Genomic DNA, 72,089 nt, shown 5'->3' on the forward strand with positions numbered 1-72,089 from the left:
CCTTTCACTTCATGTTTCCTATGAAGGAAATGAAGGTGGTCAGAAAACATTACAACTGCCTGGATTGAATGGGGATTAAGAATGAACCAATTACCACTTTAAAAATGTAATTTTGTGGAAATTAATATCTTAATTTGGCAATTCTCATTTTGTACTCTTCTCTTAATTCCTTTAATTTAGTTCAAGATAAGTCCAAAAACATGTATTGAAGTTTTACTATAAGTGAATTATTTACTAGGCTTGAAGAATACTTAAAAGTGGACGTTACTCTAGTTTATAGTCTACTGGAGTGACAAAAATGCATATCTCTAATATAAATCACACAGTAGGACTCTAAGAGGAGTGTAAACTAGAAGCTGTATGATCCCAGAGGCAGGAAAAATACTTACACTTAGGAAGGTTGAACAAAATATAATGAAGAAGGTGATCATTTTCTCCTCTCTCCCCTTTTCTATGAGAAGAATAGAAAAGAATGTGGATAAACCTTTGTGATCGTTTTTATGATGTTTTTTGGTTGAATACTAGGAAGAATTCACAAATATACAAAATTATTTAAAGTAATACTGCATTCCAGATAGACTAAAATCTCCTTTGGCCACCACTCCCAGTTCTAGTCCTTTCATCCCTTATTACCCTTATTCTTTCATCTAATCAATTTGTAGTTGATGCTGTTTACATACATATACAAAATATATGAAACAGCTGAAATATATGGTATTTCATTTATAGTTTTACAATGTAATAAAATGATACATCTTGTGCATACCTTTTTGTAACTCACTTTACAAACTCAATAATAAATCTTTAGGTCTTATTGTATTAACACATATGGGGCCTTCTGCCATACTGCATCATATTGAGGATATGCTTCAGTTTATACAGCCTTTCTCCTATTGATCAACACTTAAAATGTTATTTTTTAATCATAAAATATAAAATGGCAGTAAAGCTTTTAAGTAATTCCTTTTTTTATTCATATGTGCTCATGTTTCTTCAGGAGCAGAGACTAGGAGCTAGTGAAAGAACCATCAATGTGGCTAGTAGTGTAAAGCACTCCAAGGGGAGGGAAGATTTGTCAAAGGCTCTGAGGAAGAAGGGAACGAATTCATGTTCCAACTATTGTGCTGAAGGGTTTTCTTTTTTATTACTTTCCTTAGTGTACATCAGAGCTCTAGTTTATTGGCTTATGTGATAAACTCTAAAATTACCATCTTGATATGTATAGTTTCTTCCAATCAGCTACAGAAGTATTTCTAGAGATAGTAAGTCAAAAAGAGAAAAAAACACACCCAAGGAGAAGGAGGGGGACATACAAGGAAAAAATGTTATAGAATAACTTTAGGGAAAAAATAATAATAACTTCGGGCATTTAAAAATTATATATGTATACATGTATATAATTTAAGGATAATTTTAGGAACAAAAATACAATTTACACTTTCTAAACCAGTAGAAAGAAAAAAAAATTATCAATGCAACAGAAGACAGACTGAAACAGGAAAGAACAAATCAAGAGCATGCTGAGCAAAGCCAAAATGTTAAAAATGAATCCACACGCCTGTAATCCCAGCACTTTGGGAGGCTGAGGCAGGCGGATCGCGAGGCTGGGAAATCGAGACCATCCTGGCTAACATGGTGAAACCCAGTTTCTACTAAAAATACAAAAAATTAGCCAGACGTGGGGGCGGGCACCTGTAGTCCCAGCTACTCGGGAGGCTGAGGCAGGAGAATGGCATAAACCTGGGAGACTAAGCTTGCAGTGAGCTGAGATCACACCACTGCACTCCAGCCTGGGTGACAGAGCGAGACTCCATCTAAAAAAGAAAAAAAAAGAAGAATCCAAACATATCAGTAATAGAAACATATTTTTTAAAAAGACTATGATTCAATCAAATTTAAAAATCTTGCTACATACTGCTTGAAAAACCAGACAACAACCCCCAAGAAAGCGGAGCATACAGGATGGGATTCTTCCTGCCACCCCTGTGTTCAAGGACTGTAGCCCCGTCCCTCGTCTACTCAACCCACTGCACGTGCCATAAACAACTTCCAAAACAATTTCAATTATTTTTGCTGTTTTAAAATGTCAGTTCTGCTGATTAGGTAGTAAAACAGTAGTGCAAGACAAGAATAGCAAGTTAGTCAGTTAAAATATCTCAATCAGAGACGAGAGAGGAAAAAAGAAGACAGGTTAAAAAATTCAACATTCAGACAGAAAACAGTAGAGAAAGAAAGGAAAACTATCTGAGACGAAAAACCAAAAAGAAGTTAAGATTTAGTTGCAGAAAAGGACAAACCTAACATGAGAACATTCCATATGCTAATGTAGCAGAGAGAAAGAAGGCAAGTCTAAATAACAGCTTTTACATTTTTATCATTAGTCTCTCTACTTCCTTTACAATTTGAAATATTTAAGGAAGTATCTGCATCTGTTATTGCACATTTCTAATTGCTCTAGAATCACAAAAGAAAGCAGGGAAAATTCGTCATCGAAATCATATATGATCATTGTGTGTACCAGCAATTAGCAAAGTGTTGTGTCAAGAGAGGCTTTAATCGTCTTCTTTATGAATGTAACATTTATTTCCCTGGAGGGTTGCTATGGAATAAACTGTGTCTCATCTGAAATTTACATGTTGAAGCCCTTACCCCGAGTACATCAGAATGAAACTGTATTTGAAAACAGGATCTTTAAAGAGGTCATTAATGTAAAATGAGACTATATAGCTGGGCTCTAACTCAATATAATTGGTGTTCTTATAAGAAAGGAAATCCAGACACAGACACGTGCACCCTAAGAGGAGAGACCACCTGAAGGCATGGTGAGAAGGCAACCATCTGCAAGCCTCAAAAACAACCTGCCCTGCCAACACCTTGATCTTGGATTTCTATCTCCAGAACTGACAGAAAACAGATTCTGTTGTTTATGCCACCCCGTCTGTGGTATTTGTCATGGCAGCTCTGGAAAATTAATATGAAGGTAAATTTTTAATATCCAATTATATGAAATATATCACACAGAGCAATTTGAAGTCATAAATATACATATAAAATATCTTCAACATCTTAACATTCTACCTTTTACACTCATGTTTTGGTGCACTTGTTTCCTGAATAAAAGTGCTCCCTTGTCTTAGATATCCCCATAAGAATTCTGTACAGAGGTCTAATTATCTTGACAACTTTATTATTGTGCTTAAATGATTGGAAATTTGTATTGGATGTACTGCATACTTGATATTAAATAACAGTGAAATTTTCTTTATAAGTTACCTAACAAGCTTTAAAATATTTTAATATGTGCTGTATATAGCAAAATGTCTCTAAATATTTAATGTCTCTGGAATGACTGTTGAGCAAGGATTATAATTACATGACTTATAGATCTTCAGGATTTGCAGGAACACTTATCTAAATATTGTTACACACACACACACACATATATATATATATTCAAGTAAGAATAAATATATCAAAGTGCTAGGACATATAATTTACATTAAATCTTTTCAACAGAAACCACAGAATATCAAGCATGAGCTAGTTAACTTAAGTCTCAGCTCTAAGGAGAGTCAATTGACTTAGTCAAGAAAGCAAACTCCAAGGCAGTCAGCTACTATTGTTATTAACACGTAAGGCCACAACAGAGGAAACTACAGTTCAGCTACCCACAGCTTGAATGTGTCTTGAAGCTTTTATAAGTAGCACAGGAAATATCAGATATTGGGTTTTTATTAGAAACATTCGTGGCATGTTAAATAGCATAATGAATTTTAGAAACTGGTTTTTAAATAAAAGTATTTAAGATATGGATTTCAACTATAGAACTTTAGAGACACACCCTACCATTGCCTGAATAGCATATAAAAATCTAGGACAGCCTGTAACTTGCACCCTTAAGAATGCTACCAAATTCCAACCAGTGGTGGACAGGGTGAAGAAAATGTGGTACATGTACACCATGAAATACTATGCAGCCATATAAAGAATGAGATCATGTCCTTTACAGCAACACGGATGAAGTTGGAGGCCATTATCCTAAGTGAATTAACACAGAAACAGAAAACCAAATACAGAATGTTCTCACGTACACGTGGGAGCTAAACATTGAGTACACAGGGACACAAAGATGAGAACAATAACCACTGGGGTTTCCAAATGGGAGGAGAGAAGGGGAGGGAGAAGTGCTGCAAAACTATCTGTAGGGTACTATGTTCACTACAAGATCACTAGAAGCCCAAACCTAGGGGGGGCACCCAAGATGGCCAAATAGGAACAGTTCTAGCCTCCAGCTCCCAGAATGAGCAACACAGAAGATGGGTGATTTCAGCATTTTCAACTGAGGTACCAGGTTCATCTCACTGGAGAGTGTCAGACAGTCATGCTGGTCAGTGGGTGCAGCCCAACCAGCGAGAGCTGAAGCAGGGCAAGGCATCACCTCACCTGGGAAGCACAAGGGGGAAGGGAATTCATTTTCCTAGCCAAGGGAAACAGAGACACACAACATCTGGAAAGCTGGGTAACTCCCACCCTAACACTGTGCTTTACCAAGGGTCTTAGCAAACGACGCATGAGGAGATTACATCCCACACCTGGCTTGGAGGGTCCCACGCCCCCAGAGCCTCCCTCATTGCTAGCACAGCAGTCTGAGATCTAACTGGAAGGTGACAGTGAGGTTGGGGGAGGGGCGCCCACCATTACAGAGGCTTAAGTAGGTAAACAAAGCCACTGGGAAGCTCGAACTGGGTGGAGCCCACGCCAGCTCAAGGAGCTTTGCCTGCCTCTGTACACTCCACCTCTAGGGACATGGCATAGCTAAACAAAAAGCAGCAGAAACCTCTGCAGATGTAAATGTCCCTGTCTGACAGCTTTGAAGAGAGCAGTGGTTCTCCCAGCAGGAGGTTGAGATCTGAGAACGGACAGACTGCCTGCTCAAGTGGGTCCCTGACCCCTGAGTAGCCTAACTGGGAGACATCCCCCACTAGGTGCAGACTGACACCTCACACCTCACACAGCTGAGTACACCTCTGAGACGAAGCTTCCAGAGAAAGAATCAGACAGCAACACTTGCTGTTCGGCAATATTCTATCTTCTGCAGCCTCTGCTGCTGATACCCAGGTAAACAGGCTCTGGAGTGGACCTCAAGCAAACTCCAACAGACCTGCAGCTGAGGATTATGACTGTTAGAAGGAAAACTAACAAACAGAAAGGACACCCACACCAAAACCCCATCAGTACGTCACCATCATCAAAGACCAAAGGCAGATAAAATCACAAAGATGGGGAGAAAGCAGTGCAGAAAAGCTGGAAATTCAAAAAATCAGAGCACATCTCCCCTCCAAAGGAACACAACTCATCACCAGCAATGCAACAAAGCTGGATGGAGAATGACTTTGATAAGCTGCGAGAAGAAGGCTTCAGTAGATCAAACTTCTCAGAGCTAAAGGAGGAACTATGTACCCAGCGCAAAGAAACTAAAAACCTTGAAAAAAGAATGGAAGAAAGGATAACTAGAATAACTAATGCAGAGAAGTCCATAAACGAACTGACAGAGATGAAAACCACGACACGAGAACTACGTGACAAATGCACAAGCTTCAGTAACCGACTTGATCAGCTGGAAGAAACAGTATCAGTGATTGAAGATCAAATGAATGAAATGAAGCCAGAAGAGAAGTTTGGAGAAAAAAGAGTAAAGAGAAATGAACAAAGCCTCTAAGAAATATGGGATTATGTAAAAAGACCAAATCTACGTCTGATTGGTGTGCCTGAAACTGACGAGGAGAAAGGACCCAAGTTGGAAAACACTCTGCAGGATATTATCCAGGAGAATTTCCCCAACCTAGCAAGGCGGGCCAACATTCAAATTCAGGAAATACAGAGAACGCCACAAAGATCTTCCTCAAGAAGAGCAACTCCAAGACACATAATTGTCAGATTCACCAAAGTTGAAATGAAGGAAAAAATGTTAAGGGCAGCCAGAGAGAAAGGTCGGGTTACCCACAAAGGGAAGCCCATCAGACTAACAGCAGATCTCTCAGCAGAAACTCTACAAGCCAGAAGAGAGTGGGGACCAATATACAACATTTTTTAAAAAAAAGAATTTTCAACCCAGAATTTCAAATCCAGCCAAACTAAGTTTCATAAGTGAAGGAGAAATAAAATTCTTTACAGACAAGCAAATGCTTAGAGATTTTGTCACCACCAGGCCTGCCCTACAAGAGATCCTGAAGGAAGCACTAAACATGGAAAGCAATAACCAGTACCAGCCATAGCAAAAATATGCCAAAATGTAAAGACCATCGATGCGATGAAGAAACTGCATCAACTAACGAGCAAAATAACCAACTAGTATCATAATGACAGGATCAAGTTCACACATAACAATATTAACCTTAAATGTAAATGAACTAAATGGTCCAATTAAAAGACACAGACTGGCAAATTGGATAGAGTCAAGACCCATCAGTTTGCTGTATTCAGGAGACCCATCTCACATGCAGAGACACACATAGGCTCAAAATAAAGGGATGGAGGAAGATCTACCAAGCAAATGGAAAACAAAAAAAAAGCAGGAGTTGCAATCCTAGTCTCTGATAAAACAGACTTTAGACAAACAGAGATCAAAAGAGACAAAGAAGGCCATTACACAGTGGCAAAGGAATCAATTCAACAGGAAGAGCTTACTATCCTAAATACATATGCACCCAAAACAGGAACACCCAGATTCATAAAGCAAGTCCTTAGAGACTTACAAAGAGACTTAGACTCCCATACAATAATAATGGGAGACTTTAACACCCCACTGTCAACATTAGACAGAACAATGAGACAGAAAGTTAACAAGGATATCCAGGAATTGAACTCAACTCTACACCAAGCAGACCTAATGGACATCTACAGAACTCTCCACCCCAAATCAACAGAATATACATTCTTCTCAGCACCACATCGCACTTATTCCAAAACTGAAAACATAGTTGGAAGTAAAGCACTCCTCAGCAAACGTAAAAGATCAGAAATTATAACAAACTGTCTCTCAGTCCACAGTGCAATCAAACTAGAACTCAGGACTAAGAAACTCAATCAAAACCGCTCAACTACATAGAAACTGAATAGCCTGCTCCTGAATGACTACTGGGTATATAACAAATGAAGGTAAAAATAAAGATGTTCTTTGAAACCAAAGAGAGCAAAGATACAACATACCAGAATCTCTGGGACACATTTAAAGCAGTGTGTAGAGGGAAATTTATAGGACTAAATGCCCACAAGACAAAGCAGGAAGACCTAAAATTGACACCCTAACATCACAACTAAAAGAACTAGAGAAGCAAGAGCAAACACATTCAAAAGCTAGCAGAAGGCAAGAAATAACTAAGATCAGAGCAGAACTGAAGGAGATAGAGACACAAAGAACCCTCCAAAAAATCAATGAATGCAGAGCTGGTTTTTTGAAAAAGATCAACAAAATTGATAGACCGCTAGCAAGACTAATAAAGAAGAAAAGAGAGAAGAATCAAATAGATGCAATAAAAAATGATAAAGGGGATACCACCACTGACCCCAGAGAAATACAAACTACCATCAGATAATACAATAAACACCTTTACACAAATAAACTAGAAAACCTAGAAGAAATGGATAAATTCCTGGACACTTACACTCTCCCAAGACTAAACCAGGAAGAAGTTGAATCCCTGAATAGACCAATAGCAGTCTCTGAAATTGAGGCAATAATTAATAGCCTACCAACCAAAAAAAGTCCAGGACCAGATGGATTCACAGCCGAATTCTACCAGAGGTACAAGGAGGAGCTGGTACCATTCCTTTTGAAACTATTCCAATCAATAGAAAAAGAGGGAATCCTCCCTAACTCATTTTATGAGGCCAACATCATCCTGATACTAAATCCTGGCAGAGACACAACAAAAAAAGAGAATTTTAGACCAATATCTCTGATGAACACCGATGCAAAAATCCTCAATAAAATACTGGCAAACCAAATCCAGCAGCATATCAACAAGCTTATCCACCATGATCAAGTGGGCTTCATCCCTGGGATCCAAGGCTGGTTCAACATATGCAAATCAATAAATGTAATCCAGCATATAAACAGAACCAAAGACAAAAACCACATGATTATCTCAATAGATGCAGAAAAGGCCTTTGACGAAATTCAACAGCCCTTCATGCTAAAAACTCTCAATAAATTCGGTATTGATGGAACTTATCTCAAAATAATAAGATCTATTTATGACAAACCCACAACCAATACCATACTGAATGGGCAAAAGCTGGAAGCATTCCCTTTGAAAACTGGCACAAGGCAGGGATGCCCTCTCTCACCACTCCTATTCAACATAGTGTTGGAAGCTCTGGCTAGGGCAATCTGGCAAGAGAAAGAAATAAAAGGTATTCAATTAGGAGAAGAAGAAGTCAAATTGTCCCTGTTTGCAGATGACATGATTGTATATTTAGAAAACCCCATCATCTCAGCCCCAAAACTCCTTAAGCTGATAAGCAACTTCAGCAAAGCCTCAGGATACAAAATCAATGTACAAAAATCACAAGCATTCTTATACACCAATAACAAACGGAGAGCCAAATCATGAATAAACTCCCTTTCACAATTGCTTCAAAGAAAAAAAATACCTAGGAATCCAACTTACAAGGGATATGAAGGACCTCTTCAAGGAGAACTACAAACCACTTCTCAGTGAAATAAAGAGTACACAAACAAATGGAAGAACATACCATGCTCATGGATAGGAAGAATCAATATCGTGAAAATGGCCATACTGCTCAAGGTAATTTATAGATTCAATGCCATCCCCATCAAGCTACCAATGAGTTTCTTCACAGAATTGGAAAAAAATGCTTTAAAGTTCATATGGAACCAAAAAAGAGCCCGCATTGCCAAGACAATCCTAAATCAAAAGAACAAAGCTGGAGGCATCATGCTACCTGACTTCAAACTATACTACAAGGCTACAGTAACCAAAACAGCATGGTACTGGTACCAAAACAGAGATCTAGACCAATGGAACAGAACAGAGCCCTCAGAAATAATACCACACATCTACAGCCACGTGATCTTTGACAAACCTGACAAAAACAAGAAATAGGGGAAGGATTCCCTATGTAATAAATGGTGCTGGGAAAATTGGCTAGCCATAAGTAGAAAGCTGAAACTGGATCTTTTCCTTACTCCTTATATGAAAATTAATTCAAGATGGATTAGAGACTTAAATGTTAGACCTAAAACCATAAAATCCCTAGAAGAAAACCTAGGTAATACCATTCAGGACGTAGGCATGGGCAAGGACTTCATGTCTAAAACACCAAAAGCAACGGCAACAAAAGCCAAAAGTGACAAATGGGATCTAATTAAACTAAAGAGCTTCTGCACAGCAAAAGAAACTACCATCAGAGTGAACAGGTAACCTACAGAATGGGAGAAAATTTTTGCAGTCTACTCATCTGACAAAGGGTTAATATCCAGAACCTACAAAGAGCTCAAACAAATTGTACAAGAAAGAAAACAAACAACCCCATCAAAAAGTGGGTAAAGGGTATGAACAGACACTTCTCAAAAGAAGACATTTATACAGCCAACAGACACATGAAAAAATGCTCATCATCACTGGCCATCAGAGAAATGCACATCAAAACCACAATGAGATACCATCTCACACCAGTTAGAATGGCGATCATTAAAAAGTCAGGAAACAACAGGTGCTGGAGAGGATGTGGAGAAATAGGAACACTTTTACGCTGTTGATGGGAATGTAAACTAGTTCAACCATTGTGGAAAACAATGTGGCGATCCCTGAAGGATCTAGAACTAGAAATACCATTTGATCCAGCCATCCCATTACTGGGTATATACCCAAAGGATTATAAATCATGCTACTATAAAGACACATGCACACGTATATTTATTGCAGCACTGTTCACAATAGCAAAGACTTGGAATCAACCCAAATGTCCATCAGTGACAGACTGGATTAAGAAAATGTGGCACATGTACACCATGGAATACTATGCAGCCATAAAAAAGGATGAGTTTGTGTCCTTTGTAGGGACATGGATGCAGCTGGAAACCATCATTCTCAGCAAACTATCGCAAGAACAGAAAACCAAACACCGCATGTTCTCACTCATAGGTGGGAATTGAACAGTGAGAGCATTTGGACACAGGAAGGGGAACATCACACATTGGGGCCTATTGTGGGGAGAGGGGAGTGGGGAGGGATAGTATTAGGAGATATACCTAATGTACATGATGAGTTAATGGGTGCAGCACACCAACATGGAGCATGTATACATACGTAACAAACCTGCACGTTGTGCCCATGTACCCTAGAGCTTAAAGTATAATTAAGAAAAAAAAGGGGAAATTTTAGGCCAGGCATGGTGGCTCATGGGTAATCCCAGCACACAAGGAGGCCAATGCAGGCGCATCATGAGGCCAGGAGTTCAAGACCAGCCTGACCAACATGTTGAAACCCCATCTCTACTAAAGATACCAAAAAAAAATACCCAGGGGTGGTGGCACGCAACTGTACTCCCAGCTACTTGAGAGGCTGAGGCAGGAGAATGGCTTGAACCTGGGAAGTGCAGGTTGCAGTGAGCCAAGATCATGCCATTGCACTCCAGCCTCAGTGACAGGGCGAGAATCCATCTCAAAAAAGAGGAAAAAAAAAAAAAATGGAAATTTTAGAACTGAGAAATACAATATCCAAAATAAAAATCTCACAGTAAGGGCTCAATAGCAAGATGAAGATGATAGAGAAAAGAATAACAACTTGAAAATAGATCAGTATAGATTATCTAACCTAACTAATTTTGACTTTGCTCCCCTCAGGAGACATTTGACAAATCTAGATACAAATTTGGTTGTCACAACTTGGGGTATGCAATGCTACAGGCATCTAGTGGGTAGAGGCAGACCTTAAAATCAAGAAAACGTTTGAAAGAAAAAAAAATAGAGCTATGGAGACCTAGTGGGAAAGTGTCCTAAAGTCTAAGTTTTAACTAATTGGAGTCCTAGAAGGAGAAGAGAAAGAGATTAGTCCAGAAATCATATTTGAAAGAAGAATGGCCAAAAACTTCCCAAATTCAAAGAAAGACAAACTTATGAATTTAAGCCCCAAACAGGATCAAATTAAAGAGAACCACATGTAAAAATAATAATTAAACTGAGGACAACAAAAGACAATATGATTTTACTTGCGTGTATGTGTGTGTACAAATAGCATATATATGAAGCAGCTAGAGAAAAACAACATATTAATATCATTGGGGAACAATTACTTGAATGACCATAGATTTCTAACCAGAAAACATGGAGACCAACAGACAATGAAACAGTATCTTTAAAGTAAGGGGGAAAATGGTTGGCGCAGAATTACAGACCCAGTAAAAATATCTTCCACAAATAAAGGGCAAATTAAGAATAAAGACATCTTCAGATAACAAATGACTAAAAAATACAATTACCAGTAAACCTACTCTAGAATAAATGTTACAGGGAGTTTTTTAAGTTTGAAGGGAACGACATTATTTCAAACACATCTCCTGGTTTCAGAGGAAAACTTACTTTGGAAACAAAGGAAGGATACCAGAGTTAGTAAACAGCTGTTAAACATGAAATATTTATTATTATTCCTAGTGAGTTTTATACAGTCCGTAAAATTATTTAAAAGAAAAATTGTACCATTATATGGTGCGGTTTCCAATATATGTAGCGTTAATATACATGAACTACAACAACAAACATCAGTGTTGAATAAAAAGACATATTATACAAAAATTTCTACATTTTACATAAAGAGGTACAATGTCACAGAAGACCCCGGAGAGTTAGTCATATGTATTATAATCTCCAGAGCAACCACTCAAAAAATATGGAAATAAAACCAAAGAAGTCCATAGATAAAAATACTGTTAAAAATATTCACATAATCCAAAAAGTGTCAGTAAAAAAAAAAGAACAAAAAAAAAGGGTGGAACAGAAACACAATAATAACATAGTATACTAAAACCAGTTACATCAATATACATTAACTTATAATTATCTAAACTTGCCAATGCAAAACCAGAGATTGGCATAGTGGATAGAAAGACCCTATATACAAAGCTGCTTAAAGGAAACACACTTTAAATTTAAAGTCATAGTTAGTTTAAAACTAAATAGATGAAAAAGATACAGGATACATCAATAAGCATCAGAAACTTGGAATTGCTATTTAATATTACAAGACAGACTTCAGGGTTGAGTTCTCGAGTCACAGAAAGTCTCAGCATCTCAGGAGGTTTGTGTTCAGCTCCCTTGCAGTCTCAGGCACTGTGTCACTCACAGCACAGAAGTACCCAGCCGCATCGCTCACATGGGCTGAGGCTTTCGTCAGGTGGAAGGAGGTTTCACTCTTTTTAAATTCAGCCTCGAAACCGTTGATGCCTTTAACCAGCGCGGTCCCTGATGTGTACTTCAGGAGAAGCTGGAGTCCTTGGTTGGGGTATTGCACGTACCAGAAGAGATTTGGTGAAAAAGACGATGAGTAGTTGCACCTCAGCAGCACAGGGACTCCTTCAGAGACAGAGACCTGGCTGTCAAGCTGGGTCACAGACTGGGCTCTGGTTCCTCCTGCAACACCAATGCTGTGTAAGTAAAGGCAGCGCAGACTTCGCTAAGAAGTCTACTTAGAGGCAATTACAACACAGTCACATTTACAAAAGTAGGAAAAGGAATGGAACGTTACTCACCCAGGGTAAAAATCACCTCGAGCACTGGGACGAGCAGCAGGAGCATGGTTGAGGAGTGGCGACGCTGGCGGGCCCTGAGCAGAGCGGACAGAAGCCAAGGGCCCTGAGCCTCAGGAGCTAGGAGCAGTCGGAAGGTTGGGCTGGACAAGTCCCTGGCTTTGAAAAGTTTCCAAGACAGAAATAGGTCTTCCCTTAAGGAGTCTGGATGTGTTCTGACCTCTTGTTCTCGTCACAGCTCCCTGTCTACACACACATCAGTGAGCTACATCAGCCAGCTGCAGGGAGGAGGCTCAGTAGATGAGGACGGTCTGCAACGAACACAGATGCCTCCTTAGTGCAACGTCGCCCCCTGAAGGGCACACGTGGAACCACAGATCCAAGGAAGTGAACTGTTCCTTCTCATTTGGGAGATGTGATCTCAAAACCAACAGAAAGTGTTTCTTTCTTCCCGAATCCGTGATGACGTCACCTTCCGTAGAGTAAATGGTTTTAATTTAAAATACATGAGAAAGGAGAGTTATGTAGAAATAGAAGAGTAATTTACTTCACTGAGAAATTAGTCACAGAAGACAATGTTGTAGACTTTGGAAAACCATTGAGACACTCTATATCAGTAAAGCTGTTCATCAAAGAGAGGAGTGGTGATCAGTTGTCTCAGGCTGGGCTGAGTCTCATATGGCCCTGTGCAGCTGGATATGGGCATTACAGTGGGTGAAAGAGATTGTTCCTTTATTTGATTCTTTAAAAAATAAATTAGATCAGAGACTCATACTTAAAGTCAGCCTGGATCACATGTCATTAATTAATTAATCAAAGCAAACGATTAAAGGCAAGAATTTTCTTTGTCAAGTGGAAAGTGTGGAAAAGGCTTCCTAATTTCATGTCAACAAGTTTAATATTTGTGAACCTAGGAGAAAATAACTTAGATAACTTACATTTAAAAAGAGAAAGTGAGAGTCCTATTCCAACTGTCAGTGTTCAGAATACACTGATATGTTGTGCCAAATTATGAGAATCTGACACTAAAAAAATTAATGCAGTTTCTCTATCTCCACAATTAAGTTCCTCCATCTATGAAGAAACTTGAACAGAATGATAAGTGGAAGAAAATATAACATATAAATAAGTGATTATCAAAGTAGTTAAAGAGATTTTTAAAAAGTAAACCTACATGAACTCAATACAGGTGGAAGGAGTGCGACCAGCAGACCAGAAACTAGAGGAACCTGTGAGAGGTATAGAAATGGTGAGAGATATTGATGGTGACGCTCAACAGAGCTAAGTAAACAGCAGTGCCATGTGGGTGGGAGAAAAGGCATAGCAAACAAGAACAGACTGCCCTGTGTCTCAATAATAAAACGAAGCTTTTGAGCAAAAAGCCTTCCCCACCAAACCTATTGCAGCATAGAGATCACTGGATCCTAAAAATGAAATAACCAAATAAGGAGAAAAATCTCAGGTAAAATGGGATTTTACAAGGTCAGAACAAAAACTGCTTTCTGAATACTCCATTGACTTGTACCAGCCTGAAATCAGTTTTTCCTTGGGCTTCTGATCTATTTCTTGATTCTGCCTATAAATTGTTTATCACATGTAAGACTAAATTATGTAGTCAGTTTAAAAATTTAAATGTTACTAGGGTGGGTTTCTGATACAAAACTTCTAACTAAGCACATGTGCTGTCCTCTTAACTCTCTAAAATTCCCACTGAAATGAAATGTAAAACTATAAGCAGAATGACCTGAATCCATTAATAATAAAAGTAATAAAAAGATGAAAGATATCACAATTCCCATGAGGTAGACGATAAGTGGATGCGAGCACACTGATGGATAAAACAGAGAGGGGAAAAGTCTGGGCCAGAATGAACTATGAGAAGATTACAGTAGAAATGTGAATGGAGGGAACATACTGGGTGGGACCCTGGAGAGGTTCTGGGTTGAGAAAGAGAGTAGGTGATGAAGGGTGAGAGGAACAGAACACAAGAGAATATAGTGAAGGTCCACATGCGGAATGGCTGCACTAGCCTCCCTCTGTTCTCACCAACCTGCTTCTGTATTTGTGTGTGAGAAGCATATGAAGCCAACTTGGGGCACGTAATCTTCATGAGAGTTTACATGAACCATCTGGGATGGTTTCAGTTTTCATTATCAGTAGTTAATAGAAGTAGACCATTTTCAACGATATTAGATTCAGGGAACAAAGAGAAGCAACTTAATTACCAGTTTCCTCCTCATTCATCCTAGAAAGAAGCCTATCAATTCACATGACAGGCCCACATACCCACACTACTGACCAGGCCCCCCATTCAAAAAGAAACCTTGTGGGGAACATGGACACAATGACACGAGGAGTCCATCCTGCTACCCAGTCCTTCATTCTTAAATACAAATTAATAACAAAATGGCATTAATCATGTATAAATATAGATGGTATCTCTGTTGTTCTGTCTACATGTGGAAGCCCAGAGTAGTGAACTGTAAATCATCAGAATCATTGCTACCTGGGTAGAAAGTGACGGATAGAATGTCATCTTATCATTCCCAAAAGCAACTAAGATAGTAGAGTGGTTCTCTGGTCACTACTCTTTTAAAAATTCCTGAATTTTAGCTTTGAAAAAATGTTTCCTTTTATCTGTTTTTTATATTTATTTAGATGGTTTCTGTTAACAAGTGCTTTAACTTACATTATTTCAACTATTCAAAATTGGTCAGGCCAACTGTATAAACGCCTTAAAATAGAGAGAGAAATTAAAATTCAGAATACAATTAAAGTTTATTATTTCTTGAATGCTGCCCACATACCAGTCACGCTCCATAGTAATAACGAACACTGCTGATCCCCAATTTAGATCTCCTTTCCTAGGACAGTGCAGCCATCCCCCACCACTGTGAGTGTTGGCTACTCTTGGCTCACAGTTGCCCCTTTCCCTAGAAAGTTGACCTCTGCCAATGAGAGTCACGATTGTCCAGTAGCATATACCTCTACCCCAAGAAACAGCACAGCCAATTATGACTTTATTCTTACCCACAATAGGTCAGAGCAGTCTGACTCCGTTGCCTCAGGGTGGGAATAATCACCCCTTTGATGCAGTTCACTCTCCAGATCTCCCTATAAGGTCAGGCAGGATCAAGACTCCCACTGGACCATGTCCATGCTTAGCCTTTCCCCCATCTCAACCTGGTTTCCTCAATCAATTACAGAGAAAGAATTCCAAGTGCGGTCTCTACTTTTAAGGAACTCATCCCAAGGCAGTATGTTATCTCACTTAATACTGAAACAAATCCTGAAATATATGTAATATATAGCCTAATAAATGGACCATTAGTAACATAAATATTCAAACAAAAAACACAAGCCAGGTTCTTTCCAGAATGCCAGGAAGCCAAAAGGTGTACAATAAATGTGGAGCTAAAATTTAAGGGTCTTGATTCTGGCACAACTTTCTGCTCTTCCTTACTGCCTTTCACATCTTTCTTCCAAGACTTGGAAAGATTTGTTCAGTCTTTCATTCTTCAGATTAAGAATTTGAAGCATATTTGGATTGAGTTGCATCCTTTCCATCAGTGACTATGGGAACAACTCTGGACAGAAATCTTAATTCTCCATTTCTAAACTTTCCCACTTTGGGGACTACATAAACAATATCATGCCCAACAGACTACAACTTCACTTTTATAATAAAGTGATGTTCAAAGTTTTTTCCTGTAATTCAACTTAATATCTACTAAAAAGCCTTCTTTTCATCAGGCACAAATATTTTGTCCTAACTTAGTATACATTGCAGGGCAAATATGTATTGCTAGGTAGTCAGAGGAGGGAGGCATTTATCTGCTCTTCAGTGTTTCCAACTCTCCTCCAACATTTGCTGAAACATGCTCAATACCAAATGGTCTCTGGTCACTGATTTGTACAGGTCTTTGTTCATCATAACAAAGCCTCTTGGTGTCTAGACTTCTTTTAGATACTTAGAGATCCTTCTCAATAAATTTTAGGTCATCCTAGCAGGGGTTGTGAGTATGTGACATATTGTGACTAGGGCTAAGTCTCCCTACCATCTCCAAGCCACACTCAGTTACATAGGAATCAATATACTCTTCCACAAGGTTTTGAGTTCAATTCAGACTTTACCCCAAAATGGCAATATAGACCCTCTCTAATCTTCAATCTCTGCAAATATCTAGGCTTTTTTTAACCAGTTCTCACCCTCTCCCTCTAGTTCTTCCAACTACTCATCAAATGTGCCCTTATATAACTCAGGAGTGGCACTGCAGCTGAGACTGGAGATGGGATGAGGGTCCCATAACTAAAAGAATTTATGACTTACAGGATTTTCACAGTAGTTTGCTGATTTTTTTTATTTTGCATTTGTGTTTTTCTGTTGCATTCCTAAAGCAATGACCACCAAACTTCTTGGGTAACTAAATGTGGAAAGAATAAGATATCCTATGGACAGTGACAGAATATCTGTTATTGTATGAAAATGTTTTCCTGATATAAATAAAAAGAATCATAAAACCAATCTCATGAAGCAAAGATGTGGCATAAAACTAGAGTGGGCATTAAAATGTATACATTATGTAATATATGCACCTTGCTGTTTATCAGTCATACCTAAATTTTTTTTAAAAAGGAGGGAGGAAGTAAACTTTTAGAGATGATGGATATGCTTATGGCATAGATTGTGATGTATGTATGAAATGAATATATAATCCTTCTGGTTTGTCAATGATCTCAAAAAATATTTTAATTTTTTTAATCTCTCCAGAAGAAATATAAAATATATTTTAAAACTAAAGTAGAAAGATAATACTAGAAAACATTTTAACCAGACCAAGATTGTATCTTTCATTTTCCTTCAGGGTCTCAATTATTTTCAGAATTATAATAATACTTCCCTAATCAATCAGTCCTCCATACTAGTACTCTTAATTTCCACTTGAATCTGGAAAGCAAAGACAACTTGACTGCCCTGCAGTCTAAGCTCTACATCAGGCATTCCTGGGGCACAGCAGGTTTGGGTACAGACTGCAGGTGTCTGGGGAGCACTGTGTATGCACTGCACAGAGGTAGGTGGCTGAATCACTGAGCTGGGAGTCTCTGATGACCAAGGAAATATACTGGCTGGCTCTATTGAGCTGTGCTGTAAACCTTCCATCTTCGTTACCACTGGAGTATGCGGACATCAGCAACTTAGGTTCTTTCCTGGAATACTGTCTGTACCAGAAGAAAGACTGGGAGGCACTGTTGCTGTAAGTGCAGTTGAAAGAGACAGTGGCTCCCTCTGGAACACTGAAGGGTCCAGGATCCTGCTCCACCTCCTTCTGTTGGCCCCAAACCCCTGTGAAAAAGACAGTGGTCAGACAGAGAAGACAAATTGGAAGGTAAATGCTTACTCCCCAGAACTCAGATCATCTTTTTACAGGCTTTGTACTCTCCCTTAGAGAAAAATATCAGGCTTTTAGCCCCCAGCCTAAGATAGAAAACATCTTGAAATATTGTACATTATTTTCCTATAGAGATGCCCAAACTCACAGCTTAACTGAAGCCACAGGATCACCAGTAAAACTCTCAAGGATTTCATCATTCTTTTCTGCCCTGGTTCACTGAGGATTAAAATTTTCAATGCAAAAAAAATGAACATAGCACAGATATTTTATTTCTTCCACTTTAGGAATCATAAAAGAATCTGTCCTACCAATTAGAAGAAAAAGAAGCTCTTTTCACAGCCCCTGGTATATCACCAACCCCTCCTCTTATCGCCTGTCCTGTTCTCTCTCTGTCTTTCTCTCCTTCTTTCTCTCTCTCTCTCTCTCTCTCTCTCTCTCTGTCTCACACACACACACACACACACACACACACACACACACACACAGAGGAGCGCTTGAGACCTTTCCTCAGGGTCCCTAAGAACACACTGCCATCTTGTGGAATCATGGTAGTAATCAAAGATGTGCTCAAAATGTAGACCTGTATTATGTGAACAGGTGAATGTAAAAATCTGACATATTAGTTAAATTAAAAATTTGAGAAGCAAATGCTCCAAGTCAATGTCTGCGGGGGATGTTTATGCATGTATGTGTTTGATATCAAATGGCAACTCTTGTATGAGTAAGAGCAGTTATTTCTAATAGCCACTTTCCTACACTGAACAATCAGTCATGAAGCATTCTATTACAAAACTCTGAGTGAGATTCTTGCAATTTAAGGAGGATTTCACATTACATAGCTCTTCTCCATGTCAGGCCACACATCCCCATACCATTCTGTTATCTCCATGTTTTAAAGAAGTTTCCTGTAATTCAAAAGAATTCTTTCAAAATAGAATGACCTAAAATCTAGCTGAACAAATATGATTCGAGCTCACAGCCTGGGCCACATTTTTTAACAAAGCCAGGAACTAGAGCTTGGAATTCGTCATTCTGCCTTACACCAATGACATGTGCATGTCAAAACAGTATTTATCTGGGCTGTTGCAAAAGAGATGGACCTACCTTCACTATCTAGACTTTTATATGCCTGTTCATTTGTCTAATTCCTCTTATTTCTTTTCTTTTTTTAAGTTTATATCTAGGAATGAATCTCCAAAATTTATGAATTTGGTTTTTCACTTTGCCTTTTCGTCCTAACCTAAAAAGCAAACAAGATCTATGGAGGGTTAACTATGGAAGAAACTTAACTGGGTCTACAGAGTAACAAGCACAACAACCACTGTTCCTCCTCTAGTCCATAATCTGCTTTGTGTCCTTGAAGAAGCTGGTGGCTGTAGGCCAGCAATGATGCAGGCTCTTGTCTACTCAAGAGCCATGTAATCAGTATTCATCAATGATGGCCTGGGCAGGCCCTTCCCATTCCCACCAACAACTGCCATAGGAAATTGAATGAAGAGTAATATGCTAGTATTGAAATCCCTTTTTCCAGGAATGTATTGTACATGACAGAAATTACAACAGCCACTTTTCAGTAAGTGTAAAAACCAAAGGAAGAGTGACAGCAACCCAAGAACGCAGTCACTACATTCTTGGAAATTTTATAAAAAACAAATATAACATCTAAAATTGAATGAGGACCACAGTATTTTCGGGAAGAAATCACCTTTTTAATATTTGTAACAAAAATAGTATGGGCAAATAGATATAAAGAGCGATATCAGTGCTAGCAAAATGACAGAATTTATACATCAAAGTTGTACTGCAAAACTTCTGTGCCTACTAATGTATAAATAACATATGAAACTCCTTCATATGCCTTAAGGACAGTGCTATGGCAGTTAATCAAAGAGAAATCATATTCCCCTTCCCCATTGGATTAAGCAGTCTTCATCTTCCATAGCATGAAATTTTCTGGATAGGCCTTGTGGACGTCAAAGTATTGAAAGCAAGATCTTATTCGAAGGCAATTTATCTTAAGATACTACTGTAAATGCTACTAATTTTGTGTCTATTTGAAATACATAAGTTGTACTATTAAAAACAACAACAACAAAGGAAATTTTTATGCACATGGAATACTCATTGTGTTCTCAGTATACACAGTGAGATTATTGTGTATAATTATCCACAATATAATTATAATTATTGTTTATGCATTAGTTTGTTAAATAATTTAGGGAAAAAGTGGGAGTTACAAACAAAAACTACAAAAATATTGGCTTTATTCTTATCTATGTAACTACCTTTATGATTGTTCATTATTTTTGCATGGTTCCAAGTCGCTGCCTAGTGCCATTTCTTTTCTGCCTGAAAGATTCCCTTTAGATTTTCTTGTAGGGCAGATCTACAAGAGATGAATACTCTGAGTTTTTGTTTATCTGGAACTGCCTTAATTTCTCTTTTGTTTTAGAACAATAGTTTTGCCTGATATAAAATTTTTGGTTGACATTTTTTTTTTCTTTAAACACTTTAAATATGCCATCCCACTGCCTTCTGGCTTCCCTGGTTTCTGACGAACAATTGACTGCTAATCTTTTGAAAGATCTCTTCCACGTGATTAATCAGTTATCTCTTGCAGCTTTCAAGATTCTCAATTTGTCTTTTTCTTTAAACAGTTTGATTATAATGAGTCTCAATGTGAATTTTTTTTTTTTTTTTTTTTTTTGCCTTTTTTCTACTTGGTCCTTGTTGAACTTCTTGGATGTATAGGTTCATGTCCTCCAACAAATTTGGGAAGTTTGGAGTCATGATTTTTACAAATATTCTCCCTTCTTTTTCCTTTCCTCTCACTCTGGAAATCTTGTTATCCTCATGGCTGTACTTTTTATAATGTCCCACAGGTCTCTTAAGCTCTCCAATATTTTTCCCTTCTGCTTCTTAGACTGAATAATTTCAATTGGCCTATCTTCACATTTGCAGATTCTTTCTCCTTCCTGATATTGAGTCCCTTTATCAATTTTTTAGAAAATTTCCTCTTCATAGCCATTTCTTCTCCACTCTGAGAGGGTTTTGAGTTATATGAATACAGGAAAGCCCTTTGAATTAGCCTTTCAGAAAACCACCTGAGAGGTCAACATAGGCACTATTCTTTGATAACAGGTCTACTCTGCTTCCTCCAGCCCCAGAAACCCACACTGGGAATGTAGAATGCTATTTAAAGACTATTTTCAAGCCAGTGATGGAAAGATGGAGCAAAGGAAAGTTACATAATCATAAATCTCTCCTGCTAGGTTGCAGTTATCTTTTTGTTGATTAAATGTGTGTTTGGTTGCTATAAAACTTTCTGTGGTCTTTGCCTACAGTAGAATGGTTGTAGTCTTATAGTTTCTGCCTTCATAGTCAATCCTTTTCTTGGTCCTTTGGCTACGGAAAACAGGCATTTCTTTGGGAATTCTTTTCTGTACCCACTGGCATTACCAGGTTACTGGCTATTCCTGGATGCCACTGGGTTGTATGAGGCAAAAGGAAACTCATGAAACTCACTGTTCTAGATTGTTCAGGTCCTAAATTTCTTAGAAAATCTGGCTTTTTCTCTATATCTTTCAGAAACTTTTTATCTTTTGATTTTATATGCAAATGGTCACTGACTTAACAATGACTTGACTTATGACTTTTTTCATGGTGCAAAAAGCAATACCCAATCAGTACAAATTGTACCTTGCGTACCAATACAACCCTTCTGTTATTCTCTTTGGGTACTTTTTTCAATCAATTAGATGAGATATTCCACACTTTTTTATAAAATAGGCTTTGTGTAAGATTATTTTGCCCAACCATAAGCTAATGTAAGCATTCTGAGCATGATTAACATAGGATAAGCAATCTTATGATGTTCAGTATATAAGATGTATTAAATGCATTTTATACCTACAGTATTTTAAACTACAATCAGTTTACTGGGAAGTAATCTCATTTCAATTCAAGGACCATCTGTAATGTCCAGAATTTTTAGTTGTATTTAACAGTAATAGAAAAAAGTACACCTTCTCTGACGTTCTAGAAGTGAAAGGCATGATACTTCTTTCTTTCTCCTAGCAGCGACCTTACAACAGCCTGGTTGGTACACTCCCCAGGTAGCAACATGGTCAGAGTGGTATTAATATTGAATTCCAGTTCAGCCACCTATATTCTTTTCTTGGTTAAACATTATTTTACATCATGAGGATAACCGGCATTTATTTGAGTGCACAGCTTTACAAGTTCCCATTCAGTGGTCCAGGAAGGCCAAGGTGGTGATTATGATGAATCTATGTAAATGTCATACAAATGTCTGTTTCTCTTTCTATTTATTCTAGACAAATGATTTTGGTGTGACTGGAACTGACTACAAAAAAAAAGGCAAAGTTATAGCTACTAGAATGGGATGAACCGATTTTGTGATGGTGGAGAAAGAGCAACAACACTAGCACTTAGGAAGGGAAAATCTTAGACTGGGAGGTGGAGAGTGGAGAATTAATTCACTCTTTGTATTCTAGGTCAAGCATGACAGCCTAGCAAGACAATTATATAGTCTGCTGGAGCCAAGTGGCAGCTGCAGTTGGCTATCCAATCTGCTATTGGTTTGTCATCCTCTTCCACATTTCTTGAAATAGTAAAACTCCTGTGAATATGGCCTCTCCTGAACATTTCTGCAATACATACATCAGTAGCAGCTTCCCAACATAGATTCCCCATTCTTGTCTGTGTACTAACACAGGAGTCAGTACAACTTTGTCTCAATCTGACTCATACAAATGTATATGCTTCTCCTCATGTCTGAAAAGTCTTGGGTTATGCCATGAATGGCTACAAAGGTTGCAAATACTCAATGATACTGCTCTTATAGCTTAACAAAAGCGATGGCAGCAGCAGGTCATCTGGAGTGGCCACTACCATCACAGCAGGGAGGCATGGCTGGGGCTGCACACTCCATGGAATCAGGGACAAGCAGGAGTCCCACCCCTTCTGAGTTGGAGCAGGAGCTCCCCAAGTGCCACTGCAGCTGCCCAAGCCACAGTTTCAGGGGCACCACTGTCCTCTCTGCCCAGAAGCAGGTGGGACCCCTGCCCTTTCAGACACAGCTGCAACTTCCCAAGTCATGGCTACAGACCTAGGCCTCCTTGTGCTCTTGGGGAAACCAGGAGCAGGCAAGAGCCCCACTCTTCTCGGTGAAGCTGCAACCACCCAAGTCAAGGCTGCAGACCTGGGCCTTCTGCTGCATGGGGCAGGCAGGAGCATCACCCCCTCAAGCTCCCTCTGCAGGCAGCTACAGCCTCCCAAACAGCGACTGTGGACAGAGGCCTCTCTGTTCTCTTGGGGGCCTGGGAAGGCCCCTCTGCCTTCGCAGGCTCAGAAATACCCACTCCTGCTGCCTGGCTTCTCCTTGTTGTCAGCACCCACTCTGATCTCAGAGCAAAGTTGGGGCCAAGCCCAGGCACTGTTGCGGCACAGCAGAGTGTGCACACACTAGGGCAAGTGTTCACACACCAGCCTTCTGCCACCTCGAGCCCCTCCAGATTTTGGGCACTGACAAGTATAGAAGGCAAGCCAAGGGGGCACTGGCCTGAAGGCACTCCTTGGCACCTACCATCTGGGCACCACGAATGACAGTAGGAGGCAGACAGATTTCTGGGTGGAAAGGGCAGGTCCCCAGTGAGGCCACACCTACAGGCCAAGGAGGGCCTGAAGGCTGGGGGTTGAGCTGCCAGTCCCACAGACTGGAGTGGGAACTTGTGGTGCCTTTTCTGGGCCTGCCCATGGCTCCCATGGATCAATTGAGCATGCACTTCCTCCCTTCTGAGGCCCATAAAAGCATCAGGCTCAGCCAGAGCTGAGCAGACATCAGGATGAGCAGCTGCAGAGAGGAGCTACCCACTCCAAGGCTTCCTCTCTACTGAGAGCTGCAGACACTGGGACAACCAGCTGCAGAGAGGAGCTACCCACTCCAAGGCTTCCTCTCTACTGAGAGCTGCAGACACTGGGACAACCAGCTGCAGAGAGGAGCTACCCACTCCAAGGCTTCCTCTCTACTGAGAGCTGCAGACACTGGGACAACCAGCTGCAGAGAGGAGCTACCCACTCCAGAGCCTCCTCTCTGCTGAGAGCTACAAAGACAACAGGATAGCCTGCCTGCAGAGAGGAGTTTCCCACTCCAGGGTCTCCTCTCTGCTATAAGCTCAACACTCATTGGAACAACCTAGCGATGGAAAGAAGCTACCCAATGAGAGTCTCCTCTGAGCTGTTCTATCACTTAATAATGCTCCACTTCATCTTGCTCACCCTCCACTTGTATGTGTACCTCATTCTTCCTGGTTGCAGGACAAGAACTTGGAACCCATCAAATGGTGGGGCTAAAAGAGCTGTTCCACAAACAGGGCTCAAACATGTCCCTTGCTCACCACATTGTGGGTAAAAAGAAGGAGAGAAGTGCTGTGGCCCTTTGGGAAGCCCAGACCTGGGAGTTCCCCAAGTCAGGGCTGTGACCCCCCCTCTTTGGGACCCTATGGTTCTTGGCATCTCCAAGCTTTCAAGTGCCACCATGTTCCCTGGTGCCTGCAGTCAATGCTGCTTGCAGTGCAATTGGTCCAGCCTCAGCCTCGTAGAGAGCTAGTACCCATGCCAGTGCTGCCCACCTCACTGCAGCAGCCAGCATGTCTGACTGAGCAGTGGCAAGACCCCACATTTGCTCACACATCCCTCACTGCTCCATGCCTAACTCGCCCTTGGCAGGCATGAGATCCAGGCCAGGAGCATGAACTGAGTGCAGTCTGCCAGGCCAAGTGAGTGGAACAAACCCAGTAGGCCCATGCAAAACTTGAGTAAAGGCACCACCAACCACAGAGGATTCTGGTCAGAAAAGCAACACCCCAAGGATCCTATGACAAAAGTGGTGTAATGCTGATCCAAACCAAGTTCAACAATAAATTCCAAACTGGATAAACCTGTTGGGTTATGCTTATGTCTGGGAATAGGTGGTACAGAACATCTTTCCATTGGGAATGGTGGCTGCTTTTTGGACTCCTTTTGACAATTAAAACAAAGATTAGCATGTCAATCTAAACTTTCATATATAACAGATAAGAAATTACATCCTAGCTATCTATACTTTGGGACTTTGTCACAGCTGTCTAAATGGGTGAAGTTAATGTTGCAGATTGGTCTCATTCTTCTACTTGGAGTTCTGCTGATAGTAGCCTCAATTAAACATTGTTTGAGGCAAATTCAATGTATTTAGTCTCAGAACCTCTGTCAGTTAAATTAATCAGAATGGCTTCTGGAGTGGCATACTTATGAGAAAAATTTCTAGACAATAACACGATGTAAGAATATGGAGTGGATATTGTTGAAAACCAGACCATCCTTAATCTCTTATACTCATAAATGTCTTGCTAGATATGCCAATGGTTTAAGACCATGACCACGCTACCTGACCACTTTCCAGAGTTACGCTTGCAGCAAGCGATCTTGAGGGGTGAGGTACTGTTTCCCTCTGAGACAAAGAGCAAGTTGGTTTACTCCTTACTACAAAAGCAGTGAATTCTCCAAGCTCAAAGTTCCTCAGTTATGACACAGTACCACTTCAAACAAAGTATTCATCAGCACACAAGCACACATATCATCTTTTTTAGATTTAAGGGAAAGAACAACCGAAGTGAATATACCAATGTTTACGCTGTTTGCTGGGTCATGAGTAACAAAATCCTTTGTCTCTAAGTAGTTTCATGTCTTTACTGTAGCCTCCATCAAACAAGCTTAGTAAAGACTAAAGACTATTATAGTAAAGACTAAAGACTTGAATTACCTTTTTTTTTTTTTAAGACAGAAGAGGTTTCACTATATTGCCCAGGCTGGACTTGAACTCCCAGACTCAAGGGATCCTCTCACCTCAGCTTCCTGAGTACCTGCGACGGCAGGCACATACTACCACATTTGGTCTGAATTACTTTTGACAACAATAAGTTTCCCAAAACTGGTCTTGAATGAACCTTTTTTGAAGGACAAAATGTGTAGCCCCATATGGGAATTAACTGTCACATGTGATCAAATATTTGATCAATTTTCTGATATTCTTTAATAAAATAAAGACTCATTCTGAGATATTAGTGTTATAATCTCAGATGACTATTAATCTCATGATGAGCCTAACAACCACTACACAGAGTACAGTCATTATGAACCAATAATAATTTGACCATAATAATAATCTTTAAACTGACTTTTTAAAAAAAACTTAACCTTCTATAAAATGTCTCTACTTACTCCAATTATTTGAATGTGTTTCCTGATGCAATTTTTCTCTTGCAATAATTTGAAATTAAACTTTGACATGTGCTTATCATTATTTGATTTGGGAAGTTGTTTTCATACTTTCCAACATCTTTTAAGTATGCCTTTTTTTTCTTTCGGGTATTTTACTGTGGGATTATGTTTAGAGTTTACTCGGTTCATTGAGATTACACCTGATGTCAGTTGAGTGAGGACAGGCTGAGACCCTGAGTTGATCTAGTTATTTGCCAGAGTTCACTGAGCATAGGAAGGCCTGGTCCTGAGACAAGGGGTAAGTGCCAGCGTGAACAGAACTCTACCACATATCTGAGCAGGGAGCACATACACGAAGTTCAGATTTGCTAGGATGGAAGTGAGAAGAAACAAAAAGGAAAAAAGAAAGCAAGGCCAAGCAACATTCATTTATTCATTCTGTATATATTTCTTTTTTGTTTCATTTTATTTTATTTTTTAAGAGATGAGGTCTTGCTTTGTCACCCAGAGCTGAAGTGCAGTGGCACCATTATAGCTCACTGCAGCCTCCAACTCTTGGGCTCAAGAAATCCTTCTGTCTCAACCTCTTGAGTAGCTAGGACTGCAGGCGTGTGCCACCACATTCATCTAATATTTTATTTGTGTTTTTTGTAGAGATGAGGGTCTCACTACGTTGCCCGGGCTGGTCCTTAACTCCTGACCTCAACTGATCCTTCCACCTCAGCCTCACGAAGTACTGGAATTACAAACGTGAGCCACCACGCCCAGCCACATGCAGAAGATATTTTTTCACGGACTACTATGGGTCAGTCACTAAAGGTAGGCACTAAAGTTAAAGGTATGATTAAACAAACAATATCCCTGACCTCATAGAAGTTGTATCCTGATTGGAAGTTCAGGCAATGAACACATTGGCACGTAAATCAACATTATCACTAGACGTTATGATTATTACCATAAGGGAGATAACTAGGGTTTTGTGATAGAGCTATGGGGACAGCCATGGATGGCTACATTAGTCAGGAAGATCAACAGAAGTCAGAAGGCTCTATCTGTAGTAGTGTACTTGAGCTGAGACCTGAAGTGTGAAAATGAAGTGGGCTTGCCCATATTTGGAGGAACAGCATTTCAAATGGACGAATTTGACTAAATGTGGAAAAGAACATGGCAAGTTCAGAATACTGAAAGGAGAATAGTGTTATTGGTACACAGAGAGCTGGGAGAGTTAAAAGGGGAGATTGAAAAGGAGGTTCACATGATACAGATCTTTGTGTATCACAGCCTGAAATTTGCATTTTATTCTAGAACCAATAGAAAGCCATTGAAGCGTTTTTGGGCTAGTAGAGACAGCTTTTACTTTATATTGTAAAAAATCATTCTGGCACCCCATCAAATGGGTGCTTCTCAAACTTTTAAGGATAGAATCACGTGGTTGTTCTGTTAAAATGCAGATTCAAATTCAGTCAGCCTGAGATTCTGCACAAGTTCAGATAGTGTTGGTCCACACTTACAGTAGGAACTACATGGAGAATAGATAGCCTTGAAAGAAAATAGAACATTAGAAGGTAGATGGGACCATGACAGTGTTTTTCAAAGTTTTTCTTTAACATATCTTATTGTATGATAAGATACTTATGTTGTGTGAAACACTCTTATTCTGTATGTTTTCTAATTCTGTTTTATTTATTTTTAATAACAAATGTATAACTTCATAGAGTAAAAGAGTTAAAACATTTAAAAATTTTACTCGGCAAAGTGGAAAGTTCTTTAAAGTAATAATGTTCATAACAGGTAAAGAAAGTATGGAAAACAGAAAGCTTACATGCTATTGTTGAAATCACAATTTGGTGAAAAATTTCTTCCTGGAAATTAGATACGCAGTGTTATGTGTTTTCCCTTATTCAACCAGTTCCATTCTGTTAAAGCTGAACTTTAATGATGTTAATAAAAACATTGTCTATAATACCGGCTAATTAGAAATATTATCAAAAGGTAATTCACTTTTTAAAAATAATCTATATAATGAAGACTAGACAGTCATTTAAAATTATATCTTCACTATATGATCCCTGGCATGGAAATATCTATAATATAATGTTGAGAGAAGGGAGCACATTAATAAATACTGGGGACATTATCAGCCCTATTCATAGAGAAATGCAGTTATACATGTGTACAAGAAAATTTGAAAAAAATCGTAATAATTGTTATTTCTAGGCAATGAAGTTATGAGAATGCTCTATTTTGATAGGTATTCGTATCTTCTCATTTATCTAGGTTGAACATACACAATTAAATAAAAATTTTGATTTAATTTAAATGTGAAACATGTAACTAGTTTCTTCAGACTCTAGACACTGCTTTGCATCCTTGGTGGAAGAAGCAACTGACAAGGGATCATAAAGCCTAGACTCTACTTCTAGCTTTCATTTTACTGTAAGTCATGCTTGAGTAAATGATGCCATACCTGTGGATCCAAATTCTTTCATTTATAAAATGAGGGGTATGGGCTGGAGCAGTATTTCTTAAAGTGTGATTGATACAAGAGGTCCTATTAGGCAGTGTACAGACAACTTTTTCAGTTGTTACATATATGGTGTTATTTTAATTTGCACTGGGAAAAATATAACCAGCACTTTAAATATGTTATTTATATCATATACATGGTTTCACAGATGGTATCTGGTAAAATGAAGACAATTTTACATAGTTATTTTTAAAGTCTATTTAACATAAATGTCAATTTAATATTAAATTAAGTAAATAATGGTATAGATGCTACATAGATACCAAAAATATCATGAAGATACGATCAAATGGGTAAAATGTTCCTGATGAGGGTGCAACCTGGAGAAAACTTGCTTCATGGACTCAGAGCCTGCTCCACAAAGGGGTCTGCCCTCTTAAAGAGTAAAGCAGTGGAAGGAATCTGCAGGCAAACAGGATCAGAATCTGTGCAATCTGCATTGAGGAATGAAATTTCAATAATAACAAAAGGAAATTTAATTTAGTATAAATTCAGATTCATGACATAAGAAAGATGCATTATCCTTCACTTCTGTTTTGAAGACAGAGGTCATAAAGAAAGTTCCTTCTGTACATTTAAAATAAATAAATAAATAAAAATAAAAAATCTTCACTCCCACCTGCAAGGCCAGGCCTGTGTCAAGGGTCCCGGCTGCAGGTCATGGCACAGGCTGCAGGTGCTGGGGAGACACTGCCACAAAGCACAGAAGTAGGTGGCTGAATCTCCTGGATGAGAGTCGGGGAGATTCCAAACACTATACAACTTCTGTTTTCCAAGCAGTTCTTGAAAGTATTTGTCTCCCTGCTCCTTCTGGCTTGACTGAATTAAGGTCAAAGACACAAATCCTTTCCCTGGATCCTGCAGACACCAGTGGAAATTGAAGAATGTTCTCACCTGAAAAGTACAGTTAAGAATGGCGTGCATTCCCTCCTGGACACTCAGGAAGGAAGGACTCTGCTCCAGTGTACGCAGTCTATTCACCCCTGTTTCAACAGAGAGCCACAGACAGAGGACATTCATTCACGGAAATTCATTCATTTGGAAGTTATACTCTCTTTTCACAGCCCCCACAGGTGAGCACTGAGACCCTAATCACCCTTCTATAACTTCCAGACTTATGAAGAAGATACTACAGTCTGCTCTTTTTTATGATATTTCCAGAGCCCAGTAACTCACAGCACAGCTGCCAGGAGAAAATCAAGAAGGAAACTCCCAAGGGCTTCTCCATTTTTATCACTCAGACTCAATGAGGTCTCTGGCTGGGTCTGGGAGCCCTCAAACACTATCAAGCCAAATGTCTGGTTTCTCTGAGTGAATATTCATAGTTCTTTGTTGCAGGAAGCTGAGAGTCTCCCCATCCAGCCAGAAACAAAATTTACTCCCCCGTGCACAGATCACACAGCGCCTCCTGATCTCTGAAGAAGTAACATGGAAAAGGGCCCTGGCAGGACCAGGTGCTGATTCTCGGTCAGCTACATCTAGCGTTTGTCCCCTAGAGGTTCCTCTTTCCTTTTTCCTTCTATAATACTTCCTGGGTATCTACCATGTATGTACAAGTTATAAATTGAATAACTTAAAAAGATTTCTCCCCCAAACCTAGAAAGGTTCTTTTCTGTCCTTTCCAATGCAGAGCTCTGTTAAATGAGCTCCCGGGTATGGATCTAGTTATTGGCACTGTAGGTCAGTATAATGGTGTTATATCTGAGTCCTGCTCCATAAAGCTCATGTGGGTCCATCATAGAATTTGCACTAAGTTACACCAGAAGCAAGAAAGCTTCATTTTCTGTGCAGAAAACCTATGAGATAAAAACAAACAAACAAACAAGACAATACTGTCAGTTCAAATAATTGGATGGGATAAGGCCAATGTGAAATAAAGGGTGACTCTCGGCCATAACCATAGTAAAAGAATATAATCAACAGAAGGAGAGTGGAAAGGTAAACCTTAATCCATACTTAAAGTTTCTTATTGTCTTATTTTAAATTACCTTTGTTGTATCATTTATGTCCAAGAATAACTACCATTAATTTAAAAATTATTTTCTACCAATGCAATTCAATCATTTAACTAAATTCATTTAATTTAATTCAATCCTTATGACCACACAATGTATGTGTAATTACCATTGATGATGTGTAGGTGCTCTGACGTTATGTAATTTTGTCCAGGGTAATGCAATTTAGTAAGTGATAGATAAGCATGTCAATGCCTATGCCTTTTAATCACCATGTGAAACCTGCAAACTAAACTAAACTAAGCAAGCAAGGAAAATGCCTATATTGGAATGCAAACTTCCCAAGATATTCCTGTAAAAGAAAGTGAACACTATAGACAAATATAGACTCAAGCCTCGTGATGGAAGGTCTTTTTTGTCTGCATTTATCTATTTTGTTTATTACCCTACTCCTTCTACCTACAAAAACACCTGTCACTTATTTGTTTTTTGTTTCGTTTTGTTTTGTTTGAGATGGACTCTCATTCCATTGCACTTGCTAGAGTGCAGTTTTGCAATCACAGCTCACTGCAACCTCTGCCTCCCGCGTTCAAGCTATTCTCCTGCCTCAGCCTCCCTAGTAGCTGGGATTACAGGTGCATGCCACCATGCCTGGCTAATTTTTGTATTTTTAGTAGAGACAGGGCTCCCTCATATTAGCCAGGCTGGTCTTGAATGCCTGACTTCAAGTGATTTGCCCGCCTTGGCCTCCCAAAGTGCTGGGATTACAAGCATGAGCCACCGCATCTGGCCCTATTCTTTGTTTAATAAATAATTGTGTAATGAACAAATTCAATGTGTGGCTATCCTTCAAGACCTAACTAAATTTGCTATTCCCCATGATACTTTCTCCTATCTTTTCTGTCCCACAGTGATCTCCTTCTAAGAATACACTTAAAACTTATTTGTCCACATACTTGGAATTTTATCTATTGATTCCATTTTCATGTATTTTATCTTTTTCCTCAATTAATTTATAATTACTTACACAAGTCTGCTATAGCAGCAATCTGAACTTTAATTTCTTCACTCTAAAGACTTGAAAGGAGATACAGGACAGGAAAAAATATCTGGTTACTGAATATATCTAGGTTTATTTTTGCTCCAGAATTCAAGGCATTTTGATGTCTTGACACTTGAGCAATCTCCAGACTAGTTACAAAGAACAGTCCAGGTCCTGGCTTCATTTGTTCACAAAGTATCAATTCACTAAGCTGGGAAATGAACTTATTTGCAGGGCTCATAAAGATAACAAATCAATCTTATTCAACAATATCCTCAAATGTGTGATCATCTTTAAATATCAATTCCTGTGAGTTTATAGTGACAGATCAGATGCAATCCTTTACATTTTTTAAGATGTTTGTTATTTTTTAATAATCTTTATTTCGACAGAAGAAAAATCCAAGAACTATAGAAAATTAAAAGCACAGAAGACAAGGAAAGACAAAAAGTAAAAACATTATATTCCCACCATACAGGGATTGCCATTTTAAATATCTTGGTATATATTCTTCCCATTTTTTACAGTTGATATCTGCCTTTTAAATAAGTACTTTTCTCATCTAATTCTCAAATTATATACACATTTCTCTAATTGTCCCAAAAAGAACTTCACAGCTAATTTGTGCAAAACAGAGTTCACAATTGCAGGTAGGCATTCTGTCCCTAAGTCTCTTTTCTAGAACACTGATAGCTGAAAAGCCTGGCACAGTTGTTCTGCTGCCTGAGAGTGACTGTGCCTGCCAGGATCCCCTGGCCTTCCAGTGTCCTCTAAAAGAGCAGTGGTGGAAGGTGATAAAGAGTTGGTGCAGCACCTGGACAGATGCCTTGATCTGGAGCATAACTAAATGGGAAGAGCAGATTTATTCTCACAGGATGCTTTCTGAGAACTTGAATAGCCATGAAATGACAACTGAATGTCTTTCAGGGGAAGGAAACTTCTCAAGGTATTTCCATCAGCCACATCTACTTGTTGCTCTTTCACTTAGTTGACGTTCTGCTGGTAAGTGTCCAGATCACAAACCAAGCTAGTCTCTCCCTTCCAACCAACACTGTCATCTACTTCAGCAGCAGTAATACAGCATGACGGACTGTCTCGCCCTTGGAAACACCCAGATGTAGCAATTAACTTTGTGTGTTGAGTAAGAATGTCTTTATCCTCGCTTGAGGGCATGTATCCTACTGGAGCCTATGTAGAACTCTAGGCTCAAGCTCAAATCGAATCATGTCTGAGAGATAAATATTCACTCACTTGTGGAATTACATTCTGCATTAAAAAAAAATGGTCTACTCCAACTCTTATGCCTCCTTGACAACCTCCAGGTGCAGGTTTACATAGTGGCTTCAAGTGCCTGGGGAGCACAGTGCGCTCACCACACAGATGTAGGAGGCTGAATCGCTGAGCTGGGCGGCTGTGATGTACAGAGAGCTTTGCTTGGTGTCTGCATCCAGAGTTGCTGTGTACCTTCCATTCGACTTTGTGTTGTCACTGAAAGTCATGATTGTCAGGGAAATGAGACCTTTCCCAGTATCTTGCTTATACCACCTTAAGTTGCTGAAGGGCCTCACTGTGTAATTGCATTGAAGAGTGCAGTTCTTTCCCTCCAGGATGATCAGGGACTGAGGACTCTGCTCCACTTGGTTTTTGCCACTCCCCCCTATTCAGAAAGCAAAGTGAGATTCAAGAGATCCATTATCCAGTATTAATACTGTTTAATTTGCATCCCTTCCTTACTCCCCACGATGAATCCCAAGTGAAACAGAAAATGGTCCCATTTTCTCCCTTCTTCCTATCCCAGTGGACTACCCCTTCACCCCAAATCTTAAGAAAATATTCCCTTGACTTACTCTGTTAACTTTGCTAAAACTCTCCACTAACTTACTATAAAAGTAAAGCCACAAAATCACCAAGCAGGTCCTCAGATTTATCTTCATTTTTATTTTGCAGAGGTCTGCTCCCAGAAGTTGACTTGTGTATTCAACATCTTCTCTTTTTCTAACACTAAACCAAAGGTTCCTCAGAGAGTATCCCTAGCCAATTAGAGACCAGGCTTCGCTACCTAACACATACTGCACATTCAGACCTGCAGGTGGGGCGAATGCAAATACTGCCATCTTGGGGTCAGAGCTACAATTGCTTAGAACTTTTGATTAAGCTTTTTTCCTCCTCACTATTTGCAACATGATATAGACGTAAAACCCCTTTATGTCTATATCAGCACAGTAGATTAGTAATTTAGACATATTTTTGAAGCTCTGCATTCTGGCTCTATGTGATATTAAATAGGAGAGTTAAGCCTTAGCTTTCTTATCTGAAAATAGGTATGATAACACCTAAAAAACTTTTTTTAAAGATTGAAAAGAGATGATTCATGTAAAGGCTTATTGTAGTGACTAACATGAACTTAGCCTTCAACTGAAATACAAACTCTCTTAGGATAGGGACTTTTATCTGTTCTATCTCTGCTACATTGTCAGTTGCTAGAATATGGCCTGTCAATAAATAGGCCTATAATAAATTTATATTGAGGGAATGAATAAATGATAGTTTTGTTCTGGTAATGACAGATGTATTTTTATTATTCATTTTTAATTCAACAATTATTTTTAAATGCTTACATTTTCAGGTATGATGATAAGTGCTGAGAATAAGCAAAGTCCCTGCACACATGGGATTACATTCTAATGAGAGGAAAGAGAGTATTTGAGCATAGATGCAAGTGACCGGTAAGTGTTGAAGCTTTTGAAAATTCTCTTCTGATTGTTTCTATCTTCTCAGTGAAATAAGAAGCTTATGAACAGTTGAGAATGTCGATATATGAGGATTTATTTTAAGTTTCAGTTTTAAAGCACAGAGAAGTTGAAAGAATGGAAATAGATATACCAGAAACAATAAAAAAAAAAAAAGTTGGTATATTATACTTGTATAAGCAAAGTAGGCTTTTGGAAAAGATTTGCTAGAGGTAAAGATTGTGTGATGGCTAATTTTATGCATGCACTGGGATAGGCTCCAGTACCCAATATTTGGTCCAACATCAGTCTAGATGTCACTGTGAAGGTATTTTTAGATGAGATTAATATTTGAATCAGTAGACTTTGAGTAATGCAGATTTTCTGCATAATGTGAATGGACCTCGTTCAATCAGTTGAAGGTCTTAAGGGAAAAATACTTAGGTTCTCCAAAGAAGAAGAAATTATGCCTCCAGACTTGTCTTCAAACTCAAACTGCAAAATCAATGATTCCCAGGTTGTCCAGCCTGACAACCTGCCCTGCAGAAGTTGGACTTCCCAGCCCCTAAAATTGCATGAAACAATTCCTTAAAATAAATCTCTCTATATAGATAGATAGATACAGATATAGATATAGATATATACATATCTATATCAATACAGATAGATATATACAGGGAGTTGCATATTAAACATCACAGTCTTAAATCTGCGTGAATCTAAATAATATAGATCCATTGTTTGTTTTATATGCTCTTGTGAACAGCTGCTTTCCTTTATAATGAGATTACTTTTTTTTTAACTTTAAGTTCTAGGATACATGTGCAGAACATGCAGATTTGTTACATAGGTATACATGTGCCATGGTGGTTTGTTGTACCTATCAACACATCATCTAGGTTTTAAGCCCCACATGCATTAGGTATTTGTCCTAATGCTCTCCCTCTGCTTGCCCCCTACCCCTCAACTGGCTCCGGTGTGTGATGTTCCCTCCCTGTGTTCATGTGTTCTCATTTTTCACTTCCCACTTGTGAATGAGAACATGTGGTGTGTTCAGTTTTCTTTTCTTTTTTTCTCTGTTTCTTTTTTTCTTTTTTTTTTTTTTCCAAACGGAGTTTCTCTCTTGTTGCCCAGGCTGGAGTGCAATGGCATGACCTCAGCTCACTGCAACCTCCACCTCCCAGGTTCAAGCGATTCTCCTGCCTTAGCCTCCCAAGTAACCAAGATTACAGGCGCACACCACCACGCCCAGCTAATTTTTTGTATTTTTAGTAGACACGAGGTTTCACCATGTTGGCCAGGCAGGTCTTGAACTCCTGACCTCAGGTAATCCACCTGCCTCGGCCTCCCAAAGTGCTGGGATTATAGGCATGAGCCTCTGCGACTGGCTGGTTTTTGATTTTCTGTTCCTGTGTTAGTTTGCTGAGAATGATAGCTTCCAGCTTCATCCATGTCCCTGCAAGGGACATGAACTCATTCTTTTTCATGGCTGCATAGTATTCCATGGTGTATATGTGCCACATTGTCTATATCCAGTCTATCATTGATGGGCATTTGGGTTGGTTCCCAGTCTTTGCTATTGTGAATAGTGCCGGATAAATATACGTTTGCATGTGTCTTTATAGTAGAATGATTTCTAATCCTTTGGGTATATATCCAGTAATGGGATTACTGGGTCAAATGGTATTTCTGGTTCTAGATCCTTGAGGAATCGCCACACCATCTTCCACAATGATTGAACTAATTTACACTCCCACCAACGGTGTAAAAGCATTCTTATTTCTCCACATCCTCACTGGCATCTGTTGTTTCCTGACTTTTTAATAATCACCATTCTAACTAGTGTGAGATGGTATCTTATGATGAGATTACTTTTAAATATTGATGGCAATGGCATTGTAGTCCAAAGTAAGGGTTGATCCCCCAGAGATGCTTACTTCAGGAAAGGATCATGGAATCAGTCCAGCAAAGTCAAGGAAGAGAAAGAAAAGAGGACAGAGGTCAAAGAGAGGAGGAAGAAGGTGAAGGAGAGGGAGAGGTAGGAAGAAGAAATCTCAGCAAAAAAGACCTGTCTGTACTCATTCTGCTTAAGTTAGGGGCACTATATTTGAAATATAATTAATTTTCAACAACATTTTCAGAGAGCTATGATAATTTCTGCAGGGGATATAACTAAACATCATGAAGGAGCATACATGGTAACAGAAGAAAATTCAAAAATCTTCTTCCAGAACAATGACAGCATCCCAAACTTGAAGTAGCTGCAAATTTCAAGGCATTTCAACTAGTTGGAACTTGTCAGAACTCTAAAACCAAGTGTTGACTGTTTAATTTCTCCTCTTCAAAAAGAACAAAGAAGATGCCAAGTTGTCATTGTTTTCCAAAGCTGCTTGTCTACTTGTTACTCAGTGAACAATTCATGAGCATGATTGTCTACTGCTTTGTCTGAGTCCTCTCAACTGAAAACAACTGACAGATTTGAGATTACAGGCATATAGTTTACATTGTCTTAGATGACACCTCACTACACACTCTCATAGTTTATCTCTTTCTCCTTCTCTAGTAACATTCCTTCTATTCACATCATATTCCCATACTTATTTCTAGCATGAGCTGAGTGATGACTGGCTACATATTACTCTCATATTTGGTAAGCTATTGGTATTATGCATCATTACAATAAACAATACATTTTGGATTTTTAAAAAAATGCTTAAGTTGAAAACCTTAGTAGTGAAAAATAAGAAACATGGAAAATGGACAAATATTTTAAATCAATGAAGAAAAATGAGTCATTCAGAAAAGGATGTTGAGCATAAGCGGCAGCCTCAAAATGAACCAAAAAAAAACAAGAAAAATAAAAATCCCTGGACATCAACCTCATTTTTTACACACACACTTTTATTAAAAATTTAAATACAAAAAAAATCTGAAAAACTAAAGAAAATACAATATAAAATTTTACCATTTTGGAGTGTTATGGATTTTTAAGCAGGGCTTATAACTCACAATCCAAGAAAAAAGTTTTTGATAAATTTGACTATATAGTATTTTTTAAATTCTGCATGACAAACAAGATCATAAATAAAGTCAAAATGATAATACACTTTTTAAGAAGATATATATATACATATATATGATGATTATATGACAAGTTTTCTTAATATAGAAAATGTTCTTCAAAATTTATATTAAAAAGACAATAGCAGATGATTTCTAGTCTCTGGTTCTGCATGTAAGGAGCTTTAAAGTTGCCACTCACTCCTAATAAGTAAAAAGCTGAACAGACTGAAAATTCAACAATTCATCTTGGATCCATAATAAAGGTGAGGACACCGGGCATACCACTGCCCCCAGGATTAGGCAAATAGGTGAATGCAGGCAGTCGTGGCTTACTGGAATAAAGACTCAGAAGCAGAAGCATTTATGGGAACCATTACTGACGTACGAAAACCTGAACTGTATTTTAAAAACTGTTTTAGGCTCAGAAAGGACAAGTCTGAGAGTCGAAAACTCCAGGAAGGCTGAGTCATGGGGTGGGGAGGCTGGGGCCACACTTTTATAAGTTTTATCTTTAGCAACTTGACCAGGCTTCCACAGAAAATATCACAGAAAAATCCCCTTGCGCTTCCAGCACGGATAGGGGAAAAGGAATAATTCTGAAATACACTACAGCACTCTGTGCTTAGCAAAGTTCTGCCCTCCGGAGAAACCAGTTAACCAAAGCTCAACCTGCTGGGGTTTTATCAGAGGTTAACTGACGTGGTGGAAGAGAAATACCCAACTGCAGCCCACTCTACAATTTTTTCCCAGCTAGAGGGTGTGTGAGGAGTGAGGGAGACTAAAACACCGGAGAAGTTTACAGCCCAGAAGAACAGGCTCACTAAAAGACTGAGAACTAATTGTAGGCCTATAGAACACTTCCTCTCCCCACACACCTTACCACCACAGCACTAACAGCATATTTACAGCAGTTCCTTTTACCCAGTACATCGTGTCTGGCTATCAAGAAAAAATTACAGGAAATATTAAAAGGCAAAAACAATCTGAAGAGACAGAGCAAGCATCAGAGAAACACATCAGGGATGTTGGAATTATCAGACCAGGAATTTAAAAAATATGCTAAGAGCTCAGTAATAAGGTAGACAGCATGCCAGACAGATGGGCAATGTAACAGAGATGGAAATCCTAAGAAAGCACAGAAAATTTCTAGAGATCAAAATACTGTCACAGAAATGAAGAATATCATTGATCAGCTTATTAGTAGACTGGACATGGCCAAGGAAAGAATTTCTGAGATTAAGGATAGATCAGTAGAAACATCTAAAACTGAAAAGCAAAGAAAACAAAGACAAAAGAAAAAGTGGAAAAAAATCTAAAACCTTTGGGGCAACTGCAAAAAGTGTAACATATACATACAGGGAATATCGGATAGAGAAGAAAGAGAGAAGTTAACCAAAAAAGATTGTTTTTAAACAATGACTAAGAATTTCCCCCCAAATAATGTCAGACACCAAACCACAGACCCAAGAAGCTCAGAGAACACACAGCAGGATATATACCAAAACAAAACAAAATACCTAAATATTTCCTTTTTAAATTATAGAAAATCATAGATAGGCTGGGCACATGCCAGTAATTCCAGCACTTTGGGAGGCTGGGGTGGGTGAATCGCTTGAGCTCAGGATTTAGAGACCAGCCTGGGGAACATGACAAAACCCCATCTCTGCAAAAAAAATACAAAAATTAGCTGGATGTGGTGGCGCATGCCTGTGGTCCCAACTACTCTGGAGGCTGAGGCAGGAGGATCACTTGAGCCCAAGAGGTTAAGGCTGTAGTGAGCCAAGATCACATCACTGTACTCCAGCCTGGGCACAATGAGGCCATGTCCCCACCCCCCCGACCACCAAAATAAAAGAAAATCATACATTTAAAAAAAAAATCCTTAAAGAACTAGAGAAGGAATTTGTTTAAAAAAATAAAGAGTGGAAGACAAAAATAAGAACAAAGAACAAGGGCAACAAATAGCAAGGCTGGTTCAGATTTGAAAGTCATTTAATGTAATTCATCACATTAACAGGCTAAAGAGGAAAAATCACATGATCTTATCAATGATGCAGAAAAGGCATTTAGGAAAATTCAACACCTAATCATAACAACAAAAAAAAAAACTCAGTAAAACAAGAATAGAGAAGAACTTTCTCAATACAGTAAACAATATCAACAAAAACCTATAGCTAACATCATACCTGATAACGAGAAAACTGAAATTTTCTCACTGTGATCAGGAACAAGGCAGGGATGTCCCTTCTCTCAACTCCTTTTCAGCATCATACCAGGAGTCCTAGCTACTGCGATAAGACAAGAAAAGAAAAGCTATACAGATTGAGCAGGAAAAAATTAAACTCTCTTCCCAGATGACAAGATCATCTACTTAAAAAAATCCAAAAGAATTGACAAAAACAAAAATCCTGGAACTAATAAGCAATAGTAGCAAGGTTTCCTGGATGCAAAGTTAACATACAAACTAAGATATATTGTATACATGTATTTATTATATACATTATATACATATTCATTTTCCTATACACCAGCAATAAACAAGTGGAATTTAAGCTAAAAACATGAAACAATTACATTGGCACCCAAAAGGTAAAATATGTAGGTATAAATCTAGCAAAATATGTACAAGATTTACATAAAGAAAACTATAAATCTCTGATGAAAGAAATCAAAGGACAACTACAGAAATGAAGAATTCCATGTTCATAAATAAGAAGACTCAATATTGTCAAAATGTTTATCCTTCCCAGCTTGATCTACAGGTTCAGTGTAATGACAATCAAAAGCCCAGCAAGATTTTTGGAGGGACACTGATGAACTCTTTTTATAGCTTATATGGAAAGGCAAAAAACCAGAGTAACAAACACAATTCTGAAAGACATGAACAAATCAAAGAACTGACATTACCTAATTTCAAAACCTAACATAAAGCTACATTAATTAAGAAAGTGTGACATTTATGAAAGAAGAGACAAATAGATCAATGGAACAGAATAGAGAACCTATAAATATACCTGCATACAAAAAGTCAACTGATTTTTGATACAGGAACAAAGGAAATACAGTGGGGCAAAGATAGTCTTTTTAACAAATGATGCAGGAACAACTGGATATCCACAGGCAAAAAATATATATACATATGAAAATGAATATAGACACAGACTTTACACTCTTCAAAAATTAACTCAAAATGGATTATAAACCTAAATGTAAAATGCAAAACTATAAAACTCCAAAAGATAATATAGAAGAAAACCTAGATGACTTTGGGCATGGGAATGAGCCATTAAATGCAACACTAAATGCATGATCAATGAAAGAAATCAATAATAAACTGAGTTTAATAAAAATTTAAATTTCTACTCTGTAAAAAACAATGTCAAAAAAATGAGAAGAAAAACCAGAGAGTGGGAGAAAATAATTGCAAAAACAAAAAAGGATTGCTATCCAAAATATACAAGAAGCCGTAAAATTCAATAATAAGAAAACAAACGACCTGATTTAAAAATGGACCAAAGACCTTGACAGACACCTCACCAAAGAAGATACACAAATGGCAAATGAACATATGAAAAGATGCTTCATATCATATGCCACTGGGAAAATGTAAATTAAAACAATGAGATACCCTGACACATCTATTCCAATGCCCAAGTTCCAGACCTCTGACAACACCAAATGCTGGTGAGCATGTGGAACGGTGGGAAACCTCATTTATTCCTGGTGAGAATGCAAAATGGTACAGCCACTTTAAGAGACAGTTTGGCAGCTTCTTACAAAACTAAACATAGTCTTGCCATACAGTCCAGCAGTTGTGCTCCTTGGTAATTACACAAAGTAGTTACAACTTATTTCTACACCAAAACCTGCAAAGAGATATTTATACCAGCTATATTCATAATTGCCAAAACTTGGAAGCAACCAAGATGCCCTTCAGGAGGTAAATGGATAAATAAAATGTAGTATATCCAGACAATGGAATATTATTCACTACTAAAAATAAATAAGCTATCAAGACATGAAAAACACTTAGAAACCTTAAGTGCATATTAGTAAGCAAAGAAGTTGATATGGTTTGGTTGTGTCCCCACCCAAATCTCATCTTGAATTCCCACATGTTGTAAGAGGGGCCCAGTGGAAGGAAATTGAATTATGGGGGCAGGTCTTTCCCATGCCGTTCTCATAATAGTAAGTCTCACAAGATCTGATGGTTATTATAAGGGTAAGTTTTCCTGCACAAGTTCTCTTTGCCTGCTGCCATCCGTGTAAGACATAACTTGCTCTTCCTTGCCTTCTGCCATGATTGTGAGGCTTTTCCAGCCACGTGGAACTATAAGTCCAATTAAACCTCTTTCTTTTGTAAATTTCCCAGTCTTGGGTATGTCTTTATCAGCAGTGTGAAAACAGATTAATACAGTAAACTGATACCAGGAGTGGGGTACTCCTGAAAAGATAACAAAAAAATGTGGAAGCGACTTTGTAACTGTGTAACAGGTAGAGGTTGAAACAGTTTGGAGGGCTCAGAAGAAGACAGGAAGATGGGGGAGAGTTTGGAATTTCCTAGATACTTGTCGAATGGCTGTGACCAAAATGCTGATAGTGACATGGACTGCAAAGTCCAGACTGATGAGATGTCAGATGGAAGTGAAGAACTTCTTGATAATTGAAGCAAAGGTCACTTTTGTTATGCTTCAACAAAGAGCTTGGCCACATTGTCTCTCTGCCCTAGGGATCTGTGGAACTTTGAACTTGAGAGTAATGATTTAGGGTATCTGGCAGAAGAAATTTCTAAGCAGCAAAGTGTTTAAGATGTGGCCTGGCTGCTTGTAACAGCCTATGCTTATATGTGTGAGCAAAGAAAGGACCTGAAACTGGAACTTATATTTAAAATGAAAGCAGATCATAAAAGTTTGGAAAATTTGCAGCCTGGCCATGTGGTAGCCAAAAGTCAGAGACATTTTGCATAGTCATTTGAATGATCTAAAGTTATTTTTCCCATGTACATAAATTATTTATTTTGTATAGTTATTAGCTCAGCTAACTAATAAGATCTAAATTGAGTCCTCTGGAATAAAATTAAAAGGTAAGAGAGAAACTGAAGCAGGATGATCATGAAAAATGAAATATTCAAATCAAGGTATCTTCAGTGTCAATTATTATATCAGTAATCTGAATAGTTCAATTTCTTTGTAGCCTGTGAAACAGGGGATCTTGCATACCATTCTCTTACTCTCAGTTTTTGTGCATAAGGACACTTATAAAGAGCAAAAATGTACTCCTTATGGGTCAATAAACTGACTGATATGTGTTAAACACCTTCAATAGACAAGCAAAAGAAAATCTCCAATATTTGCAAAGATGCCAAGATAACTGCAATTAAATCAAAAACTTCTTCCTTTTGCCATTCTTTATCTTCTCATAGCCCTGGCCACCATCTACTGCTCCATCTATTACTCCCCTTCTGTAGAAGAAATGGCTTGAAAGACATTGGGGAAGCTATAAGATTCCTTTCTCACACCAATCTACATAGAAAAAGTTTCATCTCAATAGTTTTCATCTTCAGACCCTGAACACTACCTATTCATCTTAAGTAATGTCTTAGTGAGAAAAAGCCATCTTGCTGAGATATCATGGAAACTAGAAGTCTCTATTGCCATAATATCTCAGCAAGGTATCTTTTAGGCATAAGTCATTTTTTTAAGACAGAATATCACTCTATTGCCCAGGCTGAAGTGCAATGGCACAGTCTCAGCTCACTGCAACATCTGTCTCCCAAGTTCAAGCGATTCTCTTGCCTCAGCCTCCCGAGTAGATGGGATTACAGACACCCGCCACCATGCCCAGCTAATTTTTGTATTTTTAGTAGAGACGGAGTTTACCAGCCTGGTCTCAAACTCCTGACCTCAGGTAATCCACCCACCTCCGCCTGCCAAAATGCTGGGATTACAGGCGTGAGCCACCATGCCTGGCCATGAGTCATATTTTTTAGGGATTAGTCACATTTTTGGGCAAAACCAGTCTATGCATGTCATGTAATTTCCCAAAATAGAAACTAAGAAATGTTCCATCTTCTTTTTCCATATATGTGGTCACATGTTCTACTCTCTCCTCTTCCATTATTTCTTATATTTCTTTAATATTAATGATTTTTAAATTTTTACTGATTTTTATTTTTACTTTTTATAGGTGCATGCTAGGTATATATATCATGTAGTACATGAGCTGTTTTGATACAGGTATGCAATGTGAAGTAGTCACATCATGGAGAATAGGGTGTCCTTCTCTTCAAGCATTTATCCTTTGTGTTACAAACAATTCAATTACACACTTTGTTATTTTTATATGTACAATTATTATTGACTATAGTCACCCTGTTGTGCTATCAAATGGTGGGTCTTATTCTTTCTAATTTTGGGTACTCATTAACCATCCCCATCTCCCCCCACCACCCCACTCCCTTTGCAAACTCAGACCACCCTCCTACTCTCTATGTTCCTGATTTCAATTGTTTTGATTTTTAGATCCCACAAATAAGTAAGAACATGTGATGTTTGTCTTTCTGTGCCTGGCTTATTTCACTTAGCATAATGATCTCTAGTTTCATCCATGTAGTTGCAAATGACAGAATCTCATTCTTTTTTATGGCTGAATGGTACTTTTGCATATATGTACCACATTTTCTTTATCCATTCATTGACTCATGAACACTTAGGTTGCTTCCAAATCTTAGCTATTGTGAACAGTGCCACAACAAATGGGGGGTACAGATATCTCCTTGATATACTAATTTCCTTTCTTTGGGTATATACCCAACTATATCACATAGTAGCTCTATTTTTATTTTTTTGAGGAAACTAAAACTGTTCTCCATAGTGATTGTACTATTTTACATTCCAATCAATAGTGTATGAGGGTTCCCTTTTCCTCACATCCTCGCCAGCATTTGTTATTGCCTGTCTTTTGGATATAAAACATTTTAACTGGGATAAGATGCTATCTCGTTTTAGTTTTGATTTGCATTTCTCTGATGGTCAATGATGTCAAAAAGCTTTTCATATGCCCATTTACAATTTGTACATCTTCTTTTGAGAAATGCCTATGCAAATCTGCTTATTTTTTTAAACAGATTATTTCATCTTTTCCTATAGAGTTGTTTGAGTTCCTCATAATTCTAGTTATTAATCCCTTGTCAGATGGGTAGTTTGCAAATATTTTTCACCACTCTGTGTATTGTCTTTTCACTTTGTTGATTGTATCTTTTGCTGTGTAGAGTGTTTTAACTTGATGTGATCACATTTGCCCCTTTTTACTTTGATTGCCTGCGCTTGTGGGTTGTGGCTCAAGAAATTTTTGCCCAAACCAATGTCCTGGAGATTTTCCCCAGTGTTTTCTTGAAGTATTTCCAGAGTTTGTGATCTTAAATTTAAGACTTCAATCCATTTTTATTTTATTTTTGTATATGGTGAAAGACAGTGGTCTAGTTTCATCCTTCTGCACATGGATATCCAGTTTTTCCAGCACCATTTGTGGAAGAGACTGTCATTTCCCCAGTGTATGTTCTTGGCACCTTTGTCAAAAATGAGTTCACTGTAGATGTGTGAATTTGTTTCTGAGTTCTCTATTCTGTTCCATTGGTCTATGTATCTGATTTTATGCCAGTACCATGCTGTTTTGGTTACCACAGCTCTGTAGCACACTTTAAAGTCAGGTAATATTATTCTTCCAGTTTTGTTCTTTTTTTAATGATAACTTTGGCTATTCTGCATCTTTTGTGGTTCTATATAAATTTTAGGATATTTTTTCTATTTCTGTGAAGAATGTCATTGGTATTTTGATAGGGATTGTACTGAATCTGTAGACTGTTTGGGGTAGTATGGATATTTTATCAATATTAATACTTACAGTCCATGAACATGGAGTATTTTTTTGGTGTCCTCTTCAATTTCTTTCATCAGTGTTTTATACTTTTTATTATAGAGATCTTCACTTCTTCGATTAAGTTAATCCCTAGTTATTTAATTTCATTCGTGGCTATCATAAATAGGATTACTTTTTTATTTCTTTTTCAGATTGTTTACTGTTGACATATAGAAACACTACTGATTTTTGTATGTTGATTCTGTGTCTTGCAACTTTACTGAATTTTTAGTTCTAAGGTTTTTTTGTGGAGTCTTTAGGTTTTTCCAAATATAAAATCATACAATCTGCAAACAAGAAGAATTTGACTTCTTCCATTTATAATTCTTTTTTTCTTTAAGAACCTATTATTTCTTGGGCAGAAGCTTTCCTAAGAAATCACCCCATTTTGCCCCAGCTGAATGTATACCCCATTCAGGTACATAGTAAGCATTTGCAACCTCATCTGTCACATCTGTGTCTGTAAACATGCTATTTCCTTGGATGGCCTGAGACAAGGTCAGGAGGCTACATTTTATACAGGGATGAACAGCTAGACCATTTCATTTATCTCAAGGTTGTATACTTTTTAAATCACAAATTTCAAACAAGGTTGAAGAACTATGGTGTCATTCTGTTTTCACTCTCATTGTTAAAGTATCTGGTGTGAGGCATTTCTACTTTTAGTTATTCTATCGTGTTTTAGAGTTTATTTAGATGGCTTTCACACTAAGAGTGCCTGGGCTGAGTGGTGGGCAACAACAATAGTAGAGTAGTTCCTGGTGCCTAACCAGAGTGGATCACAGTGGCTGACACTCAGCAGCCGGGCCCCTCGTGCTGCTCAGAGTTTGTGCTCAGCTTCCCCTGCAGTCCCTGTCACTGTGTCACTCAGAGCACAGAAGTACACAGCTGAGTCTGACTCTTGAACTGAGTCTTTCTCCAAGTGGAAAGAAGTGGTTTCTTTGCGGTATGTGGCTTCAAAACCTTTGTTGCTTTCCTTGTCATTGTCCTTCATGGCTTTCAGGAGGAGCTGTGGACCTTCTCCAGGATACTGGACATACCAGAAAAGGGAAGGGTACTGTGTGCTTTCATAGGAGCAGTTCACAATCAGGGAATTCCCTTCAGAGAGGAGCACTTGGCCTTCTGTCTGGACCACTGAATCTCCATTGATTCCCCCTGAAAAAAGTAAAATAAAATAAGTTATACCAAGTTACCTTAGACATGATCTGAGCTGTACCCCTTAGAGAAAACTGTGGTTACATATTACATCAACATAATGGAACAAAAGATTCTAAGTTTTAAGTGTCATTTTACTTACCAAACATTAAGAATAGTGCAATCGCTTGTCCTGGAAAAGAGTTCATTTTTAGACCCTCTGGTGTCCTTGGGTCTTGTCTTCTTAGTGTGAGGAAAGGTTAAGGTCACACTGAAGGGATGACTATCAGCAGGAAATGTGAATGTGTTAGGAAGATGCACCCCCTTGTGGGCAAGATCGTAAATTCAAAAGATTGTTGACTGTTCTCTCAAAAGTCCATTCTGTATCTTCACTTCCGGCTTTTTTTTTTTTTTTCTAAGACACCTGTTAGCTGTCTGATAGTTCTTTGTATATCTAAAGAATAGTTGGTCTTTTTTATAATCCTATTTCTTACAGCACACTGTCTGACTTGCAAGTTCTTTTCATACCATGACATTTCTGAGAATAATTCATTTTACTTTTTCTTATGTAGCCATCTTTGCCCACCCCATGATCCACTAAAATATCATATAAGCAGGTTTTTAGGGTAAAACTGGAAGAATGTCAGTAGCACATGTTTAATTATTAGTAGATTATTTGAGATGACAGAGACAAGCTTTTTTTCACTGCTGTATTCCCATACCTAGTACAATGTCATACACTCAGCAGGTGGTTAGGAAATACTTCTTAAATACACAAATGCATGAACAAATGAATGGTCTTTGGTTAAGGAATTGCTACTACTTGAAATATCATATTGCTTCACATTTAAGGCATCAATTACAGAAACACAATAAATTCTTTTCAAAGAAAAAATGAAATTCTATCTTGTATATATATATTGATTAAAAAGTAAAGAACATATAACTCTTAGTAATGAAAAATATAGTAATTAAAGTCATTGAATCCCTATAAAATTAGCTGGCATCACTTTCTTCTCCTGTAGGAGAAGAAATGATTCCCAGATAATGTGACTGGCCTATGTGCATGAGGCAAAATGTTGTGATATTAAACTTTTAATGGATATTTAGCCTTGATTATATACCCTCTACCTATGTCCATCCACGAATACTGTTGACCAATAGTTATTTTTACCACAGGATAAGATGCTTAAATAATTTGGATTTGCCTCAAAAGACCAAAGAATAAGCTCCATCTCAGCTTCCAGGATTGGTAGAGACACGTCTGCTGATGTATAGAATCATAGCAAGGATGACACTTCTCTTCATGTAAGAGTTAGTTGGTGGTCATCTTTAAAATACAGATTTGGAGATCTGTCCACTTACAGAATCAAAATGTTCAGAATCAAGGTCCTGGAAGTTAAAAATCTCCTCAGGTGTTTGTGATACAGCCAGTATTGTACACATTTGCAAAATAATCTTTGAGAACACTGACCTAAGCAGACAGACAAAGTATCAGTGAAGCACTTCCGGGATCAGCATGAGGAAAAAACTCCAATCTTCACAGATTCTCCTTTCACAGTAGTACTGAAGTCACGGTAGCTAAAACAAATGCTGTTTACTCTCACTATTCTTGTCTAGTCAACTTATAATAAAAATCTCTGGATGTTCCCAGGACAGACTTGGTAAGAAGGATGCCATTTATCTGTCAACCCACTAACATTTATCTTTGAACCTGGAAGCCTTCCATTATGCTTCCTGGAACATTCACTCTCCCTGAATTCAGAAACAGCAGCTACATGGTCCTGCAGCAAGGTGTAAATATTAACAAACTCTAAACTTGGGAAGCAGATTTAGATCTGGATATTATTTGGGTCTATACAAAGGCTCTCCTCCTTTTCCCTCTTACGCTGTGTCAGATCTCTGTGATCAAGCTGCATCTTCCTCCTTTTCCTGGTTGTTTTGGCCCATTCATCTAACTGAGTCTACCTGAAGTCTAAGCAGAAATATAGAGTGAGCAGTTTCACTGTCCCTAAATTTCTTTACTTTTTCCAAGGAAACCTTGTCCTTAGTATTGTAACCACCCTGCATTCTTTTGAGGGAATCTATTTTCCACACCTGGTGTATTAGTCTATTGTGGCATTGCTAGAAGGAGATACCTGAGTCTGGATACGTTATTGGATACGTTATAAAGAAAAGAGGTTTAATTGACTCACGGTTCTGCAGACTGTACAAAAAGCATAGAGGCTTCTGCTTCTGGGAGCCTTGGGAAGCTTCCAATCATGGTGAAAGGCAAAGCTGAAGCACGGCATCTTACATGGCAAAAACAGGAGCGAGAGAGAGTGCGGGAAGGTGCCACACACTTTTAAACAACCAGATCTCACAAGAACTCACTCATTATTTCAAGAACAGAACCAAAGGAGTGGTGCTAAACCATTCATGAAAGGTCCATCCCAGTGATCCAACCACCTCCCACCAGGCCCCACCTCCAATGCTGAGGATTACAATTGAACATGAGATTTGGGTAGGGACACAGGTCCAGGCCACATCACCATGATTTCATAAGGAGATGAATGTCATAGAGGAACCATAGCAGTAGATTTGAGTGAAATACAGTAGAAGTGTGTAATCAATGAAAAAAATGCTTAAGCAAATTCCCAACTGATAATAGATGTATTCAAATGGTCTGACTTCAAGCCTCAGAAGCTCTGTTTCAAGGACTTGAATTTACACAGATGTGTTGTCAGTCAAAAATCAGTCTGGCAAACAGAAATGCTGGGCTAGGTGTCAGCGCCACGGCGACAGAAAGTGATTGGCTCATGGTAATAAGAAGAATTTACCCACAGCAGTGTGGGTTTGAAAAGGAAAGCTTTATCAGAAACAAAGCTGCAGAGGAGTGCAGCAGGGCACTTCAGCAAGAGTGGACTGAGCAAGCCACAGTGGATTTTTCCTTAGGAGCATTTATGAACCTTAAAGCAGGAGCTTAAGGGTAATTTAGACCATATTAGCCCCTAGGTCAGAATAAATGATTACATTTGTAGACATTTTGGTGCCTTGATGTCAGCAAGGGCTGCACAATAGGTTTCAATATACACACATTCCAGAGATGTATAGAAATTCTAGTTACTTATACATTTTTGGGAAAGGAGCCTGGTACTACACATCTGCTTTTGATAATAGGGATGTCGATTAATAATTATTTCTGAATTCCTCAGATAAGGAGTTTTGCCTCTGGATGATCTGCTTGATGGCCACCACGTGGTCTTCGATCTCGTCATAAAACAATCCAAAAATGTTCAGTAGAAAGACATTTAGAGTTCAGGCAGACAATGTGGTGAGAAGCAGCGCACGGTGAGGAGGATGAGCTGGGGACCTGCGAACCTCTTTCCCTCCCCACTTCAGTGAGCTGATGGCAGCAGCCTCTCTGAGCCCAGACCTCGCTGGGCTATAAAGCACCTTAGAACATCTAAAAATCCTCCTGAGCCTTGGCGAAGCCCTCACCGAGCTGCGGAGGACACCGTGCCTTTGGGAGGAAATGGATGTGGCAGAGGGAGAAGAATGGCAGCCACCAGAAGGCACTGAGGGCTGCAGTAGTTGGAAGAACCCAAGAAGGCGGGCCTAGAGACACAAACTCAGGAACTTCATTATGCCATAGAGTTGCACAGATACAGGTCCCGGGCTGGCCACTTTGTCCCAGTTAGACAAGACCTTACCTCTTCCCAAAACCACCGGAAATGACAGACAAAGGCCTAAAAGGGCCTGGAAGGTGAGCAGAGCCCCCACAAGGACAGGTGGAGTGGTTAGTAGGCCATTGGGTGGTTGCTCTTTGTTCAACCAGACCTTGATATCCAAAGAGAGAAATCGCATGCCACATTTGGTGGATTGGAAATGTCTACCACCATTTGGGAGGATTTACTGGCCTTCACAGAAGGCCCAGGTAAATAATATGAAAAAGCTACTCTCAACTTTTCCCTCAACCTTTTAAAAAAAAAATTTTGTTCCCCCTAGCCATTCTAGATTTAAAGAGGTTGCTGACATATAATATAGTTAGAAAATCACATGTCAGCGGAGTGTGGTGGCTCACACCTGTAATCCCAGCGCTTTGGGAGGTCAAGGCGGGTGGATCACCTGAGGTCCAGAGTCCGAGACCAGCCTGACCAACATGGGGAAACCCCATCTCTACTGAAAATACAAAATTAGCCGGGCATGGTGGCACATGCTTGTAATCCCAGCTACTTGGGAAGCTGAGTCAGGAGAATCGCTTGAACCCAGGACACGGAGATTGCTGTGAGCCGAGATCGCGCCATTGCACTTCAGCCTGGGCAACAAGAGTGAAACTCCATCTTAAATAAATAAATAAATAAATAAATAAATAAATAAATAAAATCACATGTCTTGTAAATGCCCATTTGTTCTTTTAAAAAAATCATAGAAAGCAAACGCCTTCTGGAAATGACTCTTTGAAACAAAAGCTGTTAGACTAGCTCTAGAAGTGACCCCAGGAGCAACACACCACCACGTTCCTTCAGTGGGTTAGAGGCCATGGAGCAGAAGGCAGTGAGAATGAAGAGAAGGTTCTATTCCAGACTGGTCATGCTTAGGAGACATTTTCATATTGTAACCACTGTTTTAGGTGTGCATTTTATTCCTCACTACTGTATATGTTGTTGACAATGCTAAGAAATTTTTTGCAATATCTTGTCTTTCTATTTTATTTATTTTTATTTATTTATTTATTTATTTATTACTTTAAGGTCTGGAGTACATGTGCAGAATGTACAGGTTTGTTACATAGGTATACACATTCCACAGTGGTTTGCTGCACCTATCAACCCATCATCTACATTAGGTATTTCTCCTAATGCTATCTCTCCCCCAGGCCCCCTCCCCTCGGTAGGCCCTGGTGTATGATATTCCCTTCCCTGTGTCTATGTGTTCTCATTGTTCAACTCCCACTTATGAGTGAGAACATGTGATGTTTGCTTTTCTGTTCCTGTGTTAGTTTGCTGAGAATGGTGGTTTCCAGCTTCATCTATGTCCCTGCAAAAGACATAAACTCATCCTTTTTTATGGCTGCATGGTATTCCATGGTGTAAATGTGCCACATTTTCTTTATTCAGTCTATCATTGATGGGCATTTTGGTTGGTCCCAAGTCTTTGCTATTGTGAACAGTGCTGCAATAAACATACATGTGCATGTGTCTTTATAGCAGAATGATTTCTAATCCTTTGGGTGTATACTCGGTAATGGTATTGCTGGATCAAATGGTATTACTGGTTCTAGATCCCTGAGGAATCACCACACTGTTTTTCACAATGGTTGAACTAATTTACACTCCCACCAACAGTGTAAAAGGGTTCCTATTTCTCCACATCCTCTCCAGCACCTGTTGTTTCCTGACTTTTTAATGATCGCCATTCTAACTGGCGTGAGATGATATCTCGTTGTGGTTATGATTTGCACTTCTCTAATGACCAGTGATGATGAGCTTTTTTTTCATGTTTGTTGGCTGCATAAATGTCTTCTTTGGAGAAATGTCTTTCATACCCTTCGCCCACTTTTTGATGCGGTTTTTTTTTCTTGTAAATTTGTTTGAGTTCTTTGTAGATTCTGGATATTAGCCCTTTGTCAGACAGGTAGATTGCAAAGATTTTCTCCCATTCTGTAGGTTGCCTGTTCACTCTTATGATAGTTTCTTTTGCTGTGCAGAAGCTCTTTAGTTTAATTAGAACCCATTTGTCAATTTTGGCTTTTGTTGCCATTGCTTTTGGTGTTTTAGTTGTGAAGTCTTTGTCCATGCCTGTGTCCCGAATGGTATTGCCTAGGTTTTCTTCTAGGGTTTTATGTTTTAGGTTTTACATTTAAGTCTTTAATCCATCTTGAGTTAATTTTTGTATAAGGTGTAAGGAAGGGGTTCAGTTTCAGTTTTCTGCATATGGCTAGCCAGTTTACCCTACACCATTTATTAAATAGAGAATCCTTTCCCCATTGCTTGTTTTTGTCAGGTTTGTCAAAGATCAGATGGTTGTAGATGTGTGGTGTTATTTCTGAGGCCTCTGTTCTGTATATATCTAGTTTTTTTGTTTTTTGGTGTGTTTTTTGGGGGGAGTTTTGTTTTTGTTTTTGTTTTGAGACGGAGTCTCACTCTTATAGCCCAGGCTAGAGTGCAATGGCATGATTTCAGTTCACTGCAACCTCCACCTCCCAGGTTCAAGCGATTCTCCTGCCTCAGCCTCCCAAGTAGCTGGGATTACAGGCACCCACCACCATGCCCAGCTAATTGTTTTGTATTTTTAGTACAGATGGAGTTTCACCATGTTGGCCAGGCTGGTCTTGAACTCCTGACCTCAGGTGATCCATCCACCTCGGCCTCCCAAAGTGGTGGGATTGCAGGTGTGAGCCACCATACCTGGCCTATCTTGCCTTTCTTGATGTTCTAAAGTGCTTCACAGATGTCAAAAGCAGAGGGAGAAAATAACACGTTTTTAAAATATCTGTTTCTTAAAATTCATATGAAATGTTGATTGGAGGCTGGAGCACTTTTTTTTTTTTTTTTTTTTTGAGACGGAGTCTCGCTCTGTCGCCCGGGCTGGAGTGCAGTGGCCGGATCTCAGCTCACTGCAAGCGGCTGGAGCACTTTATGTTTGTGTGCTGGCTCCTGGGAGAAGGAAGTGTAAAGAGCTCCGTGGCAATGTGCTTACAATGAGGCAACCTTAGCCATTGTCTCTTACTTCTGTGCCTTTTGTTTTCCTTATCTGTGTATGTAGTGTATATAAAGGACAAATTAATCCTAATTTTTAGCTAGTCTTTCTAGATGCTAAAGAGGTCACCAGTGTCTAACAAAGGTGTAGAGTTAGTGAACTAACTCTATCACATTATAGCATTAGTAGTTAATTCAGTGTTACTCTGTGTATAATGGAAAACTTAAGTTTTTATTTGAAAATCTAGTCTTTCTGGATATTTCAAAGTATACATAACATTTGTTAAAGTATGTACATTAAGAAAGCTAAAGTAACACCATTTGAGTATTTTTTTGTGATTTCACAGGAGTGGTTGCATTTGGGGAATGGAATTGTTAAACTTGATGTCTTGGAGAGTATGCTGACTGTTCATTGTATGGTTGGAGATGGGGGAAGAGGAAGTATGCAGAGAGAAGTTTTGTGCCTGTGAGTTGGATTAGTTCAGATCATCTAACCATTTTTCTGTATGTGTTTTTGTTAATATTGCTGTATATTAAAAGATAAGTCCTGATGCCCAAAGTATGTTAAAGGTAGAGGTAGTAAAATAACCCCTTTATAAATGTCCTTTTGTTCATTTTTAAAAAGGCCTATCTACTGGCAGTGACCTTGTTAATCCATCTCTTGGAGCTGGATGTAATCTGGTACTTAGTCACTAGAATAGTGAAAGAAGAGGAAGAGAAAGAAGAGGAAGGATGGAGGGAAGGGCTCTTTGTTAATATTTCCATATCTAGGTGACTTTTTTAGATTATAACCGTAGGTTTATATGTGCATTTTGGTAACTTGCCTGTGCTTATTGTGGATAAAGTTCAGTCTTTATTTTGCAACATCTAAGCTTTATAGAGGCCCTGAGGTGACAATGTATGAGAAAAAGTAGGGCTGGTGAATTAGCCACTTTGTAAATATATTTTTTATACTTGATAGAAAAGATGCACCTTGGACATGGAATTGTTGTTAAACCACCTCTGAGCAGTGTGTATATCAGGATGTGTTCAGTAGATTGGCAGCTGAAGGGCAGAAGGGAGTATAAAGGGAGAGGTGTATGCAGATATGTTTATATTTACTTTTTGATAATAGCTATTGATGTATGTGCATCTCTTTGGGCTGTACTATAGGAATACACTAAGTAATGCAATGAAAACATACGTTCTTGCTAATATGTTAATAGTACAAATCTGAAAATGAATTCTCTTAGAAACCTTATACTTAGTGTACTCTGTTGCTTTACATCTCTTTTTAAATTGACCATTAAAGAGAATGTGGTATTTTAATTGTAACTCTGACAGTACTTTTACCTAGAGACCTGTTTCCATTTTTGTCTTCTATGAAATTTTTGTCCCCAAGAAAGGCAGGATTACTTTTTTTCTAACAGATTGAGTTGATGTGGTATATTCTTTGTTGTCAAAATGCTCATATAGCTTTGTGATTTTGAATTGGTAAATATTCATGGTATGTGAAAAAGCATCATATGTACTGTATGATTTCAATCACACATAAAATTGGATGTTGTCTATATACACACACAGGACCCAGAAGGACACATCAAACTATAAAGTGCTTGTGATGGTGAATGACTTTGTTCTTTCCTTCTTGTGTTTTTCAGCTTTCTATGACGCACATATTAACTTTCTAAAATAAAAGTTATTTTTAAAACTCTTTTAAAAGTCAGATTTAATACACAAAATGAGATATACAACCACTGGAAGGGCTAATGAAGCAAAGATGAGAAAGACTGATTACATGAAATTTTGAGGTGTGATGCATCATCCAGCTGCCTGTGACACCAAAATGAGTGATTCTTAGGAAGAAACCCAGAAGTCAACCAAAGTCCTCACAGCTGGTAGTCTGGGCTGCCTGCACACAGCCCCTACAGAAGAATATGGTTTCTCTTTCTTTTCTGCTTGCCCAATATTATTCCCAAATGCCTCTTCTTTGTAGAATTAAAACTAAGTGAATGAAAGGGCTTGTGTGAATTGTAGTTTGGGTTTCTTCCCTAGCAAAGCAAAGGAGTATACTAAAGGGACGAGAAAGACGCCCAGTTGACAACGAGCAATAGAGCACACCGGTGAACTAAGCAGCCATCACTGAACTTGGCTCTTGGCTTTCTATATTGGATTATTCTATTGTTGATGTGGCTGCACTGGAAAATACAGTGCCCAGAATCCCCTTCTTTTTGTAATTCTGAATACAAAAGAGCATTTGCACAAGATTTGAAAGGCAGATAGGAAGCAGCAGCCATTATCTTCCAAAGATCACCATTGATTAGAGATGGTGAAAGACACAGTGGTCTCGGCTGCTTCCATTTTGTTATTACTCTTCCCTGATGGCACCTGACGGTAAATAACCAGCTCCACAGCACATAAAATTACCATTATCACAGTACTTCTCAAACACTAAGTATATCGCATAAGTTACTGCAACAGCTTACACATGAACCCCATGCCAATTCACCACAATTAATAATCATGATGCTATGATCTTTCAGTACTTATCACCACTGCACCTACTGCTAATAATGGGATCCTTGTTCCCTTCTGGCCGTGAATAATTTAATTCCAAAATCTCATTTATGTATTTGCTCTGTATGACCACTTCTGTACCAAATCTCTTACATTGGGTTCTTTCAGAAGCAAATCTTGAAAAATGACTGTAAGTAGTTTATTTGAGAAATGCAGGAAACACAGACAGAGAGGGTGAGATGTTATATAAGAAATAAGAAGTGTTTACAAGGGTGTAAAGAGACAGGAGTTCTTCTATGCTGCTAATGAGGGAAAAACTTGGTAAGAGTATTTCAAGAGCAATTTGGCAATTGCAAGTAAATTTTTTAAGATGTGAATCATATAACCCAGCAAATGCCACTTCAGGGTATATAAGATAAAACATTCTGTATCTACATATAAGGAAACGTAATTGTATTCCTTGTAGAATTTTTATAATACAAGATTACAAACACTCATTGAATAAAGGATTAACAAAATCCTTTCTCCTTCTACATGAAAAAATTAGATTAACTTTCTAATCTCTGTTTCTCTGGAAATCCAATAAAGGTAGAATGTCAGCTGTATTACCAAGTAAGATTGTTATGGTAAAAATGATCCTGATTGATAAACTGTATCTGGACTGTAAATGGACTGTGAATACTTTTTAAGATGTCATCGTTGTGGAGCAGTGACTTTTATAACTGTTACAGGAGATACTGGTTTCCATTTGGGATATGGGGTTTCTAAGTCTGGATGGCCTGTTGGGTCTTATTCCCTCACACTTCAGCACTTGATGTGGGAGGAGGGGAGGGAGGCATTGCAAAAATAATAATCTGTGAACTGTATAGACCCCTGAAAGGACTCCTCTTGAGAACACTTAGGATGTGAGGGAAACCAGTACCTATGTGGCCTATTGAGCTTTGTAAACTTGATTGTGTAACTGAGTCTAAGACTATCACTGCTGATGGCCTTGCACAAGCCAATGTGCATCAAAAGGCACATATAATATATTCATAAAATGGAATACTATATATCAAATAAGAGCAATGAAATATATCTACATATATAAATGTTTCTATATCTCAAAAAATATTTTAGGGAAGAAATCAAGTTTCATAATTACACATACAATTGGATTGCATTCATGTAAATTTTAAAAACACAAAACACAACACCACACCTTGTTTTAAAATATCTATGTTTAGAAATACAAAAACATGGAGTAGAGAAAAAAGTTCATAATAGGTTTATTTTGAGAGAGGGATGAAGGCATTAAAACTGAGGAGAAAAATAAAAGAGATGACAATTTTATTTGTAATGTTTTATTTATTTTTTAAAATTTGAAACTTTGTATTTATGTGTAACTGTATTTACTAATATCAAGAGATAGAAATAATATATTGTTTTAAAATGGCACTGTCTGCTCATATGGCAAATATAATTGTGTTAGAAATTAAATATTTCTACCTTCTCCTTAATATATATATTATATAACGTTCTTTACATTTATAAAACAATCATATAAATAAAACTACTCTGACGTCTCAAACAGGGTTGTTGGTGCGAAAGCAGAAAATGCATTTCCAGGTGCTTGAGGTTCTTGGTGCCAGCAGTTATATTTCCTCGGTACTGAACTTCAGTTTTGAATTGGAAGAAATTGCGATTTCTCCTTCTCATATGCAGTGTATAAAGTACCCACTTGCAGTCATTCTGGAACACAGGACTGAGCTGTGTTTTGAAGTCTTATAAAGATCATCAGTGTCTCGGGGACAGTAGAGAATATAATCTGAACAAGCCTTTAAATAAGTATATATTTCTTATCAATAATTTTATACATCTTACTTCATTTCCGGAAATCTTCCAAATGTATATGCCACAAATAGCCATATCACTCTGACCTGAAAAATAATGCTGATCCCTACTGGTGTCCCTTTTGTCTTAGGTAAATCATTGGAAACAATCCACTATTATTATCTATGTCTTCAGATTCCTATTCCTCTTACTCATGACAGCATCAGGAGGTAGACAATAGAAAAGTCCAACCCTCCTCCTCCTCTTTCTCTTTACCTTTCTTCAAGTCATTATTAACCTTGAAGGCTTCAAGTAAGAAGGCTGAAAAGTGTTTGTATATTTTTTTCTTCCTAGCCAGGGGAAGTCATACATCTATCGCATGCCCTTCGACCTTTTTATTCCCATTACTATACTTAATTAGAATGTCTTCAGGGGCCAAACATTGCTAAATTTTGCACGTACTTACTTATCACAATGTTAAACAGATAAGAATTCATTTCTAATATACCAACTGTAAAATCATATGAAACTGGAATAAGAGTAAAAACTAAAATAACATCATTTGGAAGAATTGGCAAAAGTTACTATTTCGCCAATTCTGAAGATTTATAAAGTTGATTTGCAGAGTTTAAGATATGAAAAGAATAAGAATTGGTCTTTGTAAGTGGGAAAAACAAAAAATAAATGGGACTTGCCAAGCAGACCTAGCATTTTGTTCCTCCTTAATAGCTCTTTAGGGCCAGGCGCGGTGGCTCGCGCCTGTAATTCCGGCACTTTGGGAGGCCGAGGTGGGTGGATCACCTGAGGTCAGGAGTTCGAGACCAGCCTGACCAACATGAAGAAACCCCTTCTTTACTAATAATACAAAAAATTAGCCAGGCATGGTTGCACACGCCTGTAATCCCAGCTACTTGGGAGGCTGAGGCAGGAGAATTGCTTGAACCTGGGAGGCAGAGGTTGCGGTAAGCCGAGATTGCGGCACTCCAGCCTGGGCAACAAGAGCAAAACTCTGTCTCAAAAAAAAAAAAAAAATGGTTCCGTAAAAACTACTAAAGAATTTGAGTTATTCACTCTCCTTTCTTCAGTTTTCCTGACAAGATTACTAGACTCTACATGAGCACGCCATTGTTCTAAGCCATTCAGCATCCTAATAAATCTCCTCCTTCCTAAATGAAGCACTTAAAAAGGAGAGAAAATAATCAGCACAGAGTGCTGACTCCAGGGAAACTACTTTAAAATTACCAAGTTGAGAGAGCAGTAAGTATGCAAGAAGAAGATATGCTTACAAAAGGAAGTTCACCTGTTGTTCTGGATATTGAAAGATAAAATGGTGAACGAAAAGCAAAACTCTGTGTCATGTCACAATTTCCATATTCAACCATTTAAAATATAGCAAATTATATAAAAATATATTAAAAATATATAAAATTTTAATATCTATTAAAATATAGCAGCTTCACACTCACCCAGCAAGTCCCTAAGCATCTCCATACTGTGGAATAAGAACATCATGACTTCAAAAAACAATGAGATCCTGTCATTTGTAATATAAACCAAAACAAAATTCTCAGACCTCCAACCATCTGAATGGACCCCTTCTCTCAGTCAAGGGCATTCCGAAGCTAACCTGAAAAAATAGTTTGGGCCACTATGGGAAGGAGTGATTGGACATACCTCATTATATTCCCCTCCGTTTTGAATTTCCCTTTTGGAATTGAAGAAAAGCTTACTGGCATTAACATCAACACATACTTTCAGTCTGATAAGAACATTTACAATCTATTCTCTCTGAAGCCTGCTACGTGGAGGCTTCATCTGTATGACAAAACTTTGGTCTCCACAACCCCTAATTATAGCCCAGACATTGCTTTCTATTGATAATAAACAACTGCCAATCAGAAAATTTTTTAATCTACCTGTGATCTGGAAACTCCCCTTCAAGCTGTACTGCCATTCCAGATCATACCACTGTAAATCTTACATGTGTTGATGGATGTATCATGTTTCCCTAAACTGTATATAAGTAAGCTGTACTACAACCACCTTGGGCACATGTTGTCAGGACCTCCTGAGGTTGTGTCACAGATGCATCCTTAACCTTGGGAAATAAACTTTCTAAATTGATTGAGACCCGTCTCACATACTTTTGGGTTCACAGCTACAACATGGATGGAACTGGAGGTCATTACACTAAGTGAAATAAGCCAGACAAGAAAGATAAACACTGCATGTTCTCACTTATCTGTGGGATTTAAAAATCAAAACAATCGAACTCATGGAGATAGAGAGTAGAACATATGGATGGTTTCTAGAGGCTGGGAAGGATAGTGGGAGGGTGGGGGAGAGGAGGGATGTTTAATGGGTACAAAAAGAATGAATAAGACCTAGTATTTGATAGTACAACAGGGTAACTACAGTCAATAATAATTAATTGTACATTTTTAAATAACTGAAAGAGTATGATTGGGTTGTTTGTAACACAAAGGATAAATGTTTCAGGGGATGGATACCCCATTTTACGTGATGTCATTGTTATGCATTGAATGCCTGCATCAAAATATCTCATGTACTCCATAAACATATGCACCTACTATGTATCCCTAAAAATTAAAAATACATTTTTAAAAAAACTAACATCACGGTTTCTACTGTGTTAGAATCCAAAATCTTTCAGAGGCAGTTATTCTCCCTAGCACATTATGAAGTTTGTGTTCAGCTCCCTTTGCAGTCCCATACACTGTGGCATTCACGGCACAGAAGTACTCAGCCATGTCACTCCACTGCCCAGAGGGTTTCCTCAGGTTAAAGAAGAATCTACTCTTCATAAATTCAGCCTCAAAGCCTTTGATGTCTTTAACCAATGGGTCCCCTGAAAGGTACTTGAGGAGAAACAGAAGGTCTTGACCAGGGTGCTAGGCATACCAGAAGAGATTAACAGTGCCACCATAGGAATAGTTGCATCCCAACTCCAGTGAGGCCCCTTTAGAGAGAATTACATGGTGGTCATGCTGGCTTACAGACTAGGCTCTGGCATCTCCTGAAAAAATCAATGTTATATCAGTGAAAACAGTGCAGATTTGTCTATGAAAAGTATTTCTACTAAGATTTGAATCAGAAAATAGTTACTTCTGTGGAACTAGAGACCATAATAGAATGTTACTCACTCAGGGCAAAAATCATCCCCAGCACTGGTATGAGCAAAAGGAGCATGGCTGAGCTGTGGAAAAACTGCAGGTGTCTCTTTGGAAATTCTCCTCAGAGCCGGTAAGAAAGTGGCTGGAACCCAGGTCTTGAGAATAGCGAGTGTGAGGAAGGTTGGGCTAGGCAAGTCTCTTGTTTTGGTAAAAATACAAGAACTGCCGAGATAATCTTCAGTGCTTTTCAATCTTTGATTCTCTCCATTTGTCCCATCTTCAAAGAACTCCAGTGACAGTGCTTCAGTAAGCCAGCTGCAGGAAGAAGGGGCTGAGCAGAAAATGTTGATCATCATTGGAAACAGCCATCTGTCCCTTGTCAACATCACCCTCTGGAGGCCAGATTCAGGACCAAGGATACAGACTCCCCACAAGAAGCAAATGTGGGCTTTCCTTGTTTGGAGACCTGTCAAAAACTTCCAGTGAACGTTTCTTTCTTCCCTAATCTGTACTACGTGGACCTCTGTAGTATATTACATTAATCCTAGCCTCAATGAAAAATGAGGACTGTAAAAGAGAGGAGGAATTTACAGAGAAAAAGATCACACAATGAATCTAGCAGATTTTGGAGTCCCTTAGTATCTTTGTATAAAAGCAGTGGAGACATTCTTTAAGCAAAATTAGTTAAATCAACTCTTCTGGCTGAGCTTCAAATGACCTTGTTGCAGTGAGCATCAGGTTGAGAGGAGGATGTGGTAGGATGTGGAGATACCTACTTTGGTAAAATTTAAAATAAGATCAGATGTACAAAATAAAAGTCTAGTGTTACACGCGTCTGTGAAGAGACCGCCAAACAGGTTTTGTGTGAGCAATAAAGCTTTTTAATCACCTGGGTGCAGGCAGACTGAGTCCTAAAAAGGAGTCAGCAAAGGAGATAGGGGTGGGGCAGTTTTATAGGATTTGGGTAGGTAGTGGAAAATTACAATTAAAGGGGGTTTTCTCTTGCGGGCAGGGGCGGGGGTCACAAGGTGCTCTGGTGGGGAGCTCCTGAGACTCATTGTCCAAGAGAAGGAATGGCACAAGTTCAATCAATCAGTTAGGGTGAGGGCAGGAACAAATCACAACAGTGGAATGTCATCAGTTAAGGCAGGAATTGCCTATTTCACTTATTTTGTGGTTCTTCAGTTGCTCCAGGCCATCTGGATGTATATGTGCAGGACACAGGGGTTATGATGGCTTAGCTTGGGCTCAGAGGCCTGACACCTAGAACAAGAGCCCTCATCCAGGAAAAGAAAATAGGATTATCTTTTTCTTCTTCAAGTAGAATTACAAAGATACAGAGGCTTTAGATCAATAAAAATTATAACACAATATTCAGATAAGAGAGTGAAATAACATTGCAATTTGCTGGGAACATAACCAGAGTATTACATCCAATTCTGGGTACTACATCATCAAGACATCATTGAGTGACTTTAGTATCTACAGAAAAAACTGAGAGGATTGATGAAGGCATTGCAAAATAAAACATAAATAATTTCTGAAGGAACTGAGGACAGAGTAAAAATATATTTGCATTTACCCTGGAATCCAAGAAGGAGTACCACCAGCAGAACAGAGCTAAGAAAAACATCTAAAAGGAAAAAAGATATGTGAGCTGTTTGATCATGAAATCTGACACAGATAGGCCACCAGTAGTTTTATATGAATGAATCAAGTCTTGTAAAACAAGGTAGTGTTGATTGTGGCAACAGCAAGGCTGTTCTTCTGAAAGAAGCCTTTTCTTTCCACCCACTGTAGACCCTGGGGCTAAAAGAGAAACTATCACACCAGGAGATCAATTTTAGGGAAAATGAGAAGAGAGAAACACGCTGCCTTTCCTAGGGGCAATAGGGACCTTTTTTTAACATTAGGAAACCTCTTATCTGGGACTGTGATTGTTTATAGCAACAGGAAATCAAATCTGTCCTCGGGATCCTCATTGCCTTGCCTAGAGACAATCTACTTATTGTCTCTCACTTATAAGAAGTCCATGAATAATGCTTCTAATTCCAGATATCGGATGACCATACCTGCTCACTGCCTATCTTTCCGAAGTTCCCACTGATAAAAGAGTAAAAATGTAAAGGACATGATGATTTAACTAGAGAAGTGAAAGTCACAGAAAAAAAAGCAACTATGAGAGACTACAGTGTAAATTGTAATGAGTAACCCTTCAATCTGACATTGGTGCACTGGCGGAGAGTGGGGAGGAGGTTTGGGGGATTCAAGAGTGAGGAGGTTGAAAGCAGCATCAAACCCTTGTTCACATATTCTAAATAAAAGGCTGCAAATTGACATATGGTTACTATAACAAATTATCACAAACTTGATGTCTTAACAACACAAACTTATTTTTGCAGCTCTGTGGGTTAGAAGTTCAACATGAGTCTCATTGGGTTAAAATCAAGTTATCAGCAATATATCTTTCTGAAGACTCTTGGAGTGAATCTGTTTTCCAGCTTCTACAGACTGCACATATTTCTTGGTCCGCAACATCTCCCTCCATCTTCAAAGCCAGCAATGTTTCATCTCTTTGATCATTCAACCATAGTCATGTCTCCCTCTGACCACAGCAGGGAATGTTTCTCCACTTTTAAAAACCCATGTGATTAGATTGAGTCCACCTGGATGATCCAGGCTAATTTTCCTATCTCAAGGTCCTTAACTAAATCACATCTTCAAGGAAACCTATTGGAAAACAGACCTACATAAACAATGACACAGGAAATACCTGTAGTTGTATAGTCCTTCCTTCTTATAATATGAAGGGACAGCAGGGAGGACTAGTCCTCAGTATAAAGCAACAAATATAAATATCAAGAAAAGAATCAGAAAGCCTGATGCCAAGGGAAACGAAATTCTGAGAATAAAAGAGAACATTCAAAAATATCTAGTTAAATATATCCTAAAAGAATCAACACAAAAATTCAACAACCACAAAGAGCTCTTTAAAAACTAAAATATTGTTGCCAAAACTTTATAAAAATCAGCAGATGGTCTGAAAAACAAAATTGAGAAAAACTCTCAGGACACAGAAGAAAAAGACTCCAAAATGAATTGAAATATACTACTACATAGAAAATCAATCTTGGAGATAAAACAAGCAAATAATATTTGTCCTAGAAGAAAAGAACCAGAAGAGAGAGATTTACTAAAGAAGTGATAGAACAAATTTTCCCACAACTGAAGGATATTGCATATTTGAATGAAAATAGCCCACAAAGTGTGAATATCACTGAATTTAAAATACTTACACTTAAACATATTCTAGCAAAACTAGAACACCAAAGATAAGGGGGAAAAAAATCCAGATGTGTATGGAGAGAAAAGTAAAAAAAATTGCCAATTGGGGTAACCCACTGGAATTAGATTTCTCATCAGCATCAACAAATGTTAGATTCTGATGAAAAATTATTTGGAAAACTAGAATTTTAAACTGAATTGGACACAGGAGCTGATGGACTTAACACTAGAAATATAGAATTTCACTTAATCCCCCTGTTTTGTCTATGGCACCTCACTTCATTCTCAGATATCTCTAGTATTCTGTAATCCAGAGACTGTCTAGTTCAAAATAATCAGATTCAACCTTTAATCTTCTGCCAGATTTGAGGTAGCTTGCAGCCTGTGGTACAGGGTGGCAAAGGACAGAGGAGGATTACACTGAGTTCCAACTGCTTCCTCTTGAGGCTAGTCTTTCCGTTAATCTTCCTATTTCTTTCCCATCTACCCTCCACACCTGATATCTTTTTCCCCATCAAAATTGATGCTTCTAATTCTTGAGCATTTCCAGAATGCTGCAGAATGCACAGGACTGCTTCCTCTCAGCTTTCCCCTCTACAGGAGCAGGTTTTCTCTCTCAGTTAAACCAGTTTGCCACCTCTCCATTTGCTTTCAACGCCTTCAACGTTATCTTGATCTCTCTTGTGCTGTCACCATCTTTTCAGTTCTCTTTGTGCTTGTGTGTTTATACAGATTTTAAACTCCTTTATTAGCATTTCACTAGGGCCTCAGGAGGGAGCAGAGAATAAACATGAATATTTAATCAGCCATGTTCAACCAAAAACCTGGAACTTTGTAAAATTGTACACTGTTTTTCTCTCTTTCAAGTTTTGTATTTACCATGTACGTGTAATATTTTATTAAAAGACAATTTTAAAAATTTAAACTAAGAAGGCAGAACTGGTTTTAAAAAAGGTAGAAAATAAAATTAGAGAGGAGTTATTACTTCCGCTCATTCATAAGACTCAGAGAGATGGTCAGTGATAAAAGAAAATGTTAGAAAAAACTTAGGAAGGGAAACAGAGAAAAGGGGAAGATTGGATGATAAGGACCCTTCCCTGATAATATTTTTAGGGACTTTCACAGTTGCCTTCACTTCAGTCCCTGAGCTATTGAGACACCATGAATGGCTCTATCATCCTCCTGTCTTAACAAGCACCATTCTCCTTGAAAATAAAATTCAATTTTATGGATCAAAATAAATATTCATTAAATGTCTGTACTATACAAGAAAAGTTACTCCAGTATTTACAGAGACCTCGGGTATATCTGCAATGCAATTCAGAGAGTCATACTCTTTCTCCTCCATTTTCTTCCCCTACCCACATGGCTTCCTTAAACTTCTTTCCCCTTGAGGAGAAGGAAAGGCTCACAAGGAGTTGAGGAAGATACAGCATTTCCCCCATCCACCATCCCTGAGCTATACTGCCGTGAAGAATTTGAGCTTGAGTGTGTTCATTCATCAGACTCCATGGCACCACCTATCTGTCTCAATTCAGGATTTGCTTTACGAAGTCAACTAACCAATATATACTGAGAAGGAGAGAAGGGGAAAGGAATGCGTGTAGGATTTGGACATGAGCTCTTCTTCATGTCTTCTTGAGCCACAAACAAATTATGTACTAGTTTTCACTTTTCTGAGAGTGCCAGTTCATGTCTGCTATTTGATTTGTAACGAAACAAACTATGATAAATGTCACTCTCAATCCATTCTTTGTTTACATGTGGTACTCTCTTCTTCCTCCTCCTTCTCTTCTATTTTCTCCTTTTTTAACAACCGGTTGTTTTGGGGTTCTTCCTTATATGCTCTAGGAAATAACTCTCTCTCTTCCAGGGAGACATTATGCAGATGCAACCCTATCTATCTCATGTTGTCTCTAAAGGGAAAACAATATACTATACATCACGATTTCTTTAGGTGCCCTTGGTCAAAGCCACAGGGTTGAACTTAGTAAGAAGAAGACAGAGATTACTTCACTGATGTCTGGTAAAGGATGTCAGACCGTTTCTCCTTTCTACAAGGAGAGTTATGCTCAGGCCATATTCACTTCCTGTTCTTCTGCTGTGTCCTTAGAGTTGATGTAGATGATCCTTATATCTGCTAGAGTGTCTGAAGGTCAAACCACAGTAGGTTTTCCTTAAGCCAGCATGAGTCATGCAGCAGCTCCTCAGCATCAAGGTCCTGCCTGAGCCACTGAACCTTGTCTCAGCTCCTCTGCAGCCCCTTTCAGTGTGTATGGCTCACAGCACAGCACTAAGCAGCCACATCTGACACTTAAGCTCAAAGTTTCTCCCACTGAAAGGTGTTTTTTATTTTATTCATGATATGTGACTCCAAAGTCTTTGTTGCTTCCATTCTCATTTTCCTTTGCAGTTTTCAAGAGGAGCTGCAGACTTTCACCACGATATTGAACATAACCAGAAAAGGGTAGGTTCACCATGGTAGCATAGGAACAACTTACAATAGGGAGAGCTCCTTCTGAGAGGGCCACTAACTTTCTATCCAGGTCCCTGAGTCTCCACTGCTTCCTCCTCAGAAATAAAAAGCTGCATATCACCCTGAGAATGAATTGGACAAAATTGTGGTTATTATACTGACATAACAAATTTTTAAAATCCAAATTTTAACAGGCATATTATTTTCCCCAAACTTACCAGACATTCAGAGTATTGTAATCACTGGTCCTGGTGAAAAATTCATCTTTAAAACCTGTGGTATCCTCAATTCTCAACTGCATAGCATAAAAAATATTGTCATCTCAATAGAATGCTGAACATGAACCTAGGATTTTAGCAGGAGATATATTTGTTTTCAGATGCTGTGCCCCTCACAGGCAAGGGACTATACTGCAAGGAACGTTTCCTCCCGAAAGATAGTGCCACATGCTTACCTTGGACCTCATTTTCAAGTCACATTCAGCTGCCAGGTGACTGTATTCAAATCTGAAGAACAACTACTGCTATTTATTCAGAGGCTTATTTTATTTCCAGGACACTATCTGTATTAGTCAGGGTTCTCCAGAGAAACAGAACCAATGGGATGGATAGATAGATGATAGATAGGTAGACAGACAGACAGATAAATAGATAATAGATAGATAGATAGATAGATAGATAGATAGATAGATAGACAGACAGACAGATAAATAGATAATAAATAGATAGATAGATAGATAGATAGATAGATAGATAGATAGGCTATACCTATATAGTATAGATGGCATATAAAAACATGTACATACATAAATTATTTTCACATAGGGGATTAAATATGCAGGTGATGTTGATTTGCTTCCAAAGACTGTAAAGCAAGTTCAAACACTCTTCTACCACACGGAGACATGGTAGTTGATGTTCAGAAGCATCTTACAGCATGAGTTCTTGAACCTGGCTTTGCATAACAATCAGCAAGGGAGCATAGTAAAAATGCAGATTCTGTGATCCACCTTATTCATACTGACATGACCTCTATGAGACTGGCCTGGGGAAGCTGTGTTTTCAAAAAGTTCCCTCAGATGATTTATGTTGTAGTCATGACTTTTTAAAACTTTTATTTGGGGTTCAGGGGAATTTGCGCAGATTTGCTATATAGGTAAACTGCATGTCTTAGGATTCGGGGTACGGATTGTTTTGTCACCAAGGTAATGAGCTATATTAGCCCATTTCCATACTGCTAATAAAGACATACCCAAGACTGAGTAATTTATAAAGAAAAAGAGGTTTAATGGACTCACAGTACCATACAACTGGAGAAGCCTCACAATCATGGCAGAAGGCAAAGGAGGAGCAAAGTCACATCTTATGTGGTGGCAGGCCAAAGAGCCTGTACAGGGGAATTCTCCTTTATGAAGCCATCAGATCTCGTGAGACTTATTCGCTACTGAGATGGGATAGTTCCCTTAACCCTTTGGCGGGAAGGAACTGGAGTGCACCAGCTCTGAGTCCAGCCAGCCACTTCAGCGCCTGCAAGGATGAACTTCACTTGCTCAAACCTGCTGTGCTGAACCCCTCACAGGAAGGAGCACATAGGCAAGTGGGTGCCAGGGCCGGGGTGAGTGCTTTTGGGCTCTGGCCCCCGGGCAGCATTTAGGGGTTTGTTACAATAATGCTCTTTTAGCTTTGCCATCTGCGGACAGCTTAAGTGTTAAACATCTCAGTGAAGAATCAGAGTGACAACCTTTTCCGGTTCCTGCACCCAGTGCATCTCGAATTCTTGTCTGGCATCGAGGAAGAATCAGGTCACTCCAGCAGTCTGAAAGGTAGTGAATGTGGAGGATTTTATCAAGCAACGGAAGTGGCTCTTAGTGGAAGGGGAGCTAGAAAGGGGATGGTGTGGGAAGAAAGTAATCTTTTTCCCTGAAGCCCAGTCACCTCTGGCCAGGATCCCCTCTGAAGTGGTGCCGTCTGAAGTTAAACCATGTCTATCCATAGTCTGACACTCAGTTACTTCTTCTCCTCTCGATGTTCAGCTGTTGGCCCATTGCCAGCTGAGGTCTGAGGTTTATATGGGCCACAGAATAAGGGGAAGGGTGGTCCCAAAAGGCAACATTTGGGTGCGAAAACAGAGATAATTGTTCTCATTTAGGGCCGTGGTTTCCAGCCTAGAGAGTGGGCCCTTTACCAGGGAACCACCCTCTTCTACCCAGTATTTCCCTGCCTCCTGTTCATATCACTATTACAAGAATAGCACAGGAAAAACCCACATTTTTCATTATTCAATTACCTCCCACCGAGTTCCTCCCATGAGACAGTGGGAATTATGGGAGCTAAAATTCAAGATGAGATTTGGGTGGGGACACAGCCAAACCATATCATAGGCATAGTACCCAAAAGATAGTTTTTTCATCCTTTCCCTTCTCCCGCCATCCAGCCTCAAGTAATCCCTAGTGTCTGTTGTCTCCCTCTTATTTGTCTATGTGTTCTTGTTGTTTAGCTCCAACTTGTAAGTGAGAGCATGTGGTATTTATTTTTTTCTGTTCCTGCCTTAGTTTGCTTAGGATACTGGCCTCCAGCTCCACCCACATTGCTGCAAAGGACATGATGTCATTCTTTTTATGACTACATAGTATTCCATAGTGGATATGTACCACATTTTCTTTATCCAGTCTACCATTGAAGTACATTTAGGTTGATTCCAAGTCTTTGCTTTTATGAATGTTGCTGCAATTAACATATGCATGCATGTGTTTTTATGATAGAACAATTTATATTCCTTTGGGCATATACCCAATAACAAAATTGCTGAGTCAAATGGTAATTCTCTTTTAAGTTCTTTGAGGAATCATCACACCACTTTTCACGATGGCTGAACTAATATACATTCCCACCAGCAGGGCATAATCTTTTCTCCACAACCTCACCAGCATCTGTTATTTTTTTCACTTTTTCAAAGTAGCCATTCTGACTGGTGTGAGATGGTATCTCACTGTGGTTTTGATTTGCATTTCTCTAATGATTAGTGATGTTGAACACTTTATCATATCCTTATTGGCCACTTGTATGTATGTCTTTTTTTGAGAAGTGTCTGTTTGTGCCCTTTGTCCGCTTCTTAATGGGGTTTCTTGTTTTTTGCTTATAAATTTTTTTAAGTTCCTTGTAGGTTCTGGATATTAGACATTTGTTGGATGCATAGTTTGCAAAAATTTTATTCCATTTTGTAAGTTGTCTATTTACTCTGTTGATAGTTTCTTTCGCTGTGAAGAGGCTCTTTAGTTTAATTAGATCCATTTTGTCAATTTTTTGTTTTTGTTGCAAATGCTTTTGGTGTCTTTGTCATGAAATATTTCCCAGGTCCTATGTCCAGAATGGTATTTCCTAGGTTATCTTTCAGAGTTTTTACAGTTTTAAATTTTACATTTAAGTCTTTAATCTATCTTGAGTTGATTTTTGTGCATGGTGTAAGGAAGGGGTCTAGTTTCAATCTTCTGCATATGGCTAATCAGTTATCCCAGCACCATTTATTGAACAGGCAGTACTTTCCCCATTGCTTATTTTTGTCGATTTTGTCAAAGATCAGATGATTGTAGATATGTGGCATTATTATTGGGCTTAGCACTGCCTTGGCCATTTGGGCTCTTTTTTTGGTTCTATATGAGGTGTTTTTGTTTTTTTGTTTTTTTGTTTTGTTTTGTTTTGTTTTGTTTTGTTTTTTTGGTAATGGAGTTTCACTTTGTCACCCAGGCAGGAGTGCAATGGCACGATATCGGCTCACTGCAACCTCCGCCTCCCGGGTTCAAGCGATTCTCCCGCCTCAGCCTCCCGAGTAGCTGGGATTACAGGCCCCCACCACCAGGCCTGGCTAATTTTTGTATTTTTAGTAGAGATGGGGTTTCACCATGTTGGCCAGGCTGGTCTCGAACTCCTGACCTCAGGTGATCTGCCGGCCTCAGCCTCCCAAAGTGCTGGGATTACAGGCATAAGCCACCATGCCTGGCACCATATGAGTTTTAAAATTGTTTTTCTGATTCTCTGAGGAATGTCTTTGGTAGTTTGAGAGGAGTAGCATGAATCTGTAAATTGCTTTAGGCAGTATCAGCGATGGTTTTAAAAATGCCATTTTGGAACAGTGATCTAGAGGAGCATCAAAGATTCAAAGACGAGTTTCTGGCATTGTGGAAAAATGCTCCCAAGCTGCTGAACTCTCTGCCTATGGTAAAACAAATAAACACTCTTTAATTCCTTCTTCTTGCCTTTTGTACTTATGAAAAAAAATGGTAAATGCTGAAGAGAGAGAGAGAGAGAGAGAGATCAGTGCTCTGAAAAGCCATGTAAAATTTTATCCTTAGACAAGGAAGTAGTATATTTCCTGCAGAATCCACTCTCCTGGATTTGTTTAGGTCCAAGCATTGAGACTCTTTTGCTTCTCCCTCCTCCTTTGTGCCTTATCTTCATGAAGGTCAGAACCAGTGTGTCCCTCTTCCCCTGTTCCTTGGACCTTTGTCTGTAATCTGTTTAGCTTGTCTGAACAGCACACCTATAAGGTGAAGAGACTCCATTTTCATAATGGCTTCACCTTTTTGAGTTAACATAGTTTCCTTTGATGTCCGCACTTTCTCTTCACGTGAGGAAATCCTGTTCTCTATGAGTTTATGTAGAGAATATATCTTAGGAATTATAGCAGTAGGTTTGAGTGAAATATGTCAGAACTATATGATCAAGGACACAAATTGCTGAAGTTATTTTCCCAAGTAACAATGGGCTTTATTAGGAACCTCTGATTTCTAGCACCCAACAATTGTAATCCAAGGATTTAGATTAAATAGGGTAAAGTCAGGGAAACTGAATTCTCTCTTGGCATTTAACACAGGGCACCAGAAGCTTCTCAACCATTGGAAGGGCAGGGAAACACAGATCAAAACAGGTGCTCATGGGAAATCTACCTACCACAAGAAACCTGCCACCAATGACCTCAGTTTTCTGCGGCATCAAAGACATGGAGTCTCTGAAGGATGCCAGGAATCAAAAGAAAAAAAAAGAAAAAGCCACTGTCAGTGACTTTGCTGTCTATCCAAAATAGTCATTGAATGAGTGTGTGCCTCTCATTGCTAATTTTTTACTTATTCATTGCTAAATAAGTAAATAAGTAAATTTTATGTAAGGATAAAATTTATTGATTGTTTTAAATCCTTGCAAAATAAGGTTTTTTGTTAAATAATTTTTATTGAGGTAGAGTTTACATACAAAGAAATGCACTGATCTCAAATACACACTGAAGTTTTGAAAATGTATATACTCTCGAAATCAACACTGCAATAGAGCAATAGAATACTTTCATTACCCCCAGAAAAAGCTATACCACCTTCTACTGGATCTCCACCCTGCACAGGCAAGCACTT

At 38.7% G+C, this 72,089-nt stretch overlaps 3 gene segments (V, D, J or C); all 3 read right to left on the reverse strand.

Moving 5' to 3' along the window:
• Positions 1–26,791: 26,791 nt before the first annotated feature.
• On the reverse strand, positions 26,792–33,980 carry LOC140710664 (T cell receptor alpha variable 10-like). The segment is given in 3 exon segments: positions 26,792–27,105; positions 33,339–33,622; positions 33,848–33,980. Coding segments are annotated over 3 exon segments (405 nt in total).
• LOC119620301 (T cell receptor alpha variable 21-like) lies at positions 29,578–30,196 on the reverse strand. The segment is given in 2 exon segments: positions 29,578–29,951; positions 30,145–30,196. Coding segments are annotated over 2 exon segments (426 nt in total).
• Positions 33,981–46,468: 12,488 nt separating the features above from the next.
• Positions 46,469–47,506, reverse strand: LOC103231426 (T cell receptor alpha variable 9-1-like). The segment is given in 2 exon segments: positions 46,469–46,829; positions 46,972–47,506. Coding segments are annotated over 2 exon segments (381 nt in total).
• Between the last annotated feature and the right edge of the window lie 24,583 nt (positions 47,507–72,089).

This window comes from Chlorocebus sabaeus, chromosome 29 (assembly GCF_047675955.1).
Source record: "Chlorocebus sabaeus isolate Y175 chromosome 29, mChlSab1.0.hap1, whole genome shotgun sequence".
NCBI classification, from domain to species: Eukaryota; Metazoa; Chordata; class Mammalia; order Primates; family Cercopithecidae; genus Chlorocebus; species Chlorocebus sabaeus.